The following is a 72,089-nucleotide window of genomic DNA, read 5'->3' as shown; positions in this document are numbered from 1 at the left end:
ATAACGTATAACGTTGTATACTATTACGTTATAACGTATAACGTTATGTAGCATTACGTTATAACGTATAACGTTGTATACTATTACGTTATAACGTATAACGTTATGTAGCATTACGTTATAACGTATAACGTGGTATACTATTACCTTATAACGTATAACGTTATGTAGCATTACGTTATAACGTATAACGTTGTATACTATTACGTTATAACGTATAACGTTATGTAGCATTACGTTATAACGTATAACGTGGTATACTAGTACCTTATAACGTATAACGTTATGTAGCATTACGTTATAACGTATAACGTGGTATACTATTACCTTATAACGTATAACGTTATGTAGCATTACGTTATAACGTATAACGATATGTAGCATTACGTTATAACGTATAACGTTGTATACTATTACGTCATAACGTATAACGTTATGTAGCATTACGTTATAACGTATAACGTTGTATACTATTACGTTATAACGTATAACGTTGTATACTATTACGTTATAACGTATAACGTTGTATACTATTACGTTATAACGTATAACGTTGTATACTATTACGTTATAACGTATAACGTTATGTAGCATTACGTTATAACGTATAACGTTGTATACTATTATGTTATAACGTATAACGATATGTAGCATTACGTTATAACGTATAACGTTGTATACTATTACGTTATAACGTATAACGTTAGATAGCATTACGTTATAACGTATAACGTTGTATACTATTACGTTATAACGTATAACGTTATATACTATTACCTTATAACGTATAACGTTATGTAGCATTACGTTATAACGTATTTCGTTGTATACTATTACGTTATAACGTATAACGTTATGTAGCATTACGTTATAACGTATATCCTTATATATTGTTACCTTATAACGTTATACGTTGTATACTATTACCTTATAACGTATAACGTTATGTAGCATTACGTTATAACGTATAACGTTCTATACTATTACGTTATAACGTATAACGTTATGTAGCACTACGTTATAACGTATAACGTTATATAGTATTACCTTATAACGTACAACGTTATGTAGCATTACGTAATAACTTATAACGTAATATACTCTAACCTTATAACGTATAACGTTATGTAGCACTACGTTATAACGTATATCGTTATATACAATTACCTTATATCGTATAACGTTATGTAGCAATTACGTTCTAACGTATAACGTTATATACTGTTACCTTATAATGTATAACGTTATGTAGCATTACGTTATAACGTATATCGTTATATATTGTTACCATATAACGTTATACGTTATATACTATTACCTTATAACGTATGACGTTATGTAGCATTACGTTATAACGTATAACGTTTTATACTATTACGTTATAACGTATAACGTTATGTAGCACTACGTTATAACGTGTAACGTTATATACTATTACCTTATAACGTATAATGTTATGTAGCATTACGCCATAACGTATAACGTTATATACGCTTACCTTATAACGTATAACGTTATGTAGCATTACGTTATAACGTATTTCGTTATATATTGTTACCTTATAACGTTATACGTTATATACTATTACCTTATAACGTATAACGTTATGTAGCATTACGTAATAACGTATAACGTTATATACTCTTACCTTATAACGTATAACGTTATGTAGCACTACGTTATAACGTATATCGTTATATATTGTTACCTTATATCGTATAACGTTATGTAGCATTACGTTCTAACGTATATCGTTATATATTGTTACCATATATCGTTATACGTTATATACTATTACCTTATAACGTATGACGTTATGTAGCATTACGTTATAACGTATAACGTTTTATACTATTACGTTATAATGTATAACGTTATGGAGCATTACCTTATAACGTATAACGTTAGATAGCATTACGTTATAACGTATAACGTTGTATACTATTACGTTATAACGTATAACGTTATGTAGCATTACGTTATAACGTATAACGTTGTATACTATTACGTTATAACGTATAACGTTACGTAGCACGACGTTATAACGTATAACGTTATGTAGCATTACGTTATAACGCATAACGTTATATACTATTACGTTATAACGTATAACGTTATGTAGCATTACGTTATAACGTATAACGTTGTATACTATTACGTTATAACGTAGAACGTTATGTAGCATTACGTTATAACGTATAACGTTGTATACTAGTACGTTATAACGTATAACGTTATGTAGCATTACGTTATAACGTATAACGATATGTAGCATTACGTTATAACGTATAACGTTGTATACTATTACGTTATAACGTATAACGTTATGTAGCATTACGTTATAACGTATAACGTTGTATGCTATTACGTTATAACGTATAACGATATGTAGCATTACGTTATAACGTATAACGTTGTATACTATTACGTTATAACGTATAACGTTATGTAGCATTACGTTATAACGTATAACGTTGTATACTATTACGTTATAACGTATAACGTTATGTAGCACGACGTTATAACGTATAACGTTGTATACTAGTACGTTATAACGTATAACGTTATGTAGCATTACATTATAACGTATAACGTTGTATACTACTACCTTATAACGTATAACGTTATGTAGCATTACGTTTTAACGTATAACGTTATGTAGCATTATGCTATAACATATAACGTTGTATACTATAACCTTATAACGTATAATGTTATGTAGCATTACGTTATAACGTATAACGTTGTATACTATTACGTTATAACGTATAACGTTATGTAGCATTACGTTATAACGTATAACGTTGTATACTATTACGTTATAACGTATAACGATATGTAGCATTACGTTATAACGTATAACGTTGTATACTATTACGTTATAACGTATAACGTTAGATAGCATTACGTTATAACGTATAACGTTGTATACTATTACATTATAACGTATAACGTTGTGTAGCATTACGTTCTAACGTATAACGTTGTATACTATTACGTTATAACGTATAACGTTATGTAGCACGACGTTATAACGTATAACGTTATGTAGCACCACGTTATAACGTATAAAGTTATGTAGCACTACGTTATATCGTATAACGCTATGTACTGTTACCTTATAACGTATTACGTTATGTAGCATTACGTTATAACGTATAACGTTGTATACTATTACCTTATAACGTATAACGTTATGTAGCATTAGGTTATAACGTATAACTTTGTGTACTATTACGTTATAACGTATAACGTTATGTAGCATTACGTTATAACGTATAACGTTATATAATATTACCTTATAACGTATAACGTTATGTAGCATTACGCTATAACGTATAACGTTATATACTATTACCTTATAACGTATAACGTTATGTAGCATTACGTTATAACGTATTTCGTTGTATACTATTATGTTATAACGTATTTCGTTGTATACTATTACGTTATAACGTATAACGTTATGTAGCATTACGTTATAACGTATATCCTTATATATTGTTACCTTATAACGTTATACGTTGTATACTATTACCTTATAACGTATAACGTTATGTAGCATTAGGTTATAACGTATAACGTTGTATACTAGTACCTTATAACGTATAACGTTATGTAGCATTACGTTATAACGTATAACGTGGTACACTATTACCTTATAACGTATAACGTTATGTAGCATTACGTTATAATGTATAACGTTGTATACTATTACGTTATAACGTATAATGTTATGTAGCATTACGTTATAACGTATAACGTGGTATACTAGTACCTTATAACGAATAACGTTATGTAGCATTACGTTATAACGTATAACGTGGTATACTATTACGTTATAACGTATAACGTTATGTAGCATTACGTTATAACGTATAACGTTGTATACTATTACGTTATAACGTATAACGTTGTATACTATTACGTTATAACGTATAACGTTATGTAGCATTACGTTATAACGTATAACGATATGTAGCATTACGTTATAACGTATAACGTTGTATACTATTACGTTATAACGTATAACGTTATGTAGCATTACGTTATAACGTATAACGTTGTATACTATTACGTTATAACGTATAACGTTATGTAGCATTACGTTATAACGTATAACGTTGTATACTATTACGTTATAACGTATAACGTTATGTAGCATTACGTTATAACGTATAACGTGGTATACTATTACCTTATAACGTATTACGTTATGTAGCATTACGTTATAACGTATAACGTTGTATACTATTACGTTATAACGTATAACGTTATGTAGCATTACGTTATAACGTATAACGTTGTATACTATTACGTTATAACGTATAACGTTGTATACTATTACGTTATAACGTATAACGTTATGTAGCATTACGTTATAACGTATAACGTGGTATACTATTACCTTATAACGTATAACGTTATGTAGCATTACGTTATAACGTATAACGTTGTATACTATTACGTTATAACGTATAACGTTATGTAGCATTACGTTGTAACGTATAACGTTGTATACTATTACGTTATAACGTATAACGTTATGTAGCATTACGTTATAACGTATAACGTGGTATACTAGTACCTTAAAACGTATAACGTTATGTAGCATTACGTTATAACGTATAACGTGGTATACTATTACCTTATAACGTATAACGTTATGTAGCATTACGTTCTAACGTATAACGATGTATACTATTACGTTATAACGTATAACGTTATGTAGCATTACGTTATAACGAATAACGTGGTATTCTATTACCTTATAACGTATAACGTTATGTAGCACTACGTTATAACGTATAACGTTATATAGTATTACCTTATAACGTACAACGTTATGTAGCATTACGTAATAACGTATAACGTTATATACTCTTACCTTATAACGTATAACGTTATGTAGCACTACGTTATTACGTATATCGTTATATACAATTACCTTATATCGTATAACGTTATGTAGCATTACGTTCTAACGTATAACGTTATATACTGTTACCTTATAACGTATAACGTTATGTAGCATTACGTTATAACGTATATCGTTATATATTGTTACCATATAACGTTATACGTTATATACTATTACCTTATAACGTATGACGTTATGTAGCATTACGTTATAACGTATAATGTTTTATACTATTACGTTATAACGTATAACGTTATGTAGCACTACGTTATAACGTGTAACGTTATATACTATTACCTTATAACGTATAATGTTATGTAGCATTACGCCATAACGTATAACGTTATATACGCTTACCTTATAACGTATAACGTTATGTAGCATTACGTTATAACGTATTTCGTTATATATTGTTACCTTATAACGTTAGACGTTATATATTATTACCTTATAACGTATAACGTTATGTAGCATTACGTTATAACGTATAACGTTGTATACTATTACGTTATAACGTATAACGTTATGTAGCACTACGTTATAACGTATAACGTTATGTAGCATTACGTTATAACGTATACCGTTATATACTATTACCTTATAACGTATAACGTTATGTAGCATTACGCTATAGCGTATAACGTTGTATACTATTACGTTATAACGTATAACGTTATGTAGCACGACGTTATAACGTATAACGTTATGTAGCACCACGTTATAACGTTTAACGTTATGTAGCACTACGTTATATCGTATAACGCTATGTACTGTTACCTTATAACGTATTACGTTATGTAGCATTGCGTTATAACGCATAACGTTATATACTATTACCTTATAACGTATAACGTTATGTAGCATTACGCTATAACGTATAACGTTATATACTATTACCTTATAACGTTTAACGTTATGTAGCATTACGTTATAACGTATTTCGTTGTATACTATTACGCTATAACGTATAACGTTATGTAGCATTACGTTATAACGTATAACGTTATGTAGCATTACGTTATAACGTATAACGTTGTATACTATTACGTTATAACGTATAACGTTATGTAGCATTACGTTATAACGTATAACGTTGTATACTATTACGTTATAACGTATAACGTTATGTAGCATTACGTTATAACGTATAACGTTGTATACTATTACGTTATAACGTATAACGTTATGTAGCATTACGTTATAACGTATAACGTTGTATACTACTACCTTATAACGTATAACGTTATGTAGCATTACGTTATAACGTATAACGTTATGTAGCATTATGCTATAACATATAACGTTGTATACTATAACCTTATAACGTATAATGTTATGTAGCATTACGTTATAACGTATAACGTTGTATACTATTACGTTATAACGTATAACGTTATGTAGCATTGCGTTATAACGTATAACGTTGTATACTATTACGTTATAACGTATAACGATATGTAGCATTACGTTATAACGTATAACGTTGTATACTATTACGTTATAACGTATAACGTTATGTAGCACTACGTTATAACGTATAACGTTATATACTATTACCTTATAACGTACAACGTTATGTAGCATTACGTAATAACGTATAACGTTATATACTCTTACCTTATAACGTATAACGTTATGTAGCACTACGTTATAACGTATATCGTTACATATTGTTACCTTATATCGTATAACGTTATGTAGCATTACGTTCTAACGTATATCGTTATATATTGTTACCATATAACGTTATACGTTATATACTATTACGTTATAACATATAACGTTATGTAGCATTACGTTATAACGTATAACGTTGTAAACTATTACGTTATAACTTATAACGTTATGTAGCACGACGTTATAACGTATAACGTTGTATACTAGTACGTTATAACGTATAACGTTATGTAGCATTACGTTATAACATATAACTTTGTATACTACTACCTTATAACGTATAACGTTATGTGGCATTACGTTATAACGTATAACGTTATGTAGCATTATGCTATAACATATAACGTTATATACTATAACCTTATAACGTATAATGTTATGTAGCATTACGTTATAACGTATAACGTTGTATACTATTACGTTATAACGTATAACGATATGTAGCATTACGTTATAACGTATAACGTTGTATACTATTACGTTATAACGTATAACGTTATGTAGCATTACGTTATAACGTATAACGTTGTATACTATTACGTTATAACGTATAACGTTATGTAGCATTACGTTATAACGTATAACGTGGTATACTATTACCTTATAACGTATAACGTTATGTAGCATTACGTTATAACGTATAACGTTGTATACTATTACGTTATAACGTATAACGTTATGTAGCATTACGTTATAACGTATAACGTTGTATAGTATTACGTTATAACGTATAACGTTGTATACTATTACGTTATAACGTATAACGTTGTATACTATTACGTTATAACGTATAACGTTATGTAGCATTACGTTATAACGTATAACGTTGTATACTATTATGTTATAACGTATAACGATATGTAGCATTACGCTATAACGTATAACGTTGTATACTATTACGTTATAACGTATAACGTTAGATAGCATTACGTTATAACGTATAACGTTGTATACTATTACGTTATAACGTATAACGTTATATACTATTACCTTATAACGTATAACGTTATGTAGCATTACGTTATAACGTATTTCGTTGTATACTATTACGTTATAACGTATAACGTTATGTAGCATTACGTTATAACGTATATCCTTATATATTGTTACCTTATAACGTTATACGTTGTATACTATTACCTTATAACGTATAACGTTATTTGGCATTACGTTATAACGTATAACGTTCTATACTATTACGTTATAACGTATAACGTTATGTAGCACTACGTTATAACGTATAACGTTATATAGTATTACCTTATAACGTACAACGTTATGTAGCATTACGTAATAACTTATAACGTTATATACTCTAACCTTATAACGTATAACGTTATGTAGCACTACGTTATAACGTATATCGTTATATACAATTACCTTATATCGTATAACGTTATGTAGCAATTACGTTCTAACGTATAACGTTATATACTGTTACCTTATAACGTATAACGTTATGTAGCATTACGTTATAACGTATATCGTTATATATTGTTACCATATAACGTTATACGTTATATACTATTACCTTATAACGTATGACGTTATGTAGCATTACGTTATAACGTATAACGTTTTATACTATTACGTTATAACGTATAACGTTATGTAGCACTACGTTATAACGTGTAACCTTATATACTATTACCTTATAACGTATAATGTTATGTAGCATTACGCCATAACGTATAACGTTATATACGCTTACTTTATAACGTATAACGTTATGTAGCATTACGTTATAACGTATTTCGTTATATATTGTTACCTTATAACGTTATACGTTATATACTATTACCTTATAACGTATAACGTTATGTAGCATTACGTTATAACGTATATCGTTATATATTGTTACCATATAACGTTATACGTTATATACTATTACGTTATAACATATAACGTTATGTAGCATTACGTTATAACGTATAACGTTGTAAACTATTACGTTATAACGTATAACGTTATGTAGCACGACGTTATAACGTATAACGTTGTATACTAGTACGTTATAACGTATAACGTTATGTAGCATTATGCTATAACATATAACGTTATATACTATAACCTTATAACGTATAATGTTATGTAGCATTACGTTATAACGTATAACGTTGTATACTATTACGTTATAACGTATAACGATATGTAGCATTACGTTATAACGTATAACGTTGTATACTATTACGTTATAACGTATAACGTTATGTAGCATTACGTTATAACGTATAACGTTGTATACTATTACGTTATAACGTATAACGTTATGTAGCATTACGTTATAACGTATAACGTGGTATACTATTACCTTATAACGTATAACGTTATGTAGCATTACGTTATAACGTATAACGTTGTATACTATTACGTTATAACGTATAACGTTATGTAGCATTACGTTATAACGTATAACGTTGTATAGTATTACGTTATAACGTATAACGTTGTATACTATTACGTTATAACGTATAACGTTGTATACTATTACGTTATAACGTATAACGTTATGTAGCATTACGTTATAACGTATAACGTTGTATACTATTATGTTATAACGTGTAACGATATGTAGCATTACGTTATAACGTATAACGTTATGTAGCATTACGTTATAACGTATAACGTTGTATACTATTACGTTATAACGTATAACTTTATGTAGCATTACGTTATAACGTATAACGTGGTATACTATTACCTTATAACGTATAACGTTATGTAGCATTACGTTATAACGTATAACGTTGTATACTATTACGTTATAACGTATAACGTTATGTAGCATTACGTTATAACGTATAACGTTGTATAGTATTACGTTATAACGTATAACGTTGTATAGTATTACGTTATAACGTATAACGTTGTATACTATTACGTTATAACGTATAACGTTGTATACTATTACGTTATAACGTATAACGATATGTAGCATTACGTTATAACGTATAACGTTGTATACTATTACGTTATAACGTATAACGTTAGATAGCATTACGTTATAACGTATAACGTTGTATACTATTACGTTATAACGTATAACGTTATATACTATTACCTTATAACGTATAACGTTATGTAGCATTACGTTATAACGTATTTCGTTGTATACTATTACGTTATAACGTATAACGTTATGTAGCATTACGTTATAACGTATATCCTTATATATTGTTACCTTATAACGTTATACGTTGTATACTATTACCTTATAACGTATAACGTTATTTGGCATTACGTTATAACGTATAACGTTCTATACTATTACGTTATAACGTATAACGTTATGTAGCACTACGTTATAACGTATAACGTTATATAGTATTACCTTATAACGTACAACGTTATGTAGCATTACGTAATAACTTATAACGTTATATACTCTAACCTTATAACGTATAACGTTATGTAGCACTACGTTATAACGTATATCGTTATATACAATTACCTTATATCGTATAACGTTATGTAGCAATTACGTTCTAACGTATAACGTTATATACTGTTACCTTATAACGTATAACGTTATGTAGCATTACGTTATAACGTATATCGTTATATATTGTTACCATATAACGTTATACGTTATATACTATTACCTTATAACGTATGACGTTATGTAGCATTACGTTATAACGTATAACGTTTTATACTATTACGTTATAACGTATAACGTTATGTAGCACTACGTTATAACGTGTAACCTTATATACTATTACCTTATAACGTATAATGTTATGTAGCATTACGCCATAACGTATAACGTTATATACGCTTACTTTATAACGTATAACGTTATGTAGCATTACGTTATAACGTATTTCGTTATATATTGTTACCTTATAACGTTATACGTTATATACTATTACCTTATAACGTATAACGTTATGTAGCATTACGTTATAACGTATATCGTTATATATTGTTACCATATAACGTTATACGTTATATACTATTACGTTATAACATATAACGTTATGTAGCATTACGTTATAACGTATAACGTTGTAAACTATTACGTTATAACGTATAACGTTATGTAGCACGACGTTATAACGTATAACGTTGTATACTAGTACGTTATAACGTATAACGTTATGTAGCATTATGCTATAACATATAACGTTATATACTATAACCTTATAACGTATAATGTTATGTAGCATTACGTTATAACGTATAACGTTGTATACTATTACGTTATAACGTATAACGATATGTAGCATTACGTTATAACGTATAACGTTGTATACTATTACGTTATAACGTATAACGTTATGTAGCATTACGTTATAACGTATAACGTTGTATACTATTACGTTATAACGTATAACGTTATGTAGCATTACGTTATAACGTATAACGTGGTATACTATTACCTTATAACGTATAACGTTATGTAGCATTACGTTATAACGTATAACGTTGTATACTATTACGTTATAACGTATAACGTTATGTAGCATTACGTTATAACGTATAACGTTGTATAGTATTACGTTATAACGTATAACGTTGTATACTATTACGTTATAACGTATAACGTTGTATACTATTACGTTATAACGTATAACGTTATGTAGCATTACGTTATAACGTATAACGTTGTATACTATTATGTTATAACGTGTAACGATATGTAGCATTACGTTATAACGTATAACGTTATGTAGCATTACGTTATAACGTATAACGTTGTATACTATTACGTTATAACGTATAACGTTATGTAGCATTACGTTATAACGTATAACGTGGTATACTATTACCTTATAACGTATAACGTTATGTAGCATTACGTTATAACGTATAACGTTGTATACTATTACGTTATAACGTATAACGTTATGTAGCATTACGTTATAACGTATAACGTTGTATAGTATTACGTTATAACGTATAACGTTGTATAGTATTACGTTATAACGTATAACGTTGTATACTATTACGTTATAACGTATAACGTTGTATACTATTACGTTATAACGTATAACGATATGTAGCATTACGTTATAACGTATAACGTTGTATACTATTACGTTATAACGTATAACGTTAGATAGCATTACGTTATAACGTATAACGTTGTATACTATTACGTTATAACGTATAACGTTATATACTATTACCTTATAACGTATAACGTTATGTAGCATTACGTTATAACGTATTTCGTTGTATACTATTACGTTATAACGTATAACGTTATGTAGCATTACGTTATAACGTATATCCTTATATATTGTTACCTTATAACGTTATACGTTGTATACTATTACCTTATAACGTATAACGTTATTTGGCATTACGTTATAACGTATAACGTTCTATACTATTACGTTATAACGTATAACGTTATGTAGCACTACGTTATAACGTATAACGTTATATAGTATTACCTTATAACGTACAACGTTATGTAGCATTACGTAATAACTTATAACGTTATATACTCTAACCTTATAACGTATAACGTTATGTAGCACTACGTTATAACGTATATCGTTATATACAATTACCTTATATCGTATAACGTTATGTAGCAATTACGTTCTAACGTATAACGTTATATACTGTTACCTTATAACGTATAACGTTATGTAGCATTACGTTATAACGTATATCGTTATATATTGTTACCATATAACGTTATACGTTATATACTATTACCTTATAACGTATGACGTTATGTAGCATTACGTTATAACGTATAACGTTTTATACTATTACGTTATAACGTATAACGTTATGTAGCACTACGTTATAACGTGTAACCTTATATACTATTACCTTATAACGTATAATGTTATGTAGCATTACGCCATAACGTATAACGTTATATACGCTTACTTTATAACGTATAACGTTATGTAGCATTACGTTATAACGTATTTCGTTATATATTGTTACCTTATAACGTTATACGTTATATACTATTACCTTATAACGTATAACGTTATGTAGCATTACGTTATAACGTATATCGTTATATATTGTTACCATATAACGTTATACGTTATATACTATTACGTTATAACGTATAACGTTATGTAGCATTACGTTATAACGTATAACGTGGTATACTATTACCTTATAACGTATAACGTTATGTAGCATTACGTTATAACGTATAACGTTGTATACTATTACGTTATAACGTATAACGTTATGTAGCATTACGTTATAACGTATAACGTTGTATAGTATTACGTTATAACGTATAACGTTGTATACTATTACGTTATAACGTATAACGTTGTATACTATTACGTTATAACGTATAACGTTATGTAGCATTACGTTATAACGTATAACGTTGTATACTATTATGTTATAACGTATAACGATATGTAGCATTACGTTATAACGTATAACGTTGTATACTATTACGTTATAACGTATAACGTTAGATAGCATTACGTTATAACGTATAACGTTGTATACTATTACGTTATAACGTATAACGTTATATACTATTACCTTATAACGTATAACGTTATGTAGCATTACGTTATAACGTATAACGTTCTATACTATTACGTTATAACGTATAACGTTATGTAGCACTACGTTATAACGTATAACGTTATATAGTATTACCTTATAACGTACAACGTTATGTAGCATTACGTAATAACTTATAACGTTATATACTCTAACCTTATAACGTATAACGTTATGTAGCACTACGTTATAACGTATATCGTTATATACAATTACCTTATATCGTATAACGTTATGTAACAATTCCGTTCTAACGTATAACGTTATATACTGTTACCTTATAACGTATAACGTTATGTAGCATTACGTTATAACGTATATCGTTATATATTGTTACCATATAACGTTATACGTTATATACTATTACCTTATAACGTATGACGTTATGTAGCATTACGTTATAACGTATAACGTTTTATACTATTACGTTATAACGTATAACGTTATGTAGCACTACGTTATAACGTGTAACGTTATATACTATTACCTTATAACGTATAATGTTATGTAGCATTACGCCATAACGTATAACGTTATATACGCTTACTTTATAACGTATAACGTTATGTAGCATTACGTTATAACGTATTTCGTTATATATTGTTACCTTATAACGTTATACGTTATATACTATTACCTTATAACGTATAACGTTATGTAGCATTACGTAATAACGTATAACGTTATGTAGCATTACGTAATAACGTATATCGTTATATATTGTTACCTTATATCGTATAACGTTATGTAGCATTACGTTCTAACGTATATCGTTATATATTGTTACCATATATCGTTATACGTTATATACTATTACCTTATAACGTATGACGTTATGTAGCATTACGTTATAACGTATAACGTTTTATACTATTACGTTATAATGTATAACGTTATGGAGCATTACCTTATAACGTATAACGTTAGATAGCATTACGTTATAACGTATAACGTTGTATACTATTACGTTATAACGTATAACGTTAAGTAGCATTACGTCATAACGTATAGCGTTGTATACTATTACGTTATAACGTATAACGTTACGTAGCACGACGTTATAACGTATAACGTTATGTAGCATTACGTTATAACGCATAACGTTATATACTATTACGTTATAACGTATAACGTTATGTAGCATTACGTTATAACGTATAACGTTGTATACTATTACGTTATAACGTAGAACATTATGTAGCATTACGTTATAACGTATAACGTTGTATACTAGTACGTTATAACGTATAACGTTATGTAGCATTACGTTATAACGTATAACGATATGTAGCATTACGTTATAACGTATAACGTTGTATACTATTACGTTATAACGTATAACGTTATGTAGCATTACGTTATAACGTATAACGTTGTATACTATTACGTTATAACGTATAACGATATGTAGCATTACGTTATAACGTATAACGTTGTATACTATTACGTTATAACGTATAACGTTATGTAGCATTACGTTATAACGTATAACGTTGTATACTATTACGTTATAACGTATAACGTTATGTAGCACGACGTTATAACGTATAACGTTGTATACTAGTACGTTATAACGTATAACGTTATGTAGCATTACGTTATAACGTATAACGTTGTATACTACTACCTTATAACGTATAACGTTATGTAGCATTACGTTTTAACGTATAACGTTATGTAGCATTATGCTATAACATATAACGTTGTATACTATAACCTTATAACGTATAATGTTATGTAGCATTACGTTATAACGTATAACGTTGTATACTATTACGTTATAACGTATAACGTTATGTAGCATTACGTTATAACGTATAACGTTGTATACTATTACGTTATAACGTATAACGATATGTAGCATTACGTTATAACGTATAACGTTGTATACTATTACGTTATAACGTATAACGTTAGATAGCATTACGTTATAACGTATAACGTTGTATACTATTACATTATAACGTATAACGTTGTGTAGCATTACGTTCTAACGTATAACGTTGTATAGTATTACGTTATAACGTATAACGTTATGTAGCACGACGTTATAACGTATAACGTTATGTAGCACCACGTTATAACGTATAACGTTATGTAGCACTACGTTATATCGTATAACGCTATGTACTGTTACCTTATAACGTATTACGTTATGTAGCATTACGTTATAACGTATAACGTTGTATACTATTACCTTATAACGTATAACGTTATGTAGCATTAGGTTATAACGTATAACTTTGTGTACTATTACGTTATAACGTATAACGTTATGTAGCATTACGTTATAACGTATAACGTTATATAATATTACCTTATAACGTATAACGTTATGTAGCATTACGCTATAACGTATAACGTTATATACTATTACCTTATAACGTATAACGTTATGTAGCATTACGTTATAACGTATTTCGTTGTATACTATTATGTTATAACGTATTTCGTTGTATACTATTACGTCATAACGTATAACGTTATGTAGCATTACGTTATAACGTATATCCTTATATATTGTTACCTTATAACGTTATACGTTGTATACTATTACCTTATAACGTATAACGTTATGTAGCATTAGGTTATAACGTATAACGTTGTATACTAGTACCTTATAACGTATAACGTTATGTAGCATTACGTTATAACGTATAACGTGGTACCCTATTACCTTATAACGTATAACGTTATGTAGCATTACGTTATAATGTATAACGTTGTATACTATTACGTTATAACGTATAACGTTATGTAGCATTACGTTATAACGTATAACGTTCTATACTATTACGTTATAACGTATAACGTTATGTAGCACTACGTTATAACGTATAACGTTATATACTATTACCTTATAACGTACAACGTTATGTAGCATTACGTAATAACGTATACCGTTATATACTCTTACCTTATAAGGTATAACGTTATGTAGCACTACGTTATAACGTATATCGTTATATACAATTACCTTATATCGTATAACGTTATGTAGCATTACGCCATAACGTATAACGTTATATACGCTTACCTTATAACGTATAACGTTATGTAGCATTACGTTATAACGTATTTCGTTATATATTGTTACCTTATAACGTTATACGTTATATACTACTACCTTATAACGTATAACGTTATGTAGCATTACGTTATAACGTATAACGTTGTATACTATTACGTTATAACGTATAACGTTATGTAGCACTACGTTATAACGTATAACGTTATATACTATTACCTTATAACGTATAACGTTATGTAGCATTACGTTATAACGTATACCGTTATATACTATTACCTTATAACGTATAACGTTATGTAGCATTACGCTATAGCGTATAACGTTGTATACTATTACGTTATAACGTATAACGTTATGTAGCACGACGTTATAACGTATAACGTTATATACTCTTACCTTATAACGTATAACGTTATGTAGCACTACGTTATAACGTATATCGCAATATATTGTTACCTTATATCGTATAACGTTATGTAGCATTACGTTCTAACGTATATCGTTATATATTGTTACCATATAACGTTATACGTTATATACTATTACCTTATAACGTATGACGTTATGTAGCATTACGTTATAACGTATAACGTTTTATACTATTACGTTATAACGTATAATGTTATGTAGCACTACGTTATAACGTGTAACGTTATATACTATTACCTTATAACGTATAATGTTATGTAGCATTACGCCATAACGTATAACGTTATATACGCTTACCTTATAACGTATAACGTTATGTAGCATTACGTTATAACGTATTTCGTTATATATTGTTACCTTATAACGTTATACGTTATATACTATTACCTTATAACGTATAACGTTATGTAGCATTACGTTATAACGTATAACGTTGTATACTATTACGTTACAACGTATAACGTTATGTAGCAATACGTTCTAACGTATAACGTTGTATACTATTACGTTATAACGTATAACGTTATGTAGCATTACGTTATAACGTATATCCTTATATATTGTTACCTTATAACGTTATACGTTGTATACTATTACCTTATAACGTACAACGTTATGTAGCATTAGGTTATAACGTATAACGTTGTATACTAGCACCACGTTATAACGTATAACGTTATGTAGCACTACGTTATATCGTATAACGCTATGTACTGTTACCTTATAACGTATTACGTTATGTAGCATTACGTTATAACGTATAACGTTGTATACTATTACCTTATAACGTATAACGTTATGTAGCATTACGTTATAACGTATTTCGTTGTATACTATTACGTTATAACGTATTTCGTTGTATACTATTACGTTATAACGTTAACGTTATGTAGCATTACGTTATAACGTATATCCTTATATATTGTTACCTTATAACGTTATACGTTGTATACTATTACCTTATAACGTATAACGTTATGTAGCATTAGATTATAACGTATAACGTTGTATACTAGTACCTTATAACGTATAACGTTATGTAGCATTACGTTATAACGTATAACGTGGTATACTATTACCTTATAACGTATAACGTTATGTAGCATTACGTTATAATGTATAACGTTGTATACTATTACGTTATAACGTATAACGTTATGTAGCATTACGTTATAACGTATAACGGTCTATACTATTACGTTATAACGTATAACGTTATGTAGCACTACGCTATAACGTATAACGTTATATACTATTACCTTATAACGTACAACGTTATGTAGCATTACGTAATAACGTATAACGTTATATACTCTTACCTTATAACATATAACGTTATGTAGCACTACGTTATAACGTATATCGCTATATACAATTACCTTATATCGTATAACGTTATGTAGCATTACGTTCTAACGTGTAACGTTATATACTGTTACCTTATAACGTATAACGTTATGTAGCATTACGTTATAACGTATATCGTTATATATTGTTACCATATAACGTTATACGTTATATACTATTACCTTATAACGTATGACGTTATGTAGCATTACGTTATAACGTATAACGTTTTATACTATTACGTTATAACGTATAACGTTATGTAGCACAACGTTATAACGTGTAACGTTATATACTATTACCTTATAACGTATAATGTTATGTAGCATTACGCCATAACGTATAACGTTATATACGCTTACCTTATAACGTATAACGTTATGTAGCATTACGTTATAACGTATTTCGTTATATATTGTTACCTTATAACGTTATACGTTATATACTACTACCTTATAACGTATAACGTTATGTAGCATTACGTTATAACGTATAACGTTGTATACTATTACGTTATAACGTATAACGTTAGGTAGCACTACATTATAACGTATAACGTTATATACTATTACCTTATAACGTATAACGTTATGTAGCATTACGTTATAACGTATACCGTTATATACTATTACCTTATAACGTATAACGTTATGATGCATTACGCTATAGCGTATAACGTTGTATACTAGTACGTTATAACGTATAACGTTATGTAGCACGACGTTATAACGTATAACGTTATGTCGCACCACGTTATAACGTATAACGTTATGTAGCATTACGTTAGAACGTATTTCGTTGTATACTATTACGTTATAACGTATAACGTTATGTAGCATTACGTTATAACGTATAACGTTGTATACTATTACGTTATAAAGTATAACGTTATGTAGCATTACGTTATAACGTATAACGTTGTATACTATTACGTTATAACGTATAACGTTATGTAGCATTACGTTATAACGTATAACGTGGTATACTATTACCTTATAACGTATAACGTTATGTAGCATTACGTTATAATGTATAACGTTGTATACTATTACGTTATAACGTATAACGTTATGTAGCATTACGTTATAACGTATAACGTTGTATACTATTACGTTATAACGTATAACGTTATGTAGCATTACGTTATAACGTATAACGTGGTATACTATTACCTTATAACGTATAACGTTATGTAGCATTACGTTATAACGTATAACGTTGTATACTATTACGTTATAACGTATAACGTTATGTAGCATTACGTTATAACGTATAACGTGGTATACTAGTACCTTATAACGTATAACGTTATGTTGCATTACGTTATAACGTATAACGTGGTATACTATTACCTTATAACGTATAACGTTATGTAGCATTACGTTATAACGTATAACGATATGTAGCATTACGTTATAACGTATAACGTTGTATACTATTGCGTCATAACGTATAACGTTATGTAGCATTACATTATAACGTATAACGTTGTATACTATTACGTTATAACGTATAACGTTGTATACTATTACGTTATAACGTATAACGTTGTATACTATTACGTTATAACGTATAACGTTGTATACTATTACGTTATAACGTATAACGTTATGTAGCATTACGTTATAACGTATAACGTTGTATACTATTATGTTATAACGTATAACGATATGTAGCATTACGTTATAACGTATAACGTTGTATACTATTACGTTATAACGTATAACGTTAGATAGCATTACGTTATAACGTATAACGTTGTATACTATTACGTTATAACGTATAACGTTATATACTATTACCTTATAACGTATAACGTTATGTAGCATTACGTTATAACGTATTTCGTTGTATACTATTACGTTATAACGTATAACGTTATGTAGCATTACGTTATAACGTATAACGTTGTATACTATTACGTTATAACGTATAACGTTATGTAGCATTACGTTATAACGTATAACGTGGTATACTAGTACCTTATAACGTATAACGTTATGTAGCATTACGTTATAACGTATAACGTGGTATACTATTACCTTATAACGTATAACGTTATGTAGCATTACGTTATAACGTATAACGATATGTAGCATTACGTTATAACGTATAACGTTGTATACTATTGCGTCATAACGTATAACGTTATGTAGCATTACGTTATAACGTATAACGTTGTATACTATTACGTTATAACGTATAACGTTGTATACTATTACGTTATAACGTATAACGTTGTATACTATTACGTTATAACGTATAACGTTGTATACTATTACGTTATAACGTATAACGTTATGTAGCATTACGTTATAACGTATAACGTTGTATACTATTATGTTATAACGTATAACGATATGTAGCATTACGTTATAACGTATAACGTTGTATACTATTACGTTATAACGTATAACGTTAGATAGCATTACGTTATAACGTATAACGTTGTATACTATTACGTTATAACGTATAACGTTATATACTATTACCTTATAACGTATAACGTTATGTAGCATTACGTTATAACGTATTTCGTTGTATACTATTACGTTATAACGTATAACGTTATGTAGCATTACGTTATAACGTATATCCTTATATATTGTTACCTTATAACGTTATACGTTGTATACTATTACCTTATAACGTATAACGTTATGTAGCATTACGTTATAACGTATAACGTTCTATACTATTACGTTATAACGTATAACGTTATGTAGCATTACGTTATAACGTATAACGTTGTATACTATTACGTTATAACGTATAACGTTATGTAGCATTACGTTATAACGTATAACGTGGTATACTAGTACCTTATAACGTATAACGTTATGTAGCATTACGTTATAACGTATAACGTGGTATACTATTACCTTATAACGTATAACGTTATGTAGCATTACGTTATAACGTATAACGTTGTATACTACTACCTTATAACGTATAACGTTATGTAGCATTACGTTATAACGTATTTCGTTATATATTGTTACCTTATAACGTTATACGTTATATACTACTACCTTATAACGTATAACGTTATGTAGCATTACGTTATAACGTATAACGTTGTATACTATTACGTTATAACGTATAACGTTATGTAGCACTACGTTATAACGTATAACGTTATATACTATTACCTTATAACGTATAACGTTATGTAGCATTACGTTATAACGTATACCGTTATATACTATTACCTTATAACGTATAACGTTATGTAGCATTACGCTATAGCGTATAACGTTGTATACTATTACGTTATAACGTATAACGTTATGTAGCACGACGTTATAACGTATAACGTTATATACTCTTACCTTATAACGTATAACGTTATGTAGCACTACGTTATAACGTATATCGCAATATATTGTTACCTTATATCGTATAACGTTATGTAGCATTACGTTCTAACGTATATCGTTATATATTGTTACCATATAACGTTATACGTTATATACTATTACCTTATAACGTATGACGTTATGTAGCATTACGTTATAACGTATAACGTTTTATACTATTACGTTATAACGTATAATGTTATGTAGCACTACGTTATAACGTGTAACGTTATATACTATTACCTTATAACGTATAATGTTATGTAGCATTACGCCATAACGTATAACGTTATATACGCTTACCTTATAACGTATAACGTTATGTAGCATTACGTTATAACGTATTTCGTTATATATTGTTACCTTATAACGTTATACGTTATATACTATTACCTTATAACGTATAACGTTATGTAGCATTACGTTATAACGTATAACGTTGTATACTATTACGTTACAACGTATAACGTTATGTAGCAATACGTTCTAACGTATAACGTTGTATACTATTACGTTATAACGTATAACGTTATGTAGCATTACGTTATAACGTATATCCTTATATATTGTTACCTTATAACGTTATACGTTGTATACTATTACCTTATAACGTACAACGTTATGTAGCATTAGGTTATAACGTATAACGTTGTATACTAGCACCACGTTATAACGTATAACGTTATGTAGCACTACGTTATATCGTATAACGCTATGTACTGTTACCTTATAACGTATTACGTTATGTAGCATTACGTTATAACGTATAACGTTGTATACTATTACCTTATAACGTATAACGTTATGTAGCATTACGTTATAACGTATTTCGTTGTATACTATTACGTTATAACGTATTTCGTTGTATACTATTACGTTATAACGTTAACGTTATGTAGCATTACGTTATAACGTATATCCTTATATATTGTTACCTTATAACGTTATACGTTGTATACTATTACCTTATAACGTATAACGTTATGTAGCATTAGATTATAACGTATAACGTTGTATACTAGTACCTTATAACGTATAACGTTATGTAGCATTACGTTATAACGTATAACGTGGTATACTATTACCTTATAACGTATAACGTTATGTAGCATTACGTTATAATGTATAACGTTGTATACTATTACGTTATAACGTATAACGTTATGTAGCATTACGTTATAACGTATAACGGTCTATACTATTACGTTATAACGTATAACGTTATGTAGCACTACGCTATAACGTATAACGTTATATACTATTACCTTATAACGTACAACGTTATGTAGCATTACGTAATAACGTATAACGTTATATACTCTTACCTTATAACATATAACGTTATGTAGCACTACGTTATAACGTATATCGCTATATACAATTACCTTATATCGTATAACGTTATGTAGCATTACGTTCTAACGTGTAACGTTATATACTGTTACCTTATAACGTATAACGTTATGTAGCATTACGTTATAACGTATATCGTTATATATTGTTACCATATAACGTTATACGTTATATACTATTACCTTATAACGTATGACGTTATGTAGCATTACGTTATAACGTATAACGTTTTATACTATTACGTTATAACGTATAACGTTATGTAGCACAACGTTATAACGTGTAACGTTATATACTATTACCTTATAACGTATAATGTTATGTAGCATTACGCCATAACGTATAACGTTATATACGCTTACCTTATAACGTATAACGTTATGTAGCATTACGTTATAACGTATTTCGTTATATATTGTTACCTTATAACGTTATACGTTATATACTACTACCTTATAACGTATAACGTTATGTAGCATTACGTTATAACGTATAACGTTGTATACTATTACGTTATAACGTATAACGTTAGGTAGCACTACATTATAACGTATAACGTTATATACTATTACCTTATAACGTATAACGTTATGTAGCATTACGTTATAACGTATACCGTTATATACTATTACCTTATAACGTATAACGTTATGATGCATTACGCTATAGCGTATAACGTTGTATACTAGTACGTTATAACGTATAACGTTATGTAGCACGACGTTATAACGTATAACGTTATGTCGCACCACGTTATAACGTATAACGTTATGTAGCATTACGTTAGAACGTATTTCGTTGTATACTATTACGTTATAACGTATAACGTTATGTAGCATTACGTTATAACGTATAACGTTGTATACTATTACGTTATAAAGTATAACGTTATGTAGCATTACGTTATAACGTATAACGTTGTATACTATTACGTTATAACGTATAACGTTATGTAGCATTACGTTATAACGTATAACGTGGTATACTATTACCTTATAACGTATAACGTTATGTAGCATTACGTTATAATGTATAACGTTGTATACTATTACGTTATAACGTATAACGTTATGTAGCATTACGTTATAACGTATAACGTTGTATACTATTACGTTATAACGTATAACGTTATGTAGCATTACGTTATAACGTATAACGTGGTATACTATTACCTTATAACGTATAACGTTATGTAGCATTACGTTATAACGTATAACGTTGTATACTATTACGTTATAACGTATAACGTTATGTAGCATTACGTTATAACGTATAACGTGGTATACTAGTACCTTATAACGTATAACGTTATGTTGCATTACGTTATAACGTATAACGTGGTATACTATTACCTTATAACGTATAACGTTATGTAGCATTACGTTATAACGTATAACGATATGTAGCATTACGTTATAACGTATAACGTTGTATACTATTGCGTCATAACGTATAACGTTATGTAGCATTACATTATAACGTATAACGTTGTATACTATTACGTTATAACGTATAACGTTGTATACTATTACGTTATAACGTATAACGTTGTATACTATTACGTTATAACGTATAACGTTGTATACTATTACGTTATAACGTATAACGTTATGTAGCATTACGTTATAACGTATAACGTTGTATACTATTATGTTATAACGTATAACGATATGTAGCATTACGTTATAACGTATAACGTTGTATACTATTACGTTATAACGTATAACGTTAGATAGCATTACGTTATAACGTATAACGTTGTATACTATTACGTTATAACGTATAACGTTATATACTATTACCTTATAACGTATAACGTTATGTAGCATTACGTTATAACGTATTTCGTTGTATACTATTACGTTATAACGTATAACGTTATGTAGCATTACGTTATAACGTATAACGTTGTATACTATTACGTTATAACGTATAACGTTATGTAGCATTACGTTATAACGTATAACGTGGTATACTAGTACCTTATAACGTATAACGTTATGTAGCATTACGTTATAACGTATAACGTGGTATACTATTACCTTATAACGTATAACGTTATGTAGCATTACGTTATAACGTATAACGATATGTAGCATTACGTTATAACGTATAACGTTGTATACTATTGCGTCATAACGTATAACGTTATGTAGCATTACGTTATAACGTATAACGTTGTATACTATTACGTTATAACGTATAACGTTGTATACTATTACGTTATAACGTATAACGTTGTATACTATTACGTTATAACGTATAACGTTGTATACTATTACGTTATAACGTATAACGTTATGTAGCATTACGTTATAACGTATAACGTTGTATACTATTATGTTATAACGTATAACGATATGTAGCATTACGTTATAACGTATAACGTTGTATACTATTACGTTATAACGTATAACGTTAGATAGCATTACGTTATAACGTATAACGTTGTATACTATTACGTTATAACGTATAACGTTATATACTATTACCTTATAACGTATAACGTTATGTAGCATTACGTTATAACGTATTTCGTTGTATACTATTACGTTATAACGTATAACGTTATGTAGCATTACGTTATAACGTATATCCTTATATATTGTTACCTTATAACGTTATACGTTGTATACTATTACCTTATAACGTATAACGTTATGTAGCATTACGTTATAACGTATAACGTTCTATACTATTACGTTATAACGTATAACGTTATGTAGCATTACGTTATAACGTATAACGTTGTATACTATTACGTTATAACGTATAACGTTATGTAGCATTACGTTATAACGTATAACGTGGTATACTAGTACCTTATAACGTATAACGTTATGTAGCATTACGTTATAACGTATAACGTGGTATACTATTACCTTATAACGTATAACGTTATGTAGCATTACGTTATAACGTATAACGATATGTAGCATTACGTTATAACGTATAACGTTGTATACTATTGCGTCATAACGTATAACGTTATGTAGCACTACGTTATAACGTATATCGTTATATACAATTACCTTATATCGTATAACGTTATGTAGCAATTACGTTCTAACGTATAACGTTATATACTGTTACCTTATAACGTATAACGTTATGTAGCATTACGTTATAACGTATATCGTTATATATTGTTACCATATAACGTTATACGTTATATACTATTACCTTATAACGTATGACGTTATGTAGCATTACGTTATAACGTATAACGTTATATACAATTACCTTATATCGTATAACGTTATGTAGCAATTACGTTCTAACGTATAACGTTATATACTGTTACCTTATAACGTATAACGTTATGTAGCATTACGTTATAACGTATATCGTTATATATTGTTACCATATAACGTTATACGTTATATACTATTACCTTATAACGTATAACGTTATGTAGCATTACGTTATAACGTATTTCGTTATATATTGTTACCTTATAACGTTATACGTTATATACTATTACCTTATAACGTATAACGTTATGTAGCATTACGTAATAACGTATAACGTTATATACTCTTACCTTATAACGTATAACGTTATGTAGCACTACGTTATAACGTATATCGTTATATATTGTTACCTTATATCGTATAACGTTATGTAGCATTACGTTCTAACGTATATCGTTATATATTGTTACCATATATCGTTATACGTTATATACTATTACCTTATAACGTATGACGTTATGTAGCATTACGTTATAACGTATTTCGTTATATATTGTTACCTTATAACGTTATACGTTATATACTACTACCTTATAACGTATAACGTTATGTAGCATTACGTTATAACGTATAACGTTGTATACTATTACGTTATAACGTATAACGTTATGTAGCACTACATTATAACGTATAACGTTGTATACTATTACGTTATAACGTATAACGTTATGTAGCATTACGTTATAACGTATAACGTTGTATACTATTACGTTATAACGTATAACGTTATGTAGCATTATGTTATAACGTATAACGTGGTATACTATTACCTTATAACGTATAACGTTATGTAGCATTACGTTATAATGTATAACGTTGTATACTATTACGTTATAACGTATAACGTTATGTAGCATTACGTTATTACGTATAACGTTGTATACTATTACGTTATAACGTATAACGTTATGTAGCATTACGTTATAACGTATAACGTGGTATACTAGTACCTTATAACGTATAACGTTATGTAGCATTACGTTATAACGTATAACGTGGTATACTATTACCTTATAACGTATAACGTTATGTAGCATTACGTTATAACGTATAACGTTGTATACTATTACGTTATAACGTATAACGTTATGTAGCATTACGTTATAACGTATAACGTTGTATACTATTACGTTATGACGTATAACGTTATGTAGCATTACGTTATAACGTATAACGTTCTATACTATTACGTTATAACGTATAACGTTATGTAGCACTACGTTATAACGTATAACGTTATATACTATTACCTTATAACGTACAACGTTATGTAGCATTACGTAATAACGTATAACGTTATATACTCTTACCTTATAACGTATAACGTTATGTAGCACTACGTTATAACGTATATCGTTATATATTGTTACCTTATATCGTATAACGTTATGTAGCATTACGTTCTAACGTATATCGTTTTATATTGTTACCATATAACGTTATACGTTATATACTATTACCTTATAACGTATGACGTTATGTAGCATTACGTTATAACGTATAACGTTTTATACTATTACGTTATAACGTATAACGTTATGTAGCACTACGTTATAACGTGTAACGTTATATACTATTACCTTATAACGTATAATGTTATGTAGCATTACGCCATAACGTATAACGTTATATACGCTTACCTTATAACGTATAACGTTATGGAGAATTACGTTATAACGTATTTCGTTATATATTCTTACCTTATAACGTTATACGTTATATACTATTACCTTATAACGTATAACGTTATGTGGCATTACGTTATAACGTATAACGTTGTATACTACTACGTTATAACGTATATCGTTATGTAGCATTACGTTATAACGTGTAACGTTGTATACTATTACGTTATAACGTATAACGTTACGTAGCACGACGTTATAACGTATAACGTCATGTAGCATTACGTTATAACGTATAACGTTGTATACTATTACGTTATAACGTATAACGTTATGTAGCATTACGTTATAACGTATAACGTTGTATACTACTACGTTATAACGTATAACGTTATGTAGCATTACGTCATAACGTATAACGTTGTATACTATTACGTTATAACGTATAACGTTATGTAGCATTACGTTATAACGTATAACGATATGTAGCATTACGTTATAACGTATAACGTTGTATACTATTACGTTATAACGTATAACGTTATGTAGCATTACGTTATAACGTATAACGTTGTATACTATTACGTTATAACGTATAACGATATATGGCATTACGTTATAACGTATAACGTTGTATACTATTACGTTATAACGTATAACATTATGTAGCATTACGTTATAACGTATAACGTTGTATACTATTACGTTATAACGTATAACGTTATGTAGCACGACGTTATAACGTATAACGTTGTATACTAGTACGTTATAACGTATAACGTTATGTAGCATTACGTTATAACGTATATCGTTATATATTGTTACCATATAACGTTATACGTTATATACTATTACCTTATAACGTATGACGTTATGTAGCATTACGTTATAACGTATAACGTTTTATACTATTACGTTATAACGTATAACGTTATGTAGCACTACGTTATAACGTGTAACGTTATATACTATTACCTTATAACGTATAATGTTATGTAGCATTACGCCATAACGTATAACGTTATATACGCTTACCTTATAACGTATAACGTTATGTAGCATTACGTTATAACGTATTTCGTTATATATTGTTACCTTATAACGTTATACGTTATATACTATTACCTTATAACGTATAACGTTATGTAGCATTACTTTATAACGTATAACGTTGTATACTATTACGTTATAACGTATAACGTTATGTAGCACTACGTTATAACGTATAACGTTATGTAGCATTACGTTATAACGTATACCGTTATATACTATTACCTTATAACGTATAACGTTATGTAGCATTACGCTATAGCGTATAACGTTGTATACTATTACGTTATAACGTATAACGTTATGTAGCACGACGTTATAACGTATAACGTTATGTAGCACCACGTTATAACGTATAACGTTATGTAGCACTACGTTATATCGTATAACGCTATGTACTGTTACCTTATAACGTATTACGTTATGTAGCATTGCGTTATAACGCATAACGTTATATACTATTACCTTATAACGTATAACTTTATGTAGCATTACGCTATAACGTATAACGTTATATACTATTACCTTATAACGTTTAACGTTATGTAGCATTACGTTATAACGTATTTCGTTGTATACTATTACGTTATAACGTATAACGTTATGTAGCATTACGTTATAACGTATAACGTTGTATACTATTACGTTATAACGTATAACGTTATGTAGCATTACGTTATAACGTATAACGTTGTATACTATTACGTTATAACGTATAACGTTATGTAGCATTACGTTATAACGTATAACGTGGTATACTATTACCTTATAACGTATAACGTTATGTAGCATTACGTTATAACGTATAACGTTGTATACTATTACGTTATAACGTATAACGTTATGTAGCATTACGTTATAACGTATAACGTTGTATACTACTACCTTATAACGTATAACGTTATGTAGCATTACGTTATAACGTATAACGTTATGTAGCATTATGCTATAACATATAACGTTGTATACTATAACCTTATAACGTATAATGTTATGTAGCATTACGTTATAACGTATAACGTTGTATACTATTACGTTATAACGTATAACGTTATGTAGCATTGCGTTATAACGTATAACGTTGTATACTATTACGTTATAACGTATAACGTTACGTAGCACGACGTTATAACGTATAACGTCATGTAGCATTACGTTATAACGTATAACGTTTTATACTATTACGTTATAACGTATAACGTTATGTAGCACTACGTTATAACGTGTAACGTTATATACTATTACCTTATAACGTATAATGTTATGTAGCATTACGCCATAACGTATAACGTTATATACGCTTACCTTATAACGTATAACGATATGTAGCATTACGTTATAACGTATTTCGTTATATATTGTTACCTTATAACGTTATACGTTATATACTACTACCTTATAACGTATAACGTTATGTAGCATTACGTTATAACGTATAACGTTGTATACTATTACGTTATAACGTATAACGTTATGTAGCACTACATTATAACGTATAACGTTATATACTATTAGCTTATAACGTATAACGTTATGTAGCATTACGTTATAACGTATACCGTTATATACTATTACCTTATAACGTATAACGTTATGTAGCATTACGTTATAACGTATAACGTTGTATACTATTACGTTATAACGTATAACGTTATGTAGCACCACGTTATAACGTATAACGTTATGTAGCATCACGTTAGAACGTATTTCGTTGTATACTATTACGTTATAACGTATAACGTTATGTAGCATTACGTTATAACGTATAACGTTATATACTATTACCTTATAACGTATAATGTTATGTAGCATTACGCCATAACGTATAACGTTATATACGCTTACCTTATAACGTATAACGATATGTAGCATTACGTTATAACGTATTTCGTTATATATTGTTACCTTATAACGTTATACGTTATATACTACTACCTTATAACGTATAACGTTATGTAGCATTACGTTATAACGTATAACGTTGTATACTATTACGTTATAACGTATAACGTTATGTAGCACCACGTTATAACGTATAACGTTATGTAGCATCACGTTAGAACGTATTTCGTTGTATACTATTACGTTATAACGTATAACGTTATGTAGCATTACGTTATAACGTATAACGTTGTATACTATTACGTTATAACGTATAACGTTATGTAGCATTACGTTATAACGTATAACGTTGTATACTATTACGTTATAACGTATAACGTTATGTAGCATTACGTTATAACGTATAACGTGGTATACTATTACCTTATAACGTATAACGTTATGTAGCATTACGTTATAATGTATAACGTTGTATACTATTACGTTATAACGTATAACGTTATGTAGCATTACGTTATAACGTATAACGTTGTATACTATTACGTTATAACGTATAACGTTATGTAGCATTACGTTATAACGTATAACGTGGTATACTAGTACCTTATAACGTATAACGTTATGTAGCATTACGTTATAACGTATAACGTGGTATACTATTACCTTATAACGTATAACGTTATGTAGCATTACGTTATAACGTATAACGTTGTATACTATTTCGTTATAACGTATAACGTTATGTAGCATTACGTTATAACGTATAACGTTGTATACTATTACGTTATGACGTATAACGTTATGTAGCATTACGTTATAACGTATAACGTTGTATACTATTACGTTATGACGTATAACGTTATGTAGCATTACGTTATAACGTATAACGTTCTATACTATTACGTTATAACGTATAACGTTATGTAGCACTACGTTATAACGTATAACGTTATATACTATTACCTTATAACTTACAACGTTATGTAGCATTACGTAATAACGTATAACGTTATATACTCTTACCTTATAACGTATAACGTTATGTAGCACTACGTTATAACGTATATCGTTATATATTGTTACCTTATATCGTATAACCTTATGTAGCATTACGTTCTAACGTATATCGTTATATATTGTTACCATATAACGTTATACGTTATATACTATTACCTTATAACGTATGACGTTATGTAGCATTACGTTATAGCGTATAACGTTTTATACTATTACGTTATAACGTATAACGTTATGTAGCACTACGTTATAACGTGTAACGTTATATACTATTACCTTATAACGTATAATGTTATGTAGCATTACGCCATAACGTATAACGTTATATACGCTTACCTTATAACGTATAACGATATGTAGCATTACGTTATAACGTACAACGTTGTATACTATTACGTTATAACGTATAACGTTATGTAGCATTACGTTATAACGTATAACGTTGTATACTATTACGTTATAACGTATAACGATATATGGCATTACGTTATAACGTATAACGTTGTATACTATTACGTTATAACGTATAACGTTATGTAGCATTACGTTATAACGTATAACGTTGTATACTATTACGTTATAACGTATAACGTTATGTAGCACGACGTTATAACGTATAACGTTGTATACTAGTACGTTATAACGTATAACGTTATGTAGCATTACGTTATAACGTATATCGTTATATATTGTTACCATATAACGTTATACGTTATATACTATTACCTTATAACGTATGACGTTATGTAGCATTACGTTATAACGTATAACGTTTTATACTATTACGTTATAACGTATAACGTTATGTAGCACTACGTTATAACGTGTAACGTTATATACTATTACCTTATAACGTATAATGTTATGTAGCATTACGCCATAACGTATAACGTTATATACGCTTACCTTATAACGTATAACGTTATGTAGCACTACGTTATAACGTATTTCGTTATATATTGTTACCTTATAACGTTATACGTTATATACTATTACCTTATAACGTATAACGTTATGTAGCATTACTTTATAACGTATAACGTTGTATACTATTACGTTATAACGTATAACGTTATGTAGCACTACGTTATAACGTATAACGTTATGTAGCATTACGTTATAACGTATACCGTTATATACTATTACCTTATAACGTATAACGTTATGTAGCATTACGCTATAGCGTATAACGTTGTATACTATTACGTTATAACGTATAACGTTATGTAGCACGACGTTATAACGTATAACGTTATGTAGCACCACGTTATAACGTATAACGTTATGTAGCACTACGTTATATCGTATAACGCTATGTACTGTTACCTTATAACGTATTACGTTATGTAGCATTGCGTTATAACGCATAACGTTATATACTATTACCTTATAACGTATAACGTTATGTAGCATTACGCTATAACGTATAACGTTATATACTATTACCTTATAACGTTTAACGTTATGTAGCATTACGTTATAACGTATTTCGTTGTATACTATTACGTTATAACGTATAACGTTATGTAGCATTACGTTATAACGTATAACGTTGTATACTATTACGTTATAACGTATAACGTTATGTAGCATTACGTTATAACGTATAACGTTGTATACTATTACGTTATAACGTATAACGGTATGTAGCATTACGTTATAACGTATAACGTGGTATACTATTACCTTATAGCGTATAACGTTATGTAGCATTACGTTATAACGTATAACGTTGTATTCTATTACGTTATAACGTATAACGTTATGTAGCACTACGTTATAACGTATAACGTTATATATTGTTACCATATAACGTTATACGTTATATACTATTACGTTATAACGTATAACGTTATGTAGCATTACGTTATAACGTATAACGTTGTAAACTATTACGTTATAACGTATAACGTTATGTAGCACGACGTTATAACGTATAACGTTGTATACTATTACGTTATAACGTATAACGTTATGTAGCACTACGTTATAACGTATATCGTTATATATTGTTACCTTATATCGTATAACGTTATGTAGCATTACGTTCTAACGTATATCGTTATATATTGTTACCATATAACGTTATACGTTATATACTATTACCTTATAACGTATGACGTTATGTAGCATTACGTTATAACGTATAACGTTTTATACTATTACGTTATAACGTATAACGTTATGTAGCACTACGTTATAACGTGTAACGTTATATACTATTACCTTATAACGTATAATGTTATGTAGCATTACGCCATAACGTATAACGTTATATACGCTTACCTTATAACGTATAACGTTATATACTATTACCTTATAACGTATAACGTTATGTAGCATTACGTTATAACGTATAACGTTGTATACTATTACGTTATAACGTATAACGTTATGTAGCATTACGTTATAACGTATAACGTGGTATACTAGTACCTTATAACGTATAACGTTATGTAGCATTACGTTATAACGTATAACGTGGTATACTATTACCTTATAACGTATAACGTTATGTAGCATTACGTTATAACGTATAACGTTGTATACTATTTCGTTATAACGTATCACGTTATGTAGCATTACGTTATAACGTATAACGTTGTATACTATTACGTTATGACGTATAACGTTATGTAGCATTACGTTATAACGTATAACGTTGTATACTATTACGTTATGACGTATAACGTTATGTAGCATTACGTTATAACGTATAACGTTCTATACTATTACGTTATAACGTATAACGTTATGTAGCACTACGTTATAACGTATAACGTTATATACTATTACCTTATAACTTACAACGTTATGTAGCATTACGTAATAACGTATAACGTTATATACTCTTACCTTATAACGTATAACGCTATGTAGCACTACGTTATAACGTATATCGTTATATATTGTTACCTTATATCGTATAACCTTATGTAGCATTACGTTCTAACGTATATCGTTATATATTGTTACCATATAACGTTATACGTTATATACTATTACCTTATAACGTATGACGTTATGTAGCATTACGTTATAGCGTATAACGTTTTATACTATTACGTTATAACGTATAACGTTATGTAGCACTACGTTATAACGTGTAACGTTATATACTATTACCTTATAACGTATAATGTTATGTAGCATTACGCCATAACGTATAACGTTATATACGCTTACCTTATAACGTATAACGATATGTAGCATTACGTTATAACGTACAACGTTGTATACTATTACGTTATAACGTATAACGTTATGTAGCATTACGTTATAACGTATAACGTTGTATACTATTACGTTATAACGTATAACGATATATGGCATTACGTTATAACGTATAACGTTGTATACTATTACGTTATAACGTATAACGTTATGTAGCATTACGTTATAACGTATAACGTTGTATACTATTACGTTATAACGTATAACGTTATGTAGCACGACGTTATAACGTATAACGTTGTATACTAGTACGTTATAACGTATAACGTTATGTAGCATTACGTTATAACGTATATCGTTATATATTGTTACCATATAACGTTATACGTTATATACTATTACCTTATAACGTATGACGTTATGTAGCATTACGTTATAACGTATAACGTTTTATACTATTACGTTATAACGTATAACGTTATGTAGCACTACGTTATAACGTGTAACGTTATATACTGTTACCTTATAACGTATAATGTTATGTAGCATTACGCCATAACGTATAACGTTATATACGCTTACCTTATAACGTATAACGTTATGTAGCACTACGTTATAACGTATTTCGTTATATATTGTTACCTTATAACGTTATACGTTATATACTATTACCTTATAACGTATAACGTTATGTAGCATTACTTTATAACGTATAACGTTGTATACTATTACGTTATAACGTATAACGTTATGTAGCACTACGTTATAACGTATAACGTTATGTAGCATTACGTTATAACGTATACCGTTATATACTATTACCTTATAACGTATAACGTTATGTAGCATTACGCTATAGCGTATAACGTTGTATACTATTACGTTATAACGTATAACGTTATGTAGCACGACGTTATAACGTATAACGTTATGTAGCACCACGTTATAACGTATAACGTTATGTAGCACTACGTTATATCGTATAACGCTATGTACTGTTACCTTATAACGTATTACGTTATGTAGCATTGCGTTATAACGCATAACGTTATATACTATTACCTTATAACGTATAACGTTATGTAGCATTACGCTATAACGTATAACGTTATATACTATTACCTTATAACGTTTAACGTTATGTAGCATTACGTTATAACGTATTTCGTTGTATACTATTACGTTATAACGTATAACGTTATGTAGCATTACGTTATAACGTATAACGTTGTATACTATTACGTTATAACGTATAACGTTATGTAGCATTACGTTATAACGTATAACGTTGTATACTATTACGTTATAACGTATAACGGTATGTAGCATTACGTTATAACGTATAACGTGGTATACTATTACCTTATAGCGTATAACGTTATGTAGCATTACGTTATAACGTATAACGTTGTATTCTATTACGTTATAACGTATAACGTTATGTAGCACTACGTTATAACGTATAACGTTATATATTGTTACCATATAACGTTATACGTTATATACTATTACGTTATAACGTATAACGTTATGTAGCATTACGTTATAACGTATAACGTTGTAAACTATTACGTTATAACGTATAACGTTATGTAGCACGACGTTATAACGTATAACGTTGTATACTATTACGTTATAACGTATAACGTTATGTAGCACTACGTTATAACGTATATCGTTATATATTGTTACCTTATATCGTATAACGTTATATACTATTACCTTATAACGTATAACGTTATGTAGCATTACGTTATAACGTATAACGTTGTATACTATTACCTTATAACGTATAACGTTATGTAGCATTACGTTATAACGTATACCGTTATATACTATTACCTTATAACGTTATACGTTATATACTATTACCTTATAACGTATAACGTTATGTAGCATTACGTTATAACGTATAACGTTGTATACTATTACCTTATAACGTATAACGTTATGTAGCATTACGTTATAACGTATACCGTTATATACTATTACCTTATAACGTATAACGTTATGTAGCATTACGCTATAGCGTATAACGTTATGTAGCATTACGTAATAACGTATAACGTTGTATACTATTACGTTATAACGTATATCGTTATGTAGCATTACGTTATAACGTGTAACGTTGTATACTATTACGTTATAACGTATAACGTTACGTAGCACAACGTTATAACGTATAACGTCATGTAGCATTACGTTATAACGTATAACGTTGTATACTATTACGTTATAACGTATAACGTTATGTAGCCTTACGTTATAACGTATAACGTTGTATACTATTACGTTATAACGTATAACGTTATGTAGCATTACGTTATAACGTATAACGTTGTATACTATTACGTTATAACGTATAACGTTATGTAGCATTACGTTATAACGTATAACGATATGTAGCATTACGTTATAACGTATAACGTTGTATACTATTACGTTATAACGTATAACGTTATGTAGCATTACGTTATAACGTATAACGTTGTATACTATTACGTTATAACGTATAACGATATATGGCATTACGTTATAACGTATAACGTTGTATACTATTACGTTATAACGTATAACGTTATGTAGCACGACGTTATAACGTATAACGTTGTATACTAGTACGTTATAACGTATAACGTTATGTAGCATTACGTTATAACGTATATCGTTATATATTGTTACCATATAACGTTATACGTTATATACTATTACCTTATAACGAATGACGTTATGTAGCATTACGTTATAACGTATAACGTTTTATACTATTACGTTATAACGTATAACGTTATGTAGCACTACGTTATAACGTGTAACGTTATATACTATTACCTTATAACGTATAATGTTATGTAGCATTACGCCATAACGTATAACGTTATATACGCTTACCTTATAACGTATAACGTTATGTAGCATTACGTTATAACGTATTTCGTTATATATTGTTACCTTATAACGTTATACGTTATATACTATTACCTTATAACGTATAACGTTATGTAGCATTACTTTATAACGTATAACGTTGTATACTATTACGTTATAACGTATAACGTTATGTAGCACTACGTTATAACGTATAACGTTATGTGGCATTATGTTATAACGTATACCGTTATATACTGTTACCTTATAACGTATAACGTTATGTAGCATTACGCTATAGCGTATAACGTTGTATACTATTACGTTATAACGTATAACGTTATGTAGCACGACGTTATAACGTATAACGTTATGTAGCACCACGTTATAACGTATAACGTTATGTAGCACTACGTTATATCGTATAACGCTATGTACTGTTACCTTATAACGTATTACGTTATGTAGCATTGCGTTATAACGCATAACGTTATATACTATTACCTTATAACGTATAACGTTATGTAGCATTACGCTATAACGTATAACGTTATATACTATTACCTTATAACGTTTAACGTTATGTAGCATTACGTTATAACGTATTTCGTTGTATACTATTACGTTATAACGTATAACGCTATGTAGCATTACGTTATAACGTATAACGTTGTATACTATTACGTTATAACGTATAACGTTATGTAGCATTACGTTATAACGTATAACGTTGTATACTATTACGTTATAACGTATAACGTTATGTAGCATTACGTTATAACGTATAACGTTGTATACTATTACGTTATAACGTATAACGTTATGTAGCATTACGTTATAACGTATAACGTGGTATACTATTACCTTATAACGTATAACGTTATGTAGCATTACGTTATAACGTATAACGTTGTATACTATTACGTTATAACGTATAACTTCATGTAGCATTACGTTATAACGTATAACGTTGTATACTACTACCTTATAACGTATAACGTTATGTAGCATTACGTTATAACGTATAACGTTATGTAGCATTATGCTATAACATATAACGTTGTATACTATAACCTTATAACGTATAATGTTATGTAGCATTACGTTATAACGTATAACATTGTATACTATTACGTTATAACGTATAACGTTATGTAGCATTGCGTTATAACGTATAACGTTGTATACTATTACGTTATAACGTATAACGATATGTAGCATTACGTTATAACGTATAACGTTGTATACTATTACGTTATAACGTATAACGTTATGTAGCACTACGTTATAACGTATAACGTTATATATTGTTAACATATAACGTTATACGTTATATACTATTACGTTATAACGTATAACGTTATGTAGCATTACGTTATAACGTATAACGTTGTAAACTATTACGTTATAACGTATAACGTTATGTAGCACGACGTTATAACGTATAACGTTGTATACTATTACGTTATAACGTATAACGTTATGTAGCACTACGTTATAACGTATATCGTTATATACTATTACGTTATAACGTATAACGTTATGTAGCACTACGTTCTAACGTATATCGTTATATATTGTTACCATATAACGTTATACGTTATATACTATTACGTTATAACGTATAACGTTATGTAGCATTACGTTATAACGTATAACGTTGTAAACTATTACGTTATAACGTATAACGTTATGTAGCACGACGTTATAACGTATAACGTTGTATACTAGTACGTTATAACGTATAACGTTATGTAGCATTACGTTATAACATATAACGTTGTATACTACTACCTTATAACGTATAACGTTATGTAGCACGACGTTATAACGTATAACGTTATGTAGCACCACGTTATAACGTATAACGTTATGTAGCACTACGTTATATCGTATAACGCTATGTACTGTTACCTTATAACGTATTACGTTATGTAGCATTGCGTTATAACGCATAACGTTATATACTATTACCTTATAACGTATAACGTTATGTAGCACTACGTTATAACGTATAACGTTATATATTGTTACCATATAACGTTATACGTTATATACTATTACGTTATAACGTATAACGTTATGTAGCATTACGTTATAACGTATAACGTTGTAAACTATTACGTTATAACGTATAACGTTATGTAGCACGACGTTATAACGTATAACGTTGTATACTATTACGTTATAACGTATAACGTTATGTAGCACTACGTAATAACGTATATCGTTATATATTGTTACCTTATATCGTATAACGTTATGTAGCATTACGTTCTAACGTATATCGTTATATATTGTTACCATATAACGTTATACGTTATATACTATTGCCTTATAACGTATGACGTTATGTAGCATTACGTTATAACGTATAACGTTTTATACTATTACGTTATAACGTATAACGTTATGTAGCACTACGTTATAACGTGTAACGTTATATACTATTACCTTATAACGTATAATGTTATGTAGCATTACGCCATAACGTATAACGTTATATACGCTTACCTTATAACGTATAACGTTATATACTATTACCTTATAACGTATAACGTTATGTAGCATTACGTTATAACGTATAACGTTGTATACTATTACCTTATAACGTATAACGTTATGAAGCATTACGTTATAACGTATACCGTTATATACTATTACCTTATAACGTTATACGTTATATACTATTACCTTATAACGTATAACGTTATGTAGCATTACGTTATAACGTATAACGTTGTATACTATTACCTTATAACGTATAACGTTATGTAGCATTACGTTATAACGTATACCGTTATATACTATTACCTTATAACGTATAACGTTATGTAGCATTACGCTATAGCGTATAACGTTATGTAGCATTACGTAATAACGTATAACGTTGTATACTATTACGTTATAACGTATATCGTTATGTAGCATTACGTTATAACGTGTAACGTTGTATACTATTACGTTATAACGTATAACGTTACGTAGCACGACGTTATAACGTATAACGTCATGTAGCATTACGTTATAACGTATAACGTTGTATACTATTACGTTATAACGTATAACGTTATGTAGCCTTACGTTATAACGTATAACGTTGTATACTATTACGTTATAACGTATAACGTTATGTAGCATTACGTTATAACGTATAACGTTGTATACTATTACGTTATAACGTATAACGTTATGTAGCATTACGTTATAACGTATAACGATATGTAGCATTACGTTATAACGTATAACGTTGTATACTATTACGTTATAACGTATAACGTTATGTAGCATTACGTTATAACGTATAACGTTGTATACTATTACGTTATAACGTATAACGATATATGGCATTACGTTATAACGTATAACGTTGTATACTATTACGTTATGACGTATAACGTTATGTAGCACGACGTTATAACGTATAACGTTGTATACTAGTACGTTATAACGTATAACGTTATGTAGCATTACGTTATAACGTATATCGTTATATATTGTTACCATATAACGTTATACGTTATATACTATTACCTTATAACGAATGACGTTATGTAGCATTACGTTATAACGTATAACGTTATGTAGCATTACGTTATAACGTATAACGTTGTATACTATTACGTTATAACGTATAACGTTATGTAGCATTACGTTATAACGTATAACGATATGTAGCATTACGTTATAACGTATAACGTTTTATACTATTACGTTATAACGTATAACGTTATGTAGCACTACGTTATAACGTGTAACGTTATATACTATTACCTTATAACGTATAATGTTATGTAGCATTACGCCATAACGTATAACGTTATATACGCTTACCTTATAACGTATAACGTTATGTAGCATTACGTTATAACGTATTTCGTTATATATTGTTACCTTATAACGTTATACGTTATATACTATTACCTTATAACGTATAACGTTATGTAGCATTACTTTATAACGTATAACGTTGTATACTATTACGTTATAACGTATAACGTTATGTAGCACTACGTTATAACGTATAACGTTATGTGGCATTACGTTATAACGTATACCGTTATATACTGTTACCTTATAACGTATAACGTTATGTAGCATTACGCTATAGCGTATAACGTTGTATACTATTACGTTATAACGTATAACGTTATGTAGCACGACGTTATAACGTATAACGTTATGTAGCACCACGTTATAACGTATAACGTTATGTAGCACTACGTTATATCGTATAACGCTATGTACTGTTACCTTATAACGTATTACGTTATGTAGCATTGCGTTATAACGCATAACGTTATATACTATTACCTTATAACGTATAACGATATGTAGCATTACGCTATAACGTATAACGTTATATACTATTACCTTATAACGTTTAACGTTATGTAGCATTACGTTATAACGTATTTCGTTGTATACTATTACGTTATAACGTATAACGCTATGTAGCATTACGTTATAACGTATAACGTTGTATACTATTACGTTATAACGTATAACGTTATGTAGCATTACGTTATAACGTATAACGTTGTATACTATTACGTTATAACGTATAACGTTATGTAGCATTACGTTATAACGTATAACGTGGTATACTATTACCTTATAACGTATAATGTTATGTAGCATTACTTTATAACGTATAACGTTGTATACAATTACGTTATAACGTATAACGTTATGTAGCACTACGTTATAACGTATAACGTTATGTAGCATTACGTTATAACGTATACCGTTATATACTATTACCTTATAACGGATAACGTTATGTAGCATTACGCTATAGCGTATAACGTTGTATACTATTACGTTATAACGTATAACGTTATGTAGCACGACGTTATAACGTATAACGTTATGTAGCACCACGTTATAACGTATAACGTTATGTAGCACTACGTTATATCGTATAACGCTATGTACTGTTACCTTATAACGTATTACGTTATGTAGCATTGCGTTATAACGCATAACGTTATATACTATTACCTTATAACGTATAACGTTATGTAGCATTACGCTATAACGTATAACGTTATATACTATTACCTTATAACGTTTAACGTTATGTAGCATTACGTTATAACGTATTTCGTTGTATACTATTACGTTATAACGTATAACGCTATGTAGCATTACGTTATAACGTATAACGTTGTATACTATTACGTTATAACGTATAACGTTATGTAGCATTACGTTATAACGTATAACGTTGTATACTATTACGTTATAACGTATAACGTTATGTAGCATTACGTTATAACGTATAACGTGGTATACTATTACCTTATAACGTATAACGTTATGTAGCATTACGTTATAACGTATAACGTTGTATACTATTACGTTATAACGTATAACGTTATGTAGCATTACGTTATAACGTATAACGTTGTATACTACTACCTTATAACGTATAACGTTATGTAGCATTACGTTATAACGTATAACGTTATGTAGCATTATGCTATAACATATAACGTTGTATACTATAACCTTATAACGTATAATGTTATGTAGCATTACGTTATAACGTATAACATTGTATACTATTACGTTATAACGTATAACGTTATGTAGCATTGCGTTATAACGTATAACGTTGTATACTATTACGTTATAACGTATAACGATATGTAGCATTACGTTATAACGTATAACGTTGTATACTATTACGTTATAACGTATAACGTTATGTAGCACTACGTTATAACGTATAACGTTATATATTGTTAACATATAACGTTATACGTTATATACTATTACGTTATAACGTATAACGTTATGTAGCATTACGTTATAACGTATAACGTTGTAAACTATTACGTTATAACGTATAACGTTATGTAGCACGACGTTATAACGTATAACGTTGTATACTATTACGTTATAACGTATAACGTTATGTAGCATTACGTTATAACGTATAACGTTGTATACTATTACGTTATAACGTATAACGATATGTAGCATTACGTTATAACGTATAACGTTGTATACTATTACGTTATAACGTATAACGTTAGATAGCATTACGTTATAATGTATAACGTTGTATACTATTACGTTATAACGTATAACGTTATGTAGCATTACGTTATAACGTATAACGTTCTATACTATTACGTTATAACGTATAACGTTATGTAGCACTACGTTATAACGTATAACGTTATATACTATTACCTTATAACGTACAACGTTATGTAGCATTACGTAATAACGTATACCGTTATATACTCTTACCTTATAACGTATAACGTTATGTAGCACTATGTTATAACGTATATCGTTATATACAATTACCTTATATCGTATAACGTTATGTAGCATTACGCCATATCGTATAACGTTATATACGATTACCTTATAACGTATAACGTTATGTAGCATTACGTTATAACGTATTTCGTTATATATTGTTACCTTATATCGTATAACGTTATGTAGCATTACGTTCTAACGTATATCGTTATATATTGTTACCATATAACGTTATACGTTATATACTATTACGTTATAACGTATAACGTTATGTAGCATTACGTTATAACGTATAACGTTGTAAACTATTACGTTATAACGTATAACGTTGTATACTAGTACGTTATAACGTATAACGTTATGTAGCATTACGTTATAACATATAACGTTGTATACTACTACCTTATAACGTATAACGTTATGTAGCATTACGTTATAACGTATAACGTCATGTAGCATTATGCTATAACATATAACGTTATATACTATAACCTTATAACGTATAATGTTATGTAGCATTACGTTATAACGTATAACGTTGTATACTATTACGTTATAACGTATAACGATATGTAGCATTACGTTATAACGTATAACGTTGTATACTATTACGTTATAACGTATAACGTTATGTAGCATTACGTTATAACGTATAACGTTGTATACTATTACGTTATAACGTATAACGTTATGTAGCATTACGTTATAACGTATAACGTGGTATACTATTGCCTTATAACGTATAACGTTATGTAGCATTACGTTATAACGTATAACGTTGTATACTATTACGTTGTAACGTATAGCGTTATGTAGCATTACGTTATAACGTATAACGTGGTATACTAGTACCTTATAACGTATAACGATATGTAGCATTACGTTATAACGTATAACGTGGTATACTATTACCTTATAACGTATAACGTTATGTAGCATTAGGTTATAACGTATAACGATATGTAGCATTACGTTATAACGTATAACGTTGTATACTATTACGTCATAACGTATAACGTTATGTAGCATTACGTTATAACGTATAACGTTGTATACTATTACGTTATAACGTATAACGTTGTATACTATTACGTTATAACGTATAACGTTGTATACTATTACGTTATAACGTATAACGTTATGTAGCATTACGTTATAACGTATAACGTTGTATACTATTACGTTATAACGTATAACGTTGTATACTATTACGTTATAACGTATAACGTTATGTAGCATTACGTTATAACGTATAACGTTGTATACTATTACGTTATAACGTATAACGTTATGTAGCATTACGTTATAACGTATAACGTTGTATACTATTACGTTATAACGTATAACGTTATGTAGCATTACGTTATAACGTATAACGTTGTATACTATTACGTTATAACGTATAACGTTATGTAGCATTACGTTATAACGTATAACGTGGTATACTAGTACCTTATAACGTATAACGTTATGTAGCATTACGTTATAACGTATAACGTGGTATACAATTGCCTTATAACGTATAACGTTATGTAGCATTACGTTATAACGTATAACGTTGTATACTATTACGTTATAACGTATAACGTTATGTAGCATTACGTTATAACGTATAACGTTGTATACTATTACGTTATAACGTATAACGTTATGTAGCATTACGTTATAACGTATAACGTTATGTAGCATTATGCTATAACATATAACGTTATATACTATAACCTTATAACGTATAATGTTATGTAGCATTACGTTATAACGTATAACGTTGTATACTATTACGTTATAACGTATAACGTTATGTAGCATTACGTTATAACGTATAACGTTGTATACTATTATGTTATAACGTATAACGATATGTAGCATTACGTTATAACGTATAACGTTGTATACTATTACGTTATAACGTATAACGTTAGATAGCATTACGTTATAACGTATAACGTTGTATACTATTACGTTATAACGTTATACGTTGTATACTATTACCTTATAACGTATAACGTTATGTAGCATTACGTTATAACGTATAACGTTCTATACTATTACGTTATAACGTATAACGTTATGTAGCACTACGTTATAACGTATAACGATATATAGTATTACCTTATAACGTACAACGTTATGTAGCATTACGTAATAACGTATAACGTTATATACTCTAACCTTATAACGTATAACGTTATGTAGCACTACGTTATAACGTATATCGTTATGTACAATTACCTTATATCGTATAACGTTATGTAGCATTACGTTCTAACGTATAACGTTATATACTGTTACCTTATAACGTATAACGTTATGTAGCATTACGTTATAACGTATATCGTTATATATTGTTACCATATAACGTTATACGTTATATACTATTACCTTATAACGTATGACGTTATGTAGCATTACGTTATAACGTATAACGTTTTATACTATTACGTTATAACGTATAACGTTATGTAGCACTACGTTATAACGTATTTCGTTATATATTGTTACCTTATAACGTTATACGTTATATACTATTACCTTATAAGGTATAACGTTATGTAGCATTACGTAATAACGTATAACGTTATATACTCTTATCTTATAACGTATAACGTTATGTAGCACTACGTTATAACGTATATCGTTATATATTGTTACCTTATATCGTATAACGTTATGTAGCATTACGTTCTAACGTATATCGCTATATATTGTTACCATATATCGTTATACGTTATATACTATTACCTTATAACGTATGACGTTATGTAGCATTACGTTATAACGTATAACGTTTTATACTATTACGTTATAACGTATAACGTTATGGAGCATTACGTTATAACGTATAACGTTAGATAGCATTACGTTATAACGTATAACGTTGTATACTATTACGTTATAACGTATAACGTTATGTAGCATTACGTTATAACGTATAACGTTGTATACTATTACGTTATAACGTATAACGTTACGTAGCACGACGTTATAACGTATAAGGTTATGTAGCATTACGTTATAACGCATAACGGTATATACTATTACGTTATAACGTATAACGTTATGTAGCATTACGTTATAACGTATAACGTTGTATACTATTACGTTATAACGTATAACGTTATGTAGCATTACGTTATAACGTATAACGTTGTATACTATTACGTTATAACGTATAACGTTATGTAGCACGACGTTATAACGTATAACGTTGTATACTAGTACGTTATAACGTATAACGTTATGTAGCATTACGTTATAACGTATAACGTTGTATACTACTACCTTATAACGTATAACGTTATGTAGCATTACGTTTTAACGTATAACGTTATGTAGCATTATGCTATAACATATAACGTTGTATACTATAACCTTATAACGTATAATGTATGTAGCATTACGTTATAACGTATAACGTTGTATACTATTACGTTATAACGTATAACGTTATGTAGCATTACGTTATAACGTATAACGTTGTATACTATTACGTTATAACGTATAACGATATGTAGCATTACGTTATAACGTATAACGTTGTATACTATTACGTTATAACGTATAACGTTATGTAGCAATACGTTCTAACGTATGACGTTGTATACTATTACGTTATAATGTATAACGTTATGTAGCACAACGTTATAACGTATAACGTTATGTAGCACCACGTTAGAACGTATAACGTTATGTAGCACTACGTTATATCGTATAACGCTATGTACTGTTACCTTATAACGTATAACGTTATGTAGCATTACGTTATAACGTATAACGTTATATAATACTACCTTATAACGTATAACGTTATGTAGCATTACGCTATAACGTATAACGTTATATACTATTACCTTATAACGTATTTCGTTGTATACTATTACGTTATAACGTATAACGTTATGTAGCATTACGTTATAACGTATATCCTTATATATTGTTACCTTATAACGTTATACGTTGTATACTATTACCTTATAACGTATAACGTTATGTAGCATTAGGTTATAACGTATAACGTTGTATACTAGCACCACGTTATAACGTATAACGTTATGTAGCACTACGTTATATCGTATAACGCTATGTACTGTTACCTTATAACGTATTACGTTATGTAGCATTACGTTATAACGTATAACGTAGTATACTATTACCTTATAACGTATAACGTTATGTAGCATTACGTTATAACGTATTTCGTTGTATACTATTACGTTATAACGTATTTCGTTGTATACTATTACGTTATAACGTATAACGTTATGTAGCATTACGTTATAACGTATATCCTTGTATATTGTTACCTTATAACGTTATACGTTGTATACTATTACCTTATAACGTATAACGTTATGTAGCATTAGGTTATAACGTATAACGTTGTATACTAGTACCTTATAACGTATAACGTTATGTAGCATTACGTTATAACGTATAACGTGGTATACTATTACGTTATAACGTATAACGTTATGTAGCATTACGTTCTAACGTATAACGTTATATACTGTTACCTTATAACGTATAACGTTATGTAGCATTACGTTATAACGTATATCGTTATATATTGTTACCATATAACGTTATACGTTATATACTATTACCTTATAACGTATGACGTTATGTAGCATTACGTTATATCGTATAACGTTTTATACTATTACGTTATAACGTATAACGTTATGTAGCACTACGTTATAACGTATAACGTTATATACGCTTACCTTATAACGTATAACGTTATGTAGCATTACGTTATAACGTATTTCGTTATATATTGTTACCTTATAACGTTATACGTTATATACTACTACCTTATAACGTATAACGTTATGTAGCATTACGTTATAACGTATAACGTTGTATACTATTACGTTATAACGTATAACGTTATGTAGCACTACGTTATAACGTATAACGTTATATACTATTACCTTATAACGTATAACGTTATGTAGCATTACGTTATAACGTATACCGTTATATACTATTACCTTATAACGTATAACGTTATGATGCATTACGCTATAGCGTATAACGTTGTATACTAGTACGTTATAACGTATAACGTTATGTAGCACGACGTTATAACGTATAACGTTATGTAGCACCACGTTATAACGTATAACGTTATGTAGCACTACGTTATATCGTATAACGCTATGTACTGTTACCTTATAACGTATTACGTTATGTAGCATTAGGTTATAACGTATAACGTTGTATACTAGCACCACGTTATAACGTATAACGTTATGTAGCACTACGTTATATCGTATAACGCTATGTACTGTTACCTTATAACGTATTACGTTATGTAGCATTACGTTATAACGTATAACGTTATATACTATTACCTTATAACGTATGACGTTATGTAGCATTACGTTATAACGTATAACGTTGTATACTATTACGTTATAACGTATAACGTTATGTAGCACTACGTTATAACGTATAACGTTATATACGCTTACCTTATAACGTATAACGTTATGTAGCATTACGTTATAACGTATTTCGTTATATATTGTTACCTTATAACGTTATACGTTATATACTACTACCTTATAACGTATAACGTTATGTAGCATTACGTTATAACGTATAACGTTGTATACTATTACGTTATGACGTATAACGTTATGTAGCATTACGTTATAACGTATAACGTTCTATACTATTACGTTATAACGTATAACGTTATGTAGCACTACGTTATAACGTATAACGTTATATACTATTACCTTATAACGTACAACGTTATGTAGCATTACGTAATAACGTATAACGTTATATACTCTTACCTTATAACGTATAACGTTATGTAGCACTACGTTATAACGTATATCGTTATATATTGTTACCTTATATCGTATAACGTTATGTAGCATTACGTTCTAACGTATATCGTTATATATTGTTACCATATAACGTTATACGTTATATACTATTACCTTATAACGTATGACGTTATGTAGCATTACGTTATAACGTATAACGTTTTATACTATTACGTTATAACGTATAACGTTATGTAGCACTACGTGATAACGTGTAACGTTATATACTATTACCTTATAACGTATAATGTTATGTAGCATTACGCCATAACGTATAACGTTATATACGCTTACCTTATAACGTATAACGTTATGCAGAATTACGTTATAACGTATTTCGTTATATATTCTTACCTTCTAACGTTATACGTTATATACTATTACCTTATAACGCATAACGTTATGTAGCATTACGTTATAACGTATAACGTTGTATACTATTACCTTATAACGTATAACGTTATGTAGCATTACGTTATAACGTATACCGTTAAATACTATTACCTTATAACGTATAACGTTATGTAGCATTACGCTATAGCGTATAACGTTATGTAGCATTACGTAATAACGTATAACGTTGTATACTATTACGTTATAACGTATATCGTTATGTAGCATTACGTTATAACGTGTAACGTTGTATACTATTACGTTATAACGTATAACGTTACGTAGCACGACGTTATAACGTATAACGTGGTATACTATTACCTTATAACGTATAACGTTATGTAGCATTACGTTATAATGTATAACGTTGTATACTATTACGCTATAACGTATAACGTTATGTAGCATTACGTTATAACGTATAACGTTATATACTATTACCTTATAACGTATAACGTTATGTAGCACTACGTTATAACGTGTAACGTTATATACTATTACCTTATAACGTATAATGTTATGTAGCATTACGCCATAACGTATAACGTTATATACGCTTACCTTATAAAGTATAACGTTATGTAGCATTACGTTATAACGTATTTCGTTATATATTGTTACCTTATAACGTTATACGTTATATACTACTACCTTATAACGTATAACGTCATGTAGCATTACGTTATAACGTATAACGTTGTATACTATTACGTTATAACGTATAACGTTATGTAGCATTACGTTATAACGTATATCGTTATATATTGTTACCATATAACGTTATACGTTATATACTATTACCTTATAACGTATGACGTTATGTAGCATTACGTTATAACGTATAACGTTTTATACTATTACGTTATAACGTATAACGTTATGTAGCACTACGTTATAACGTGTAACGTTATATACTATTACCTTATAACGTATAATGTTATGTAGCATTACGCCATAACGTATAACGTTATATACGCTTACCTTATAAAGTATAACGTTATGTAGCATTACGTTATAACGTATTTCGTTATATATTGTTACCTTATAACGTTATACGTTATATACTACTACCTTATAACGTATAACGTTATGTAGCATTACGTTATAACGTATAACGTTGTATACTATTACGTTATAACGTATATCGTTATGTAGCACTACGTTATAACGTATAACGTTATATACTATTACCTTATAACGTATAACGTTATGTAGCATTACGTTATAACGTATACCGTTATATACTATTACCTTATAACGTATAAGGTTATGATGCATTACGCTATAGCGTATAACGTTGTATACTAGTACGTAATAACGTATAACGTTATGTAGCACGACGTTATAACGTATAACGTTATGTAGCACCACGTTATAACGTATAACGTTATGTAGCACTACGTTATATCGTATAACGCTATGTTCTGTTACCTTATAACGTATTACGTTATGTACCATTGCGTTATAAGGTATAACGTTATATACTATTACCTTATAACGTATAACGTTATGTAGCATTACGCTATAACGTATAACGTTATATACTATTACCTTATAACGTATAACGTTATGTAGCATTAAGTTAGAACGTATTTCGTTGTATACTATTACGTTATAACGTATAACGTTATGTAGCATTACGTTATAACGTATAACGTTGTATACTATTACGTTATAACGTATAACGTTATGTAGCATTACGTTATAACGTATAACGTTGTATACTATTACGTTATAACGTATAACGTTATGTAGCATTACGTTATAACGTATAACGTGGTATACTATTACCTTATAACGTATAACGTTATGTAGCATTACGTTATAATGTATAACGTTGTATACTATTACGTTATAACGTATAACGTTATGTAGCATTACGTTATAACGTATAACGTTGTATACTATTACGTTATAACGTATAACGTTATGTACCATTGCGTTATAACGTATAACGTTATATACTATTACCTTATAACGTATAACGTTATGTAGCACTACGTTATAACGTATAACGTTATATACTATTACCTTATAACGTACAACGTTATGTAGCATTACGTAATAACGTATAACGTTCTATACTATTACGATATAACGTATAACGTTATGTAGCACTACGTTATAACGTATAACGTTATATACTATTACCTTATAACGTACAACGTTATGTAGCATTACGTAATCACGTATAACGTTATATACTCTTACCTTATAACGTATAACGTTATGTAGCACTACGTTATAACGTATATCGTTATATATTGTTACCTTATATCGTATAACGTTATGTAGCATTACGTTCTAACGTATATCGTTATATATTGTTACCATATAACGTTATACGTTATATACTATTACCTTATAACGTATGACGCTATGTAGCATTACGTTATAACGTATAACGTTTTATACTATTACGTTATAACGTATAACGTTATGTAGCACTACGTTATAACGTGTAACGTTATATACTATTAACTTATAACGTATAATGTTATGTAGCATTACGCCATAACGTATAACGTTATATACGCTTACCTTATAACGTATAACGTTATGGAGAATTACGTTATAACGTATTTCGTTATATATTCTTACCTTATAACGTTATACGTTATATACTATTACCTTATAACGTATAACGTTATGTAGCATTACGTTATAACGTATAACGTTGTATACTATTACCTTATAACGTATAACGTTATGTAGCATTACGTTATAACGTATAACGTTGTATACTATTACGTTATAACGTATAACGTTATGTAGCATTACGTTATAACGTATAACGATATGTAGCATTACGTTATAACGTATAACGTTGTATACTATTACGTTATAACGTCTAACGTTATGTAGCATTACGTTATAACGTATAACGTTGTATACTATTACGTTATAACGTATAACGATATATGGCATTACGTTATAACGTATAACGTTGTATACTATTACGTTATAACGTATAACGTTATGTAGCATTACGTTATAACGTATAACGTTGTATACTACTACGTTATAACGTATAACGTTATGTAGCACGACGTTATAACGTAAAACGTTGTATACTAGTACGTTATAACGTATAACGTTATGTAGCATTACGTTATAACGTATAACGTTGTATACTACTACCTTATAACGTATAACGTTATGTAGCATTACGTTATAACGTATAACGTTATGTAGCATTATGCTATAACATATAACGTTGTATACTATAACCTTATAACGTATAATGTTATGTAGCATTACGTTATAACGTATAACGTTGTATACTATTACGTTATAACGTATAACGATATGTAGTATTACGTTATAACGTATAACGTTGTATACTATTACGTTATAACGTATAACGTTAGATAGCATTACGTTATAACGTATAACGTTGTATACTATTACGTTATAACGTATAACGTTGTGTACTATTACGTTATACCGTATAACGTTATGTAGCATTACGTTATAACGTATAACGTTATATAATATTACCTTATAACGTATAACGTTATGTAGCATTACGCTATAACGTATAACGTTATATACTATTACCTTATAACGTATAACGTTATGTAGCATTACGTTATAACGTATTTCGTTGTATACTATTACGTTATAACGTATTTCGTTGTATACTATTACCTTATAACGTATAACGTTATGTAGCATTACGCTATAACGTATAACGTTGTATACTATTACGTTATAACGTATAACGTTATGTAGCATTACGTTATAACGTATAACGTTGTATACTATTACGTTATAACGTATAACGTTATGTAGCATTACGTTATAACGTATAACGTGGTATACTATTACCTTATAACGTATAACGTTATGTAGCATTACGTTATAATGTATAACGTTGTATACTATTACGTTATAACGTATAACGTTGTGTACTATTGCGTTATAACGTATAACGTTATGTAGCATTACGTTATAACGTATAACGTTATATAATATTACCTTATAACGTATAACGTTATGTAGCATTACGCTATAACGTATAACGTTATATACTATTACCTTATAACGTATAACGCTATGTAGCATTACGTTATAACGTATATCCTTATATATTGTTACCTTATAACGTTATACGTTATATACTATTACCTTTTAACGTATAACGTTATGTAGCATTACGTTATAACGTATAACGTTGTATACTATTACGTTATAACGTATAACGTTATGTAGCATTACGTTATAACGTATAACGTTGTATACTATTACGTTATAACGTATAACGTTATGTAGCATTACGTTATAACGTATAACGTGGTATACTATTACCTTATAACGTATAACGTTATGTAGCATTACGTTATAATGTATAACGTTGTATACTATTACGTTATAACGTATAACGTTATGTAGCATTACGTTATAACGTATAACGTTGCATACTATTACGTTATAACGTATAACGTTATGTAGCATTACGTTATAACGTACAACGTGGTATACTATTACCTTATAACGTATAACGTTATGTAGCATTACGTTATAACGTATAACGTTGTATACTATTACGTTATAACGTATAACGTTATGTAGCATTACGTTATAACGTATAAAGTTGTATACTATTACGTTATAACGTATAACGTTATGTAGCATTACGTTATAACGTATAACGTGGTATACTAGTACCTTATAACGTATAACGTTATGTAGCATTACGTTATAACGTATAACGTGGTATACTATTACCTTATAACGTATAACGTTATGTAGCATTACGTTATAACGTATAACGTTGTATACTATTACGTTATAACGTATAACGTTATGTAGCATTAAGTTATAACGTATAACGTTGTATACTATTACGTTATGACGTATAACGTTATGTAGCATTACGTTATAATGTATAACGTTGTATACTATTACGTTATAACGTATAACGTTATGTAGCATTACGTTATAACGTGTAACGTTGTATACTATTACGTTATAACGTATAACGTTACGTATCACGACGTTATAACGTATAACGTCATGTAGCATTACGTTATAACGTATAACGTTGTATACTATTACGTTATAACGTATAACGTTATGTAGCATTACGTTATAACGTATAACGTTGTATACTATTACGTTATAAAGTATAACGTTATGTAGCATTACGTTATAACGTATAACGTTGTATACTATTACGTTATAACGTATAACGTTATGTAGCATTACGTTATAACGTATAACGATATGTAGCATTACGTTATAACGTATAACGTTGTATACTATTACGTTATAACGTCTAACGTTATGTAGCATTACGTTATAACGTATAACGTTGTATACTATTACGTTATAACGTATAACGATATATGGCATTACGTTATAACGTATAACGTTGTATACTATTACGTTATAACGTATAACGTTATGTAGCATTACGTTATAACGTATAACGTTGTATACTACTACGTTATAACGTATAACGTTATGTAGCACGACGTTATAACGTATAACGTTGTATACTAGTACGTTATAACGTATAACGTTATGTAGCATTACGTTATAACGTATAACGTTGTATACTACTACCTTATAACGTATAACGTTATGTAGCATTACGTTATAACGTATAACGTTATGTAGCATTATGCTATAACATATAACGTTGTATACTATAACCTTATAACGTATAATGTTATGTAGCATCACGTTATAACGTATAACGTTGTATACTATTACGTTATAACGTATAACGATATGTAGTATTACGTTATAACGTATAACGTTGTATACTATTACGTTATAACGTATAACGTTAGATAGCATTACGTTATAACGTATAACGTTGTATACTATTACGTTATAACGTATAACGTTGTGTACTATTACGTTATACCGTATAACGTTATGTAGCATTACGTTATAACGTATAACGTTATATAATATTACCTTATAACGTATAACGTTATGTAGCATTACGCTATAACGTATAACGTTATATACTATTACCTTATAACGTATAACGTTATGTAGCATTACGTTATAACGTATTTCGTTGTATACTATTACGTTATAACGTATTTCGTTGTATACTATTACCTTATAACGTATAACGTTATGTAGCATTACGTTATAACGTATAACGTGGTATACTAGTACCTTATAACGTATAACGTTATGTAGCATTACGTTATAACGTATAACGTGGTATACTATTACCTTATAACGTATAACGTTATGTAGCATTACGTTATAACGTATAACGTTGTATACTATTACGTTATAACGTATAACGTTATGTAGCATTAAGTTATAACGTATAACGTTGTATACTATTACGTTATGACGTATAACGTTATGTAGCATTACGTTATAATGTATAACGTTGTATACTATTACGTTATAACGTATAACGTTATGTAGCATTACGTTATAACGTGTAACGTTGTATACTATTACGTTATAACGTATAACGTTACGTATCACGACGTTATAACGTATAACGTCATGTAGCATTACGTTATAACGTATAACGTTGTATACTATTACGTTATAACGTATAACGTTATGTAGCATTACGTTATAACGTATAACGTTGTATACTATTACGTTATAAAGTATAACGTTATGTAGCATTACGTTATAACGTATAACGTTGTATACTATTACGTTATAACGTATAACGTTATGTAGCATTACGTTATAACGTATAACGATATGTAGCATTACGTTATAACGTATAACGTTGTATACTATTACGTTATAACGTCTAACGTTATGTAGCATTACGTTATAACGTATAACGTTGTATACTATTACGTTATAACGTATAACGATATATGGCATTACGTTATAACGTATAACGTTGTATACTATTACGTTATAACGTATAACGTTATGTAGCATTACGTTATAACGTATAACGTTGTATACTACTACGTTATAACGTATAACGTTATGTAGCACGACGTTATAACGTATAACGTTGTATACTAGTACGTTATAACGTATAACGTTATGTAGCATTACGTTATAACGTATAACGTTGTATACTACTACCTTATAACGTATAACGTTATGTAGCATTACGTTATAACGTATAACGTTATGTAGCATTATGCTATAACATATAACGTTGTATACTATAACCTTATAACGTATAATGTTATGTAGCATCACGTTATAACGTATAACGTTGTATACTATTACGTTATAACGTATAACGATATGTAGTATTACGTTATAACGTATAACGTTGTATACTATTACGTTATAACGTATAACGTTAGATAGCATTACGTTATAACGTATAACGTTGTATACTATTACGTTATAACGTATAACGTTGTGTACTATTACGTTATACCGTATAACGTTATGTAGCATTACGTTATAACGTATAACGTTATATAATATTACCTTATAACGTATAACGTTATGTAGCATTACGCTATAACGTATAACGTTATATACTATTACCTTATAACGTATAACGTTATGTAGCATTACGTTATAACGTATTTCGTTGTATACTATTACGTTATAACGTATTTCGTTGTATACTATTACCTTATAACGTATAACGTTATGTAGCATTACGCTATAACGTATAACGTTGTATACTATTACGTTATAACGTATAACGTTATGTAGCATTACGTTATAACGTATAACGTTGTATACTATTACGTTATAACGTATAACGTTATGTAGCATTACGTTATAACGTATAACGTGGTATACTATTACCTTATAACGTATAACGTTATGTAGCATTACGTTATAATGTATAACGTTGTATACTATTACGTTATAACGTATAACGTTGTGTACTATTGCGTTATAACGTATAACGTTATGTAGCATTACGTTATAACGTATAACGTTATATAATATTACCTTATAACGTATAACGTTATGTAGCATTACGCTATAACGTATAACGTTATATACTATTACCTTATAACGTATAACGTTATGTAGCATTACGTTATAACGTATATCCTTATATATTGTTACCTTATAACGTTATACGTTATATACTATTACCTTTTAACGTATAACGTTATGTAGCATTACGTTATAACGTATAACGTTGTATACTATTACGTTATAACGTATAACGTTATGTAGCATTACGTTATAACGTATAACGTTGTATACTATTACGTTATAACGTATAACGTTATGTAGCATTACGTTATAACGTATAACGTGGTATACTATTACCTTATAACGTATAACGTTATGTAGCATTACGTTATAATGTATAACGTTGTATACTATTACGTTATAACGTATAACGTTATGTAGCATTACGTTATAACGTATAACGTTGCATACTATTACGTTATAACGTATAACGTTATGTAGCATTACGTTATAACGTACAACGTGGTATACTATTACCTTATAACGTATAACGTTATGTAGCATTACGTTATAACGTATAACGTTGTATACTATTACGTTATAACGTATAACGTTATGTAGCATTACGTTATAACGTATAAAGTTGTATACTATTACGTTATAACGTATAACGTTATGTAGCATTACGTTATAACGTATAACGTGGTATACTAGTACCTTATAACGTATAACGTTATGTAGCATTACGTTATAACGTATAACGTGGTATACTATTACCTTATAACGTATAACGTTATGTAGCATTACGTTATAACGTATAACGTTGTATACTATTACGTTATAACGTATAACGTTATGTAGCATTACGTTATAACGTATAACGTTGTATACTATTACGTTATGACGTATAACGTTATGTAGCATTAAGTTATAACGTATAACGTTCTATACTATTACGTTATAACGTATAACGTTATGTAGCACTACGTTATAACGTATACCGTTAAATACTATTACCTTATAACGTATAACGTTATGTAGCATTACGCTATAGCGTATAACGTTATGTAGCATTACGTAATAACGTATAACGTTGTATACTATTACGTTATAACGTATATCGTTATGTAGCATTACGTTATAACGTGTAACGTTGTATACTATTACGTTATAACGTATAACGTTATGTAGCACGACGTTATAACGTATAACGTCATGTAGCATTACGTTATAACGTATAACGTTGTATACTATTACGTTATAACGTATAACGTTATGTAGCATTACGTTATAACGTATAACGTTGTATACTATTACGTTATAAAGTATAACGTTATGTAGCATTACGTTATAACGTATAACGTTGTATACTATTACGTTATAACGTATAACGTTATGTAGCATTACGTTATAACGTATAACGATATGTAGCATTACGTTATAACGTATAACGTTGTATACTATTACGTTATAACGTCTAACGTTATGTAGCATTACGTTATAACGTATAACGTTGTATACTATTACGTTATAACGTATAACGATATATGGCATTACGTTATAACGTATAACGTTCTATACTATTACGTTATAACGTATAACGTTATGTAGCATTACGTTATAACGTATAACGTTGTATACTATTACGTTATAACGTATAACGTTATGTAGCACGACGTTATAACGTATAACGTTATATACTATTACCTTATAACGTACAACGTTATGAAGCATTACGTAATAACGTATACGTTATATACTCTTACCTTATAACGTATAACGTTATGCAGCACTACGTTATAACGTATATCGTTATATATTGTTACCTTATATCGTATAACGTTATGTAGCATTACGTTCTAACGTATATCGTTATATATTCTTACCTTATAACGTTATACGATATATACTATTACCTTATAACGTATAACGTTATGTCGCATTACGTTATAACGTATAACGTTGTATACTATTACCTTATAACGTATAACGTTATGTAGCATTACGTTATAACGTATACCGTTATATACTATTACCTTATAACGTATAACGTTATGTAGCATTACGCTATAGCGTATAACGTTATGAAGCATTACGTAATAACGTATAACGTTGTATACTATTACGTTATAACGTATATCGTTATGTAGCATTACGTTATAACGTGTAACGTTGTATACTATTACGTTATAACGTATAACGTTACGTAGCACGACGTTATAACGTATAACGTTAAGTAGCATTACGTTATAAGTTATAACGTTGTATACTATTACGTTATAACGTATAACGTTATGTAGCATTACGTTATAACGTATAACGTTGTATACTATTACGTTATAACGTATAACGTTATGTAGCATTACGTTATAACGTATAACGTTGTATACTATTACGTTATAACGTATAACGTTATGTAGCATTACGTTATAACGTATAACGTGGTATACTATTACCTTATAACGTATAACGTTATGTAGCATTACGTTATAATGTATAACGTTGTATACTATTACGTTATAACGTATAACGTTGTGTACTATTGCGTTATAACGTATAACGTTATGTAGCATTACGTTATAACGTATAACGTTATATAATATTACCTTATAACGTATAACGTTATGTAGCATTACGCTATAACGTATAACGTTATATACTATTACCTTATAACGTATAACGTTATGTAGCATTACGTTATAACGTATATCCTTATATATTGTTACCTTATAACGTTATACGTTATATACTATTACCTTTTAACGTATAACGTTATGTAGCATTACGTTATAACGTATAACGTTGTATACTATTACGTTATAACGTATAACGTTATGTAGCATTACGTTATAACGTATAACGTTGTATACTATTACGTTATAACGTATAACGTTATGTAGCATTACGTTATAACGTATAACGTGGTATACTATTACCTTATAACGTATAACGTTATGTAGCATTACGTTATAATGTATAACGTTGTATACTATTACGTTATAACGTATAACGTTATGTAGCATTACGTTATAACGTATAACGTTGCATACTATTACGTTATAACGTATAACGTTATGTAGCATTACGTTATAACGTACAACGTGGTATACTATTACCTTATAACGTATAACGTTATGTAGCATTACGTTATAACGTATAACGTTGTATACTATTACGTTATAACGTATAACGTTATGTAGCATTACGTTATAACGTATAACGTTGTATACTATTACGTTATAACGTATAACGTTATGTAGCATTACGTTATAACGTATAACGTGGTATACTAGTACCTTATAACGTATAACGTTATGTAGCATTACGTTATAACGTATAACGTGGTATACTATTACCTTATAACGTATAACGTTATGTAGCATTACGTTATAACGTATAACGTTGTATACTATTACGTTATAACGTATAACGTTATGTAGCATTACGTTATAACGTATAACGTTGTATACTATTACGTTATGACGTATAACGTTATGTAGCATTACGTTATAACGTATAACGTTCTATACTATTACGTTATAACGTATAACGTTATGTAGCACTACGTTATAACGTATAACGTTATATACTATTACCTTATAACGTATAACGTTATGTAGCACTACGTTATAACGTGTAACGTTATATACTATTACCTTATAACGTTATATACGCTTACCTTATAACGTATAACGTTATGGAGAATTACGTTATAACGTATTTCGTTATATATTCTTACCTTATAACGTTATACGTTATATACTATTACCTTATAACGTATAACGTTATGTAGCATTACGTTATAACGTATAACGTTGTATACTATTACCTTATAACGTATAACGTTATGTAGCATTACGTTATAACGTATACCGTTAAATACTATTACCTTATAACGTATAACGTTATGTAGCATTACCCTATAGCGTATAACGTTATGTAGCATTACGTAATAACGTATAACGTTGTATACTATTACGTTATAACGTATATCGTTATGTAGCATTACGTTATAACGTGTAACGTTGTATACTATTACGTTATAACGTATAACGTTACGTAGCACGACGTTATAACGTATAACGTCATGTAGCATTACGTTATAACGTATAACGTTGTATACTATTACGTTATAACGTATAACGTTATGTAGCATTACGTTATAACGTATAACGTTGTATACTATTACGTTATAAAGTATAACGTTATGTAGCATTACGTTATAACGTATAACGTTGTATACTATTACGTTATAACGTATAACGTTATGTAGCATTACGTTATAACGTATAACGATATGTAGCATTACGTTATAACGTATAACGTTGTATACTATTACGTTATAACGTCTAACGTTATGTAGCATTACGTTATAACGTATACCGTTGTATACTATTACGTTATAACGTATAACGTTATGTAGCATTACGTTATAACGTATAACGTTGTATACTACTACGTTATAACGTATAACGTTATGTAGCACGACGTTATAACGTATAACGTTGTATACTAGTACGTTATAACGTATAACGTTATGTAGCATTACGTTATAACGTATAACGTTGTATACTACTACCTTATAACGTATAACGTTATGTAGCATTACGTTATAACGTATAACGTTATGTAGCATTACGTTATAACGTATAACGTTATATAATATTACCTTATAACGTATAACGTTATGTAGCATTACGCTATAACGTATAACGTTATATACTATTACCTTATAACGTATAACGTTATGTAGCATTACGTTATAACGTATTTCGTTGTATACTATTACGTTATAACGTATTTCGTTGTATACTATTACCTTATAACGTATAACGTTATGTAGCATTACGCTATAACGTATAACGTTGTATACTATTACGTTATAACGTATAACGTTATGTAGCATTACGTTATAACGTATAACGTTGTATACTATTACGTTATAACGTATAACGTTATGTAGCATTACGTTATAACGTATAACGTGGTATACTATTACCTTATAACGTATAACGTTATGTAGCATTACGTTATAATGTATAACGTTGTATACTATTACGTTATAACGTATAACGTTGTGTACTATTGCGTTATAACGTATAACGTTATGTAGCATTACGTTATAACGTATAACGTTATATAATATTACCTTATAACGTATAACGTTATGTAGCATTACGCTATAACGTATAACGTTATATACTATTACCTTATAACGTATAACGTTATGTAGCATTACGTTATAACGTATATCCTTATATATTGTTACCTTATAACGTTATACGTTATATACTATTGCCTTTTAACGTATAACGTTATGTAGCATTACGTTATAACGTATAACGTTGTATACTATTACGTTATAACGTATAACGTTATGTAGCATTACGTTATAACGTATAACGTTGTATACTATTACGTTATAACGTATAACGTTATGTAGCATTACGTTATAACGTATAACGTGGTATACTATTACCTTATAACGTATAACGTTATGTAGCATTACGTTATAAGGTATAACGTTGTATACTATTACGTTATAACGTATAACGTTATGTAGCATTACGTTATAACGTATAACGTTGCATACTATTACGTTATAACGTATAACGTTATGTAGCATTACGTTATAACGTACAACGTGGTATACTATTACCTTATAACGTATAACGTTATGTAGCATTACGTTATAACGTATAACGTTGTATACTATTACGTTATAACGTATAACGTTATGTAGCATTACGTTATAACGTAGAACGTTGTATACTATTACGTTATAACGTATAACGTTATGTAGCATTACGTTATAACGTATAACGTGGTATACTAGTACCTTATAACGTATAACGTTATGTAGCATTACGTTATAACGTATAACGTGGTATACTATTACCTTATAACGTATAACGTTATGTAGCATTACGTTATAACGTATAACGTTGTATACTATTACGTTATAACGTATAACGTTATGTAGCATTACGTTATAACGTATAACGTTGTATACTATTACGTTATGACGTATAACGTTATGTAGCATTACGTTATAACGTATAACGTTCTATACTATTACGTTATAACGTATAACGTTATGTAGCACTACGTTATAACGTATAACGTTATATACTATTACCTTATAACGTATAACGTTATGTAGCACTACGTTATAACGTGTAACGTTATATACTATTACCTTATAACGTTATATACGCTTACCTTATAACGTATAACGTTATGGAGAATTACGTTATAACGTATTTCGTTATATATTCTTACCTTATAACGTTATACGTTATATACTATTACCTTATAACGTATAACGTTATGTAGCATTACGTTATAACGTATAACGTTGTATACTATTACCTTATAACGTATAACGATATGTAGCATTACGTTATAACGTATACCGTTAAATACTATTACCTTATAACGTATAACGTTATGTAGCATTACGCTATAGCGTATAACGTTATGTAGCATTACGTAATAACGTATAACGCTGTATACTATTACGTTATAACGTATATCGTTATGTAGCATTACGTTATAACGTGTAACGTTGTATACTATTACGTTATAACGTATAACGTTACGTAGCACGACGTTATAACGTATAACGTCATGTAGCATTACGTTATAACGTATAACGTTGTATACTATTACGTTATAACGTATAACGTTATGTAGCATTACGTTATAACGTATAACGTTGTATACTATTACGTTATAAAGTATAACGTTATGTAGCATTACGTTATAACGTATAACGTTGTATACTATTACGTTATAACGTATAACGTTATGTAGCATTACGTTATAACGTATAACGATATGTAGCATTACGTTATAACGTATAACGTTGTATACTATTACGTTATAACGTCTAACGTTATGTAGCATTACGTTATAACGTATAACGTTGTATACTATTACGTTATAACGTATAACGATATATGGCATTACGTTATAACGTATAACGTTGTATACTATTACGTTATAACGTATAACGTTATGTAGCATTACGTTATAACGTATAACGTTGTATACTATTACGTTATAACGTATAACGTTATGTAGCACGACGTTATAACGTATAACGTTGTATACTAGTACGTTATAACGTATAACGTTATGTAGCATTACGTTATAACGTATAACGTTGTATACTACTACCTTATAACGTATAACGTTATGTAGCATTACGTTATAACGTATAACGTTATGTAGCATTATGCTATAACATATAACGTTGTATTCTATAACCTTATAACGTATAATGTTATGTAGCATTACGTTATAACGTATAACGTTGTATACTATTACGTTATAACGTATAACGATATGTAGTATTACGTTATAACGTATAACGTTGTATACTATTACGTTATAACGTATAACGTTAGATAGCATTACGTTATAACGTATAACGTTGTATACTATTACGTTATAACGTATAACGTTGTGTACTATTACGTTATAACGTATAACGTTATGTAGCATTACGTTATAACGTATAACGTTATATAATATTACCTTATAACGTATAACGTTATGTAGCATTACGCTATAACGTATAACGTTATATACTATTACCTTATAACGTATAACGTTATGTAGCATTACGTTATAACGTATTTCGTTGTATACTATTACGTTATAACGTATTTCGTTGTATACTATTACCTTATAACGTATAACGTTATGTAGCATTACGCTATAACGTATAACGTTGTATACTATTACGTTATAACGTATAACGTTATGTAGCATTACGTTATAACGTATAACGTGGTATACTATTACCTTATAACGTATAACGTTGTGTACTATTACGTTATAACGTATAACGTTATGTAGCATTACGTTATAACGTATAACGTTATATAATATTACCTTATAACGTATAAAGTTATGTAGCATTACGCTATAACGTATAACGTTATATACTATTACCTTATAACGTATAACGTTATGTAGCATTACGTTATAACGTATATCCTTATATATTGTTACCTTATAACGTTATACGTTATATACTATTACCTTTTAACGTATAACGTTATGTAGCATTACGTTATAACGTATAACGTTGTATACTATTACCTTATAACGTATAACGTTATGTAGCATTACGTTATAACGTATAACGTTGTATACTATTACGTTATAACGTATAACGTTATGGAGCATTACGTTATAACGTATAACGTGGTTTACTATTACCTTATAACGTATAACGTTATGTAGCATTACGTTATAACGTATAACGTTGTATACTATTACGTTATAACGTATAACGTTATGTAGCATTACGTTATAACGTATAACGTGGTATACTAGTACCTTATAACGTATAACGTTATGTAGCATTACGTTATAACGTATAACGTGGTATACTATTACCTTATAACGTATAACGTTATGTAGCATTACGTTATAACGTATAACGTTGTATACTATTACGTTATAACGTATAACGTTATATACTATTACCTTATAACGTACAACGTTATGAAGCATTACGTAATAACGTATACGTTATATACTCTTACCTTATAACGTATAACGTTATGCAGCACTACGTTATAACGTATATCGTTATATATTGTTACCTTATATCGTATAACGTTATGTAGCATTACGTTCTAACGTATATCGTTATATATTCTTACCGTATAACGTTATACGATATATACTATTACCTTATAACGTATAACGTTATGTCGCATTACGTTATAACGTATAACGTTGTATACTATTACCTTATAACGTATAACGTTATGTAGCATTACGTTATAACGTATACCGTTATATACTATTACCTTATAACGTATAACGTTATGTAGCATTACGCTATAGCGTATAACGTTATGTAGCATTATGCTATAACATATAACGTTGTATTCTATAACCTTATAACGTATAATGTTATGTAGCATTACGTTATAACGTATAACGTTGTATACTATTACGTTATAACGTATAACGATATGTAGTATTACGTTATAACGTATAACGTTGTATACTATTACGTTATAACGTATAACGTTAGATAGCATTACGTTATAACGTATAACGTTGTATACTATTACGTTATAACGTATAACGTTGTGTACTATTACGTTATAACGTATAACGTTATGTAGCATTACGTTATAACGTATAACGTTATATAATATTACCTTATAACGTATAACGTTATGTAGCATTACGCTATAACGTATAACGTTATATACTATTACCTTATAACGTATAACGTTATGTAGCATTACGTTATAACGTATTTCGTTGTATACTATTACGTTATAACGTATTTCGTTGTATACTATTACCTTATAACGTATAACGTTATGTAGCATTACGCTATAACGTATAACGTTGTATACTATTACGTTATAACGTATAACGTTATGTAGCATTACGTTATAACGTATAACGTGGTATACTATTACCTTATAACGTATAACGTTGTGTACTATTACGTTATAACGTATAACGTTATGTAGCATTACGTTATAACGTATAACGTTATATAATATTACCTTATAACGTATAAAGTTATGTAGCATTACGCTATAACGTATAACGTTATATACTATTACCTTATAACGTATAACGTTATGTAGCATTACGTTATAACGTATATCCTTATATATTGTTACCTTATAACGTTATACGTTATATACTATTACCTTTTAACGTATAACGTTATGTAGCATTACGTTATAACGTATAACGTTGTATACTATTACCTTATAACGTATAACGTTATGTAGCATTACGTTATAACGTATAACGTTGTATACTATTACGTTATAACGTATAACGTTATGGAGCATTACGTTATAACGTATAACGTGGTTTACTATTACCTTATAACGTATAACGTTATGTAGCATTACGTTATAACGTATAACGTTGTATACTATTACGTTATAACGTATAACGTTATGTAGCATTACGTTATAACGTATAACGTGGTATACTAGTACCTTATAACGTATAACGTTATGTAGCATTACGTTATAACGTATAACGTGGTATACTATTACCTTATAACGTATAACGTTATGTAGCATTACGTTATAACGTATAACGTTGTATACTATTACGTTATAACGTATAACGTTATATACTATTACCTTATAACGTACAACGTTATGAAGCATTACGTAATAACGTATACGTTATATACTCTTACCTTATAACGTATAACGTTATGCAGCACTACGTTATAACGTATATCGTTATATATTGTTACCTTATATCGTATAACGTTATGTAGCATTACGTTCTAACGTATATCGTTATATATTCTTACCGTATAACGTTATACGATATATACTATTACCTTATAACGTATAACGTTATGTCGCATTACGTTATAACGTATAACGTTGTATACTATTACCTTATAACGTATAACGTTATGTAGCATTACGTTATAACGTATACCGTTATATACTATTACCTTATAACGTATAACGTTATGTAGCATTACGCTATAGCGTATAACGTTATGTAGCATTACGTAATAACGTATAACGTTGTATACTATTACGTTATAACGTATATCGTTATGTAGCATTACGTTATAACGTGTAACGTTGTATACTATTACGTTATAACGTATAACGTTACGTAGCACGACGTTATAACGTATAACGTTAAGTAGCATTACGTTATAACGTATAACGTTGTATACTATTACGTTATAACGTATAACGTTATGTAGCATTACGTTATAACGTATAACGTTGTATACTATTACGTTATAACGTATAACGTTATGTAGCATTACGTTATAACGTATAACGTTGTATACTATTACGTTATAACGTATAACGTTATGTAGCATTACGTTATAACGTATAACGTGGTATACTATTACCTTATAACGTATAACGTTATGTAGCATTACGTTATAATGTATAACGTTGTATACTATTACGTTATAACGTATAACGTTGTGTACTATTGCGTTATAACGTATAACGTTATGTAGCATTACGTTATAACGTATAACGTTATATAATATTACCTTATAACGTATAACGTTATGTAGCATTACGCTATAACGTATAACGTTATATACTATTACCTTATAACGTATAACGTTATGTAGCATTACGTTATAACGTATATCCTTATATATTGTTACCTTATAACGTTATACGTTATATACTATTACCTTTTAACGTATAACGTTATGTAGCATTACGTTATAACGTATAACGTTGTATACTATTACGTTATAACGTATAACGTTATGTAGCATTACGTTATAACGTATAACGTTGTATACTATTACGTTATAACGTATAACGTTATGTAGCATTACGTTATAACGTATAACGTGGTATACTATTACCTTATAACGTATAACGTTATGTAGCATTACGTTATAATGTATAACGTTGTATACTATTACGTTATAATGTATAACGTTATGTAGCATTACGTTATAACGTATAACGTTGCATACTATTACGTTATAACGTATAACGTTATGTAGCATTACGTTATAACGTACAACGTGGTATACTATTACCTTATAACGTATAACGTTATGTAGCATTACGTTATAACGTATAACGTTGTATACTATTACGTTATAACGTATAACGTTATGTAGCATTACGTTATAACGTATAACGTTGTATACTATTACGTTATAACGTATAACGTTATGTAGCATTACGTTATAACGTATAACGTGGTATACTAGTACCTTATAACGTATAACGTTATGTAGCATTACGTTATAACGTATAACGTGGTATACTATTACCTTATAACGTATAACGTTATGTAGCATTACGTTATAACGTATAACGTTGTATACTATTACGTTATAACGTATAACGTTATGTAGCATTACGTTATAACGTATAACGTTGTATACTATTACGTTATGACGTATAACGTTATGTAGCATTACGTTATAACGTATAACGTTCTATACTATTACGTTATAACGTATAACGTTATGTAGCACTACGTTATAACGTATAACGTTATATACTATTACCTTATAACGTATAACGTTATGTAGCACTACGTTATAACGTGTAACGTTATATACTATTACCTTATAACGTTATATACGCTTACCTTATAACGTATAACGTTATGGAGAATTACGTTATAACGTATTTCGTTATATATTCTTACCTTATAACGTTATACGTTATATACTATTACCTTATAACGTATAACGTTATGTAGCATTACGTTATAACGTATAACGTTGTATACTATTACCTTATAACGTATAACGTTATGTAGCATTACGTTATAACGTATACCGTTAAATACTATTACCTTATAACGTATAACGTTATGTAGCATTACGCTATAGCGTATAACGTTATGTAGCATTACGTAATAACGTATAACGTTGTATACTATTACGTTATAACGTATATCGTTATGTAGCATTACGTTATAACGTGTAACGTTGTATACTATTACGTTATAACGTATAACGTTACGTAGCACGACGTTATAACGTATAACGTCATGTAGCATTACGTTATAACGTATAACGTTGTATACTATTACGTTATAACGTATAACGTTATGTAGCATTACGTTATAACGTATAACGTTGTATACTATTACGTTATAAAGTATAACGTTATGTAGCATTACGTTATAACGTATAACGTTGTATACTATTACGTTATAACGTATAACGTTATGTAGCATTACGTTATAACGTATAACGATATGTAGCATTACGTTATAACGTATAACGTTGTATACTATTACGTTATAACGTCTAACGTTATGTAGCATTACGTTATAACGTATAACGTTGTATACTATTACGTTATAACGTATAACGATATATGGCGTTACGTTATAACGTATAACGTTGTATACTATTAAGTTATAATGTATAACGTTATGTAGCATTACGTTATAACGTATAACGTTGTATACTATTACGTTATAACGTATAACGTTATGTAGCACGACGTTATAACGTATAACGTTGTATACTAGTACGTTATAACGTATAACGTTATGTAGCATTACGTTATAACGTATAACGTTATGTAGCACGACGTTATAACGTATAACGTTGTATACTAGTACGTTATAACGTATAACGTTATGTAGCATTACGTTATAACGTATAACGTTGTATACTACTACCTTATGACGTATAACGTTATGTAGCATTACGTTATAACGTATAGCGTTGTATACTATTACGTTATAACGTATATCGTTATGTAGCATTACGTTATAACGTGTAACGTTGTATACTATTACGTTATAACGTATAACGTTACGTAGCACGACGTTATAACGTATAACGTCATGTAGCATTACGTTATAACGTATAACGTTGTATACTATTACGTTATAACGTATAACGTTATGTAGCATTACGTTATAACGTATAACGTTGTATACTATTACGTTATAAAGTATAACGTTATGTAGCATTACGTTATAACGTATAACGTTGTATACTATTACGTTATAACGTATAACGTTATGTAGCATTACGTTATAACGTATAACGATATGCAGCATTACGTTATAACGTATAACGTTGTATACTATTACGTTATAACGTCTAACGTTATGTAGCATTACGTTATAACGTATAACGTTGTATACTATTACGTTATAACGTATAACGATATATGGCATTACGTTATAACGTATAACGTTGTATACTATTAAGTTATAACGTATAACGTTATGTAGCATTACGTTATAACGTATAACGTTGTATACTATTACGTTATAACGTATAACGTTATGTAGCACGACGTTATAACGTATAACGTTGTATACTAGTACGTTATAACGTATAACGTTATGTAGCATTACGTTATAACGTATAACGTTGTATACTACTACCTTATAACGTATAACGTTATGTAGCATTACGTTATAACGTAGAACGTTATGTAGCATTATGCTATAACATATAACGTTGTATACTATAACCTTATGACGTATAATGTTATGTAGCATTACGTTATAAAGTATAACGTTGTATACTATTACGTTATAACGTATAACGTTATGTAGCATTACGTTATAACGTATAACGTTGTATACTATTACGTTATAACGTATAACGATATGTAGCATTACGTTATAACGTATAACGTTGTATAGTATTACGTTATAACGTATAACGTTAGATAGCATTACGTTATAACGTATAACGTTGTATACTACTACATTATAACGTATAACGTTATGTAGCATTACGTTCTAACGT

Source organism: Bombus fervidus, chromosome 1 (genome assembly GCF_041682495.2).
Source record: "Bombus fervidus isolate BK054 chromosome 1, iyBomFerv1, whole genome shotgun sequence".
Lineage (NCBI taxonomy): Eukaryota > Metazoa > Arthropoda > Insecta > Hymenoptera > Apidae > Bombus > Bombus fervidus.
The sequence above is the reverse complement of the archived record's forward strand: the minus strand, read 5'-3'. Positions refer to the sequence as shown.